The sequence below is a fragment of the Zerene cesonia genome, chromosome 11, assembly GCF_012273895.1.
Source record: "Zerene cesonia ecotype Mississippi chromosome 11, Zerene_cesonia_1.1, whole genome shotgun sequence".
Classification (NCBI taxonomy): domain Eukaryota; kingdom Metazoa; phylum Arthropoda; class Insecta; order Lepidoptera; family Pieridae; genus Zerene; species Zerene cesonia.
Window position 1 is genome coordinate 3572564 of NC_052112.1, and position 50925 is coordinate 3623488.

The 50925-nt window shown below is 34.1% G+C and overlaps 3 protein-coding genes across 16 annotated transcripts in view; 1 reads left to right on the forward strand and 2 right to left on the reverse strand.

Annotated features, from left to right (window-relative positions):
• The window catches only part of LOC119830524, an 11898-nt gene extending 3160 nt beyond the window's left edge, over positions 1-8738 (reverse strand). The window contains exons 1-10 of the mRNA XM_038353581.1: positions 8556-8738; positions 7907-8068; positions 7129-7274; positions 6576-6636; positions 6315-6489; positions 6066-6193; positions 5709-5974; positions 4630-5589; positions 469-3730; positions 202-340 (exon numbers count right to left, since the gene is read on the reverse strand). Of these exons, the coding sequence (XP_038209509.1) occupies positions 202-340; positions 469-3730; positions 4630-5589; positions 5709-5974; positions 6066-6193; positions 6315-6489; positions 6576-6636; positions 7129-7274; positions 7907-8020 (5251 nt within the window). The 5' untranslated portion in view covers positions 8021-8068; positions 8556-8738. The remainder of the gene's footprint in view (positions 1-201; positions 341-468; positions 3731-4629; positions 5590-5708; positions 5975-6065; positions 6194-6314; positions 6490-6575; positions 6637-7128; positions 7275-7906; positions 8069-8555) is intronic.
• A 944-nt stretch (positions 8739-9682) lies between these two features.
• Positions 9683-36290, forward strand: LOC119829914 (dynamin). 14 transcript variants are annotated; one of them, XM_038352629.1, is made up of 20 exons: positions 9683-9928; positions 12900-12973; positions 13279-13428; positions 17345-17548; positions 18030-18222; positions 19927-20136; positions 20324-20531; positions 20762-20899; positions 21188-21345; positions 23707-23751; positions 24908-25014; positions 25634-25821; positions 26330-26449; positions 26680-26694; positions 26794-26799; positions 28334-28543; positions 29123-29357; positions 29971-30124; positions 32745-32894; positions 35660-36290. In XM_038352629.1, the coding sequence occupies exons 1-20, from the start codon at positions 9765-9767 to the stop codon at positions 35721-35723; spliced, it is 2793 nt and encodes a 930-aa protein (XP_038208557.1). In that variant the 5' UTR covers positions 9683-9764; the 3' UTR covers positions 35724-36290. The 14 variants fall into 14 exon arrangements, with proteins under 14 accessions (XP_038208557.1, XP_038208559.1, XP_038208564.1 ...); XM_038352630.1 differs by lacking the exon at positions 9683-9928 and adding an exon at positions 10641-10893; XM_038352631.1 differs by lacking the exon at positions 26794-26799.
• Positions 36291-41857: 5567 nt separating this feature from the next.
• LOC119830210 lies at positions 41858-43474 on the reverse strand. Its single transcript, XM_038353127.1, has 4 exons — positions 43400-43474; positions 43092-43294; positions 42541-42721; positions 41858-42142 (listed from the first exon to the last, which is right to left on the reverse strand). The coding sequence occupies exons 1-4, from the start codon at positions 43437-43439 to the stop codon at positions 41955-41957; spliced, it is 612 nt and encodes a 203-aa protein (XP_038209055.1). The 5' UTR covers positions 43440-43474; the 3' UTR covers positions 41858-41954.
• Positions 43475-50925: the final 7451 nt, after the last annotated feature.

Consider the following 50925-nt stretch of genomic DNA (forward strand, 5'->3'; position numbering starts at 1 on the left):
TTTCAATGCTATAAAACTAAAAATTAAAGATAATATTTTATTATTATTCCATTCAATAGCTCCTAACGTCTCTATGTTAATAATATGGGTAATATATAGTTTATATTACATATTGAGACTTAATGACTTATAAAAAGTATAAGAACATATTTTCAATATTTGAAAATTGTATTTTAATATTTCGAACATGTATTTACATACCTATTGCACCAATCTGTTGTGTAGTTGGTTTGACTGTGGCAGACATCAGTGAATTAGATGTGCTGGAGATGAGAACTGTGCTGGGACTGTTACCCAATTGTCCTGATTGTCCAAAAGCTGCACCACCCCCAGCTGCTGCCTAAAAATTTAAAACGACCGTTTTACCTACAGAACTATTATAATTATATTGTATACTACATAGTAATGGATGTTTTGTTTGATAATAGTTTTATACTATGCATGAATGATTTATATTTGTAAACTTACCATTCGGTACTGACTTTGTAGACTCTGGAACATATCTGGTGGAGGCTGATAATTATATGGAGTAGCCGATCCTGCTCCATATGGAGTTGCCGGGAATCCACCAAATTGTCCTCTCGTTTGATCTAAGAATGCACCGTAGAGCCCTCCTTGCTGTGGCAATTGCTGTGATGAACCCAGAATTTGTTGCGATGAATTAAATAACACAGCTGGAGGAGAAGGAACTGATAGACCTCCATAACCTCCTGGGTAGCTAACATGATTATAGTGTTGTGGTGGTGGAGATTGCAACTGTTGCGTCGGCTTAACCTTACAAACATTTGGCGGGGCACCTGTATCAGCATTATTGTGCGCATCTTCAAAACCGGCGAACTGTAATTCTTCACTTCCTTCAGCGACAGCTGGCATTTCCCAAACTTTTTTGACACTGGCAATTTTTAAATTGAGATCGGCAGCCAGTGGAGAAATTGTATTTGAAGTACTCATATGTGTACCGCGCGGCAATCCAAGTGATTTTGCAGACTTGTCTTCTGTTAATTGACCAAGATCAGAATCAAATGCGAAGTCTAATTTCATATCAGATGAATCTTCTGTTTTTTGAGTTGCATCAAATGACATTGGCAGACCTAGAGAGCCCTCAGCTTCAGATACGGGTCTGCCAGTCTCAGCCATTAGCTCTTGAATCGATCTGGGTCGTGATCTTACGTCGCCATTAAATTGAAGTGCCCGTGATTCCATCTCACTAGCAACTTCCTCTTGAGATTTAACCGTATTAGCACTTGGTTGATATTTTGGTTTTAATGCTTCAGCTGGTGGAGTTTTGTAGTTTGTATTTTCGAATATAATTGTTTCTACTGGAGGAGTAGAGCCATCAAGTACACCAGTCTTTTCAGGCACAACCACAGGAGTTGGATTAGGTTTGGGCTCAATTTGAGGGTTTGCATCACCTGGCGTACTTCTTTGACTCGATTGGCTGGATTTATCCACCACTTCTGAAGGTTCTTCAACATTTCCCCTAAGAGTTTGAGAAATTGGTTTATCCCATGCATTAACTGTGGGAGGAGGTGGGGCTGCTCCCGTATCAGGTATAAAACTAGATACTAATCCCATTTGTTGTTTTTGTCTTTGTTTAGCGAAACGTGGAGGCAGATTCGCTGTACGTGGTCTATCATACTGCGAATTAGGTTTACCAGACACAGGAGCTGATCCACGAGAGTTAGATTTTTCGCTAGAATTTCGAGTCGAAGATCCGTTTCTACCGCCGCCCTGATTAGAGCGGGAGCGAGGTTGTTTTGTACCATTTTGACTTTCGTCTTTAGCATTTGCAGAGGAACCCCGCGCATCTTTAGAATTCTTTTTATTTCGTACTTCCTGAAATCCATCATCCACTACTTCTTCATTTTTAGCTGCAGAAATCTTTAAATCAGTCATAGCTTCTGTGACATCAACACCTTTGTCTGATAAATTATCTTTCTTAGCTGCTGGTGCATTACGACTATTTTGTCTATTCCCTGCATTTTGATTGCGATTTCCACTTTTTTGAGATTGACCAGATTGCCTTCCCCCAACAGATCGGCGGCGCGTTCCGCCACCCTCGGAATGTTCAGAAGTCGTCTCCCAATTTTCGTCTTCACCGCTATTAGGCCCCATGCCACCCCTGGAGCGACGATCACGGCCCTTACCAGATGAACCTGTGCGCTGCCTATTGCCGCCTTTATCCATATCATCTGGGATTCCTTCTTTTACATCTTCATTTTCCTTTACGCGGTTAGCTTGACTAAATGGACTTTTTGTGTTTGGTGGCCCATAACCTGTAACTCTTTTAGCAGGTGCAGGAGGTCTCGTAGTACCTTGAAAACCGCCACGACCACGACGAGAAGGTTGACCACGCGGAGCAAAAGGTTCTCGGTTCTCTAGAGCATCTGTTATACAAGGTACCTGAACTTGATGTGGATGAACATTACAAACATCTTCAGGTCTATCCTGTTTCTTAGGTCCCCTTGGACTACGTGGTGCTCTACGCCTCTCTTTACGATCCGCGTCAGTTGAACCATCGGACTCGCTTGCTCTATTATTAGATCGTGAACTACGATGTGAACGACGTCCTCGAGATTCTCTAGGTCCCCAACCTCTATTATACACATTAAAACCACCGCTGCCAAACCCCCTTCCTTTCTTTTCAGATCCAGATCCACTTGATTTTCTTTCCACAGGTTCTTTAGGAGGAATTTTGGTAAGATTTTCACTACTAAATCTTTCATTCTTTGATCCTTCAGCAGGCATTTTGATAGAATCTGCTGGAATAACTTCTGAAGAGCGTGGATCAATAATTTTTGTACTGGTAACGGAAGGATCGTTATTAGATTTGGTCATAAGTGATTCAGGCTGTGATGAAGATTCTTTTTCTATTTTTTGTATATTATTATTAAAACCAGGATTATTATTCTGCGAAGTTATATGTTCTGTAACTAGCTGTTGCTGTTGTAAATTAGGAACTACTTCAACTTTAGGAGGACAAACATTTATTGGTTTAGGAAGAGATTGACTGTCAGTAAAGGAAGGTTGTAGAGAGGTGACTGAAGAAGTATTATGATTTTGAACATGAGAAGAAGTGTGATTAGATTGAAGGGGATGAACAAAATTTTGAGAATGAGGGATGTTATTAGAGTATTTATTAATCTGGGCCTGTGTGCCATTACTTTCAGAAGAAATATTTACTGGAACAATATTCTGTTGTGTTGTTTGTGCTACTGAAATTGGAGTAGGAGCAGACTCTTTAAAATCGATATAAGAAGTAGGTTCATTTAAAAGTGGTTCACTATCTTTTATTGGGCCCACATTTTCCAAAGGTTTTGCTGCATTATGATTACTAGTTTCTTCCTTTGCAACTTCTGCCCATGATGTTTTACTAAAATCTTTTTCAGAGGAATCACATTGTGTAACATTGGATGGTGGTGTAGTTCTTCTTTCAGGAGCTTTGATAGATGCAGTGGAGTCAGAATTAACAAAGGGTTCAAAAAGCCCTATACTTTTCCTCTCAAATACTTCAGATAACTTATCAGCTGCCGTTCTGCTACTTTCAACAGTACTTTCGTATGATTTTCTATCAGATTCATTCCGACGATCCTTTTGTTCACCATAATCTTTTGAATTAGAACGATCAAAGTCTCTCCCAGTTCTATCTTGGTCTTGCATTTCCGATCTCCATTGTGGTCCTGAGCTCTCCTTATCCCGTCTAACCTCATCTTCGCGGTCAGAATAATCCCTAAGAAAACAATTACACTTTATAATGGATTTTTTTACTAAAAATCATGTATGTATATATATAAATTAAAGTACAACATCCATTTAGTATATATCTATTGTATGTACTGTATTAATTAGAAAAAAAAATTGATACTGAAATCGAAATTTGCACTTAAATATTTTATGAGAAAATTTTATTTTCCACCTTTTAAGAAGAACATTTTATAAACAAAAAAGTAAAGAAACAAGATGAAGATAGTTGGACAGAAATAAATTCTTATGTTATATGTTAATATCATTTATGAATTTTATAGCATATGTTTGTATAATTTATGAATCTTTTTATGTTGTATAATAAAAATCAATACATATAAAAAACATACGTATATAAAGAGCGCTACATTCTTAATTGTGCGCTCATTTCAAAAAGTCTCGTATATCGCATATAATCGCAATATCAAGTCACGACTATCTAGTCAAGGATATTGTATTTTCGGTATGTAGTTTAATGGAGTAAATTTTTTTAATGTGTTTATTCTATGTACTAGTGAACTTTATTTATGTAGTTTTTAATGAAATCTATTTACTTATCGACGTATTTGAGTTAAGCAATAACTTTGTACCACCTTTGACAAAAATTGCGATAACAGAGGGGACAAAACTTCGCACGCATATTTCCTTGGTAAACTATATCAAGAGCCACCTAGCCTACCCAAAAATAATTATGGTCAGATAAAAGTATGCTTACTTGTTTAGAATACAATTTAACCTCCTAGTCGTCGAGTGCACTTTCATGACTTTTATCAACTACTAAATAAATAATAAGTGATATTCAAGTACAATCTTTATGAACATGTAAACTTTATTTGTTGTATTATGGTATTAAAAAATATTTTGCAATGAAATAATAATACTAACCTTGAATAAGAACGTCGGCCATTATGTGGAGCATGTCTGGGCGCATTATACGCCGGAGGTTCTTGTCGCCTTGGTCTATACTTATTTTGGTCATCTTGTTGTCTATTCTGTTGTTGTTTCAAGAATCTAGGAGGTATATTTGCTTGGAAAGTTTTTGAGAAGGCAGGATTGGTTTGGTCACGATCGCGGCCGTAGTCTCTGTCACGATCGCGAAAATCGCGATCCCGTTCATTTCTATCCCTGTCTGCCCTTTCTCTTTCTCTATCTCTATCGTTGCGGTCTCTTTCTCGATCAAATCTGTCGCGATCGATACGGTCTCGGTTATCAGTACGGTCTCTGTTATCATTACGTTCCCGTTTATCGTTACGATCTCTATTATCGTTACGATCACGCAGTTCCCTTTCTTTATCAGCATCCTGACGGTCCCTATTATCCGCTCTGTTCCGGTCTCTGCTATCAATGGGGCGATCTCTATCGCGGTCCCTATTATCAAAACGATCCCTATTATCCATGCGATCACGGTCTCTATTGTCTAAGCGATCCTTATCTCTCATATCCCTGTCGCGGTCACCCCTTTCTTTATTCTCCATACGGTCCCTGTTTTCCACTCTCTCCTTTTCGCGACTATCGTGATCTCTCTCTCTGTGATCATTACGATCACGCTCACGGTCGCGATCATTTCTTTCTGTTCTATCACGATTTCCTTTTGAAGACTGAGTAGAAGCGTCTCTCATTTGACGGCGCTGCTCCTCCTCTTTGCGTTGGCGAGCTCGTGCGACAGCTTGAGCAACTTCATTGCTTTGCTTTTGCCTCCGCTCCGCCCACAGCTGGTCTTCATCACCTGGCTCCTGGATTTTAGAATCCACACGTTCGACGTCAATACTGGCGCGGTTATTATTTTTGTTACTGGTTTTAGGGGTTGGTGCTGAAGATTCACCATCAGAGAAATCCAGTTTTTGACTGAAATTTACAAAAATATTGTACCAAAAACAATAAAAATAAAACTGGATTGAAAAGCACCAATACCTTTTATTTCTTAGTAAATTTTAAGGCATACAAGTATTATGCATAATACTTACTCATAATCAATATCATCGTTTTGAGCCCATCCAGCATCACGTGATATATCATCAAGTGACGATATTTGTTCATCACGTAGAATGGGTCGTGCTGTAAGAACCTCCACAGCTCTAGGTGTAGCTGATGGCCTTGGGTTTGGTCTAGGGCCTCCAGAATTATTATTATTTGCATTACCTCCACCACTACCACTTACATTACTTCTATTGTCACGAAGTGAATTCAAAGGTCCTATTCCAAGCCCACTACCACTGCTACCTTTCATCAGCTGTTAAAAAAAAAAACAAATTCAGATATTAGTAAACCTTCTAATTAAAAAAAATCGCATTATATCTAATGTATCAGTGTTGTCTACATACGAAGGATGGCACAATGGCGCGGTAGGCGGGTATTTGCTGTGAAGCAGGCGTGGAGGCGGGCGCGGCGGCGGGTGATGTAGTTTCTTGCCGAACGCCGGCCGTTCCACCGCACGTCCAACTGCCTTCCGCTATAATATTTATCAATTTCAATATGTAAACTATGCCAAATCAGACTGTTATCAGCAACATTCTTAATATTTCATGCAAAATAACTGTACACTGTAAAGTGCAAACAATAATAACACTAACTTTGTGGTCTCAGTTGTAATTGGGGTCCAGAATGATCTGAAGAACGGTGTGAGGGTTGAGCTGCTGCCTCCAAGGAGGGGAACTCTGTACGGAAGTGTGGCGACGATGGTGGGGGCAATGCTACCCATCCTGCTGATCCTGTGCCCGCAATGGCACCACTCGTTGATGTTGTGGTCTAAATATTTAATCACATTAATAAGTAACATCTAAGCAATTGTGTAATTTAAGGCTTTATATTAAATGTAATAAAAAAGCACTTACTGCTGTCTGTGAGATACATATTGCCGCTGTTGTAACAGTAGTAGTGACAGTTGAAATTAAGCTGTAAATAAAAAAAAAATTATAAACTACAAATATACTTTTTTCTTACCTGTGTATTATGTAAATAAAATAAAAAAAAAAATAAAAATAAAAATATGCTAAGTGAAAATTTTTAATAAGGACAACATATATAAAGGTAAATTGTTATATGGTAGCTGAGCACATTTGATGAATTGAGCCAGCTCTCACAGCAGAAAGTGCCACAAGGCAATAATTAAATAATAAAATACAATAATTTAAATAATAGTCTGTTTCGTAGGGTGATGGACACTCATATTCTTTTCTCACCCCTTCCACTCTGGTCCTTTCCCATCATCATCAATCCTTTCCTCAAAATTTCACACGTAAAAACAGACAGAATACATTAGCCTCCCCCTGTAAATGTACATGGGTGGATTGCTAACCATCAAGCAAGTCCTGAGCTCAGTTGCCTGCTATCATATAGGAAAAAATAAAAATTTTGTCAATTGTGTTATGAAAGGTAAGCATTTACTTTGCACTAGGATCTTGACCAGTTTCAGTTTTCAAAGAAGGCAAATTGGCAGGAGGACGCCTAGCAGAAGGCACTTTTCCAAGACTTTGCATTCCATGTTTGCGGCTTAATTGTGATTTAACAGAGGACGGTTCTGAATTTTCATTCTGTAAATCAAAAAAATTCCACTCAGTTTATATTTTATTAGTGGAAAGGAATGAAGGATTCATTAGTTATAAGAAAATAATTAAACAGATTAATACACACAAGGACAAGGTCATCTCTAAAGGTCAATGACCTAAAACTAATCTATACTAGTGATATAAACCTGAAGAATTTGTTTGTTTGAATGGACTAATTTCAGGAACTATTAGATTGATTTTAATATTCTTTTATCAATACACATGTACATGATTCCCTTAATTCTTTGGGCCACATATGTACTACAAGTGAAGTCAGGGTGGACCACTTGTCAGTTTTCAAGAAAACATATTATTCAATAAATACGGCTTGTAAGTACTTCTTGAATTTCTGTTTGTAGACAAAAAGTATCATTCAACCACTGTACTTAATTGAATAGGAAGACATTTGAAAAGCCTTGTAGTGACTTATTTGTCATCATGTCTAGTCAATTAACATATATTATGAGTGTTCCACAACTTACATAAAGAAACACTAACTTAGGATACAGATTGTAATAAAAAATCATAACAGTTAAGACATCATTAGTATTTTAGGAATTATAAACGGTATTTATAGGAAGATATTGATTAAGATTCAAATTATGTAGGTCACATACCCTATTGGCGCAGTACAGACTATTGATGTCCAATTTCTGATATTTTTGCTTGCCGGACGTCGGCTTGCTCTGCGCCGTATTGCCTCCGCCGCCCGGCGTCGAGAGTGCAGACATGCTGCGATGTACACACCATCAGGAGGTCACCCTCGCACCGACCACCAACTGTAATGACCACAATTGGTCTATTACTCGACGCAAAAAACGAACCTATCTACCCACTGACAATCACCACAAAGAACTGGCCTTCACAGCTTGTTTCGCAGACCAAACGACTAATTATTTACTGTTATTTGCGATTTACGAAACGTGTAAGCGTAATTTTACTGTATTGTAACACTTCTCGCAATTCACGGATCACTGGAACCATATCATAAAACACTTTCACAGCACTGAGATAGACTAATTTTGAGCCCTGCCCTCAAGAGTATATTGACGTGTTACATCCGTAGGTTGAACGGACGCTGGATCGATGATCTCTGTTTTTTTCTGCGTCACGAACTACACTTTTCACCCTTATGCCCGTAAATAAGCTGACAAAAATTTTCTTGAAGTAACGGTACCAACAAAATTTATAACTAGAGAGAACGGTAAATAACAAACGAATTTTTATCGCAAAGAGATATAAAACAAAACCAAAATAAAGTAATACCTTGGTCCGTATCACTTAGCAATGTTATAATAAAATTATATAAGCGCAAATGCTACACTAAAAATTAAGATTACTTTGGATTTTTTAAATTCTACGCTACCAAAACTTATATCACTTTATTTTAAGATGGCGTCTCCAAAAGACGATCTCCTTTACAATCAATAGTGTGACGTCACAAAGACGCGACACAGTGCCATCTGTAGGAAAACATGACAAATTACATTTAAAGGATGCGTTCAGACAATAAACTTGTAGAAAAAATATTATCATGACTAGCAATACATCTAAATTCTGTTTAATGTCTCTGAATAGACACTGGATGGCGGATGCCTAATCCTAAAGGTAATCCAACGTCTTATCTCTCACCATCATCTCAAAAATGATTCGATGTAACTGTAAAATTTAGATTTCACATACAAAAAATCGATATCAAAAATATCATTTAAATGTTATAGAATTGTTCCAACCGTCAATAATTGTTCGTATTATTATTATAAGGATTTATAACATAATAAGTTCATGAGCAAATTATACAAGTTAATGTAATTACAAAATAATTGATATGACTTGATAATTGATATTGAAATTACACAGTCGCCAATTACATATTCGCCATTCGAAGACGAAATATTCGTGTACGGTGTTGACTCGTCGCGAATCACTATACAAACATTCGTATAGCATTTGAAAGTATAATACACAATACAAAGTATCTACCTATAGTTATTTAAAGGTAAGTATTACAAGAAGATCGTTTTCGCCATTCGTGCCCTTTGCTTCACGTTCGCAAAACCGCAAATACGCGAATCGTAAAGCGAACAGCAAGTGCTTGTTTGCACGAATACGTAAATACGCCAATTTAAAACTTCGGTACTTTTGATACTCATGAAATAGTTAAATATATTTTCGATCGATATCTAACTAATAATTATGTGTTTTGATATAATAAAAAGTAATGTATTAAAATAATTTTAAAATTGCAATAATCCTTAAAATGTTTCAGTTTAAAAAATTTAGTATAATTATTTATTTTATTTATGTGAACATGCGCTCTTTTGAAGTCCAATCTAAGATAACTAAATATAATATTCAGTGCTCAGTTCTACGCTTGCGCAATAGGAATATCGTCATATTGATGAACGAGAATCAGTAGGTGAAGATCTTTGAAGAAGTGCAGAATAAGGAGGAGATCGAATATATCCGGCAGCCATGGCCGGGAATATTGGGATGGAACAATTGATTCCAATTGTTAATAAGCTGCAAGATGCTTTCACGCAACTGGGAGTTCATATGCAATTAGATCTACCCCAGATTGCTGTGGTGGGTGGACAATCAGCAGGAAAGAGTTCAGTACTTGAAAATTTTGTTGGCAGGTATGTTATAATAGTTATATATATTTTTACCCGATTTTTCTTTTGACATAATTCTTCTGCAAAAGTGTAAAATCGTTACGTTATAAGTATCACTAACAAAATATAACACACTTAAATGCCATAAAAAATTACCTTTTATAAGTAATTTAATAAGTGATTTATTTTTCAAGATTAACAATGACCAACCATACTAAAAACCTTCTCGTTCGATTTTTTTTATAAATTACATACAAGTGGGTATTTAACATAATTCTCAAATACGTTATTTTAAATAAATTATATAGTAATAAATTTCTTGCATAAAATAAACGACGTGCGTAAAATTCGGTGGTTCATAATATACATCATAGTGGCCTATATTTATTGCGCATGTCACGCTGTATTGATTATGTAAACCTTGAAAAATCTTTGTTTTTTTATTCCGCAAAAATCATGAGATTTTTTTTTACTTGTTTCTTTTAATATTTAATTTCGGAAAATTTATTTTGAAATTATTTTTTCAAGGTTTTTTTCTAATATCTCAATAAGAAAGATGAAAATAAAATATTCATGCAATTTACTTTAAATTTATTGTTAATAGTTATTTCTTTTACAAAATAATTTTCTAATTTTTGTATATTATTCGTTTCATTGAAATACCTTCCTTGTAAGTTTGACATTTATTACAAAAAACGGAACGTAGGTTGCCATAACCACCCACCAACCACCATATTGAAAAATATATCAGTTTATCGATGATGTGAAGTCTCGATGATGAATTAGTGATTGTGATATTAGTGAATTTAATGTTTCTCAGCAAAAATGTCTGGAAATTTTGGAATGCAACAGCTTATACCCATTGTAAACAAATTGCAAGATGCATTTGTTCAAATGGGTGTGCATATGTCCCTAGATCTACCACAAATTGCGGTAGTGGGTGGTCAATCAGCAGGAAAAAGTTCAGTGTTAGAAAATTTTGTCGGCAGGTGAGATTTTTCACTATGAAAGAATGGAACACGACTAAATCCAATTTTAAAATTCTGTATCCTTTGTCCCTTCAGTCACAATATTAGTCATTGTCAGTTTTAATTACAATAAAATGAATAGCAATGAAAATAATGTCAGTAAACTAAAACTCCTCAAATCAACTAGCCTTATGACAAAGTCTTTGTTGATATTTAAAACATCAACACTTATTAAATTCTTAACAAATTAACAGATGCTAAAAATATTGCATTTCATGTATTGTGAAGGAGTCATTATGCATTTTTTAATAGTTCAAAACTAGTATTTACTTGTGTTTGAAGCTCAAAACTATCTAAATAACTAGAACACAATAGAAGTTGTGTCCTGAATTGTTATCACTAATCCCAAAATTATTTTCAAAACATTCATAAAATGAATTTACTAAGAAATCTATAGGTACATAACTTAGAAAATTTCTATTGAGATTGAGAATAAAAATATAATACACTAGCTGCGCCCCGCGATTTCACCCGCGTAAGTCCGTATCCTGTAGAAATATCGGGTATAAAAAGTTGAATATATGTTATTCCAGTTGTCCAGCTGTTTATGTGCCAAATTTCATTGCAATTGGTTCAGTAGTTTTTGCGTGAAAGAGCAACAAACACGCACACATCCTTACAAACTTTCAAACTTTCACATTTATAATATTAGTAAGATGATAACAATTGATTATGGTTAACTAGCTGCGCCCCGTGGTGTCACCCGCGTAAGTTCGTATCCCGTAGGAATATCGGGATAAAAAGTAGCCTTTATGTTATTCCAGTTGTCCAGCAATCTACATACAAAATTCCTTGCAATCTGTTCAGTAGTTTTTGCGTGAAAGAGCAACAAACACACATATCCTTACAAACTTTCGCATTTATAATATTAAGTAGGAAGGATGTAATAGCACAACACACACACACACACACACACACTCACACACCTGCCCACTCAAATTTAAACTTACTATATAATATTTAATACTGTAGAAGATAGAAGAGATTATCAAAGTTATTACTTAAGCTAGCTTAGTGTTAAGGCATAGCTTGTAATGATGAATACATAAAGCTCAATCAACCCACTTTTCAGAAAACCCATTGCATTACATAGATTTGTCTGAGCAAACATAAAATCATAGTTATAGTGATTTCTATCTTATTTGTAGTATGTTGTCTTTTTATAAATTGTCTTTTTCTTTTGTATTGGTTACCTGAAATAAATAATTCGCCTATCTTTCATACTAAAACTAATTTTCATAGTTAATTCAGCTTAATGAATATGTTGCCTAATTTTGAATAATAGAATTAAATGCTTTAAGTTATTTCCTTATCAGTCTATATTAAATATTACTATTCTTCATTTATCAATACACTGGTGACCCCTACTTAAATTCATTGAAGCCTTCCAATTTGTGCATCAACTTCCTGTGTTATTGTCCAAATTATGTGTTGATAATTGAGTAATTATTTTTTTTACTTAACATGCAAAAAAATATTTGCTACAACCTGCGGCTTAACTCTTGTATCCAGACTATAAACTATTACATTCTTACAAACTATCTCATTTATAATATTAGAAGGATTCTTTTTGATGTTAATAATCCTATTTTTCTTGTATATATACTAAAGATCACATCCATTACAAATTTATTATTTTTTACACGTACTTGTTTCCTTTGTGTGTCTATCTATTTCTCCTAAAGACTTAGGGGCAGGTACCACTCTAAATTTTAAAATGGGATTAAATGACAACAATATCCTATCAAACTCAAAACAAATAATCTTAATCAGTTGAAAACCTACAGAGTTGTCAAGTAACAAAACAAAAAAAAAAAACATTAACTTGAAAAAAACCTTCAATTGCATGGTTTTTAGTGAAAAAGTTATAAACTTATGTGCATATCAAGACTATGATCTATCTTTGTACCACCATATCAAATCAAAAAAAAAGCAAATGATGTTATTAAATAACATTTTTCTTATAGGGATTTCTTGCCCCGAGGATCTGGTATAGTAACCAGAAGACCATTGATTCTTCAATTGATAAATGGAAATGCAGGTAATGTTGGTAAATTCTCATATTTTATGTAATTGACTTGGGAACACAAACTCTTTTTACTTTGGTTGGCATTTTAATAGGAAAATATAATTTAAAATAAATAAGAGTATATTGTTAGTGTTTGATTTTAATTAGATTATGTTCAACCTTTATTTCTCAAGTAATTGAGAGTGATGAATTAATTTGTGATTGTTAAATGTTTTTCTGCAACTCATTAATTTATAGTCTTGTTTGAGATTTGATAACAGCCTTTTTTTTAAGACAGTAGGAAAAGGTTTGATTTTATTCTGTAATTTTCCTTTTAGAATACGCTGAGTTCTTGCATTGCAAGGGCAAAAAGTTCACAGACTTCAATGAAGTACGTGCCGAGATTGAATCTGAGACAGATCGCATCACCGGATCCAACAAGGGCATTTCTCCAGTGCCTATCAACTTACGAGTCTATTCGCCAAATGGTAAGCCTTGGTAGCCTAGTTTTGATGGTGGTGGTTTTATTTTGTTCAATTCTATCATATTTAGTACAGAAGGTATGAAAATTGCATGCTCTAATATGAAAAACACAACTTTTTTTGTAATTAATGCTTGTCGGCAAATTAAATTATTTTACACTAGCTTTCCGCCCGCGGCTTCGCCCGCGTGAAATTCAGTTATATCGCTTTCATCTCCCTATTTCAACTCTTCTACCCTTTTTTTCGCGATAAAAATCATCCTATGTCCTTTCCCAAGTTCAGTTCCACCTTCATACCAAATTACATCAAAATTGGTTCAGTGGTTTAGGCGTGAAAGCGTAACAGACAGACAGACAGACAGAGTTACTTTCGCATTTATAATTTATAATATATAATATAATATTAATATTAGTATTTATAATATTAGTAGGGATTAGTAGGGATTTAATTCAATAGTGTATTATTATTTTAAAAAATGGACTTGGATGTTGAAATAACTCAATATTTATTAAACTCAATATTGCATTTACTTTTTCTGCTTTTAAGAATATGTGAAGTCAAATTAAATAATTGAAACATTTTGGTGGCACTTAAAAAATTGCATTAAGTTCCAAAATGTTCGATGCATATTTTGGGATTTATTGTATGGTAAGTGTTATGTTCGTATAATATAATTAACCCGAAATCCGAAGAAAGGGGACTGCTAACAAAATTAGCAGCACTTGTTTCTGAGATTTCCGCATACAGACGCACATTTTATCGCAATACGTATGCCCTATAAGGATACATCGATTTTATAATACGATTTGTACTAAAGGTCCGATGTCAAGTGTGTTAATGAGGTCACTCATGACATATTGTACCTCAGTGATTTTGATTCGTATGTAGGTATCAATTAAACTCTAATTGACTGCTATGCAGTTCACTCTTACGCCCTTGCGCACAGCATCATTTTATAATTTAACGTAAAATGTTTGTTTAGATGTACGCGAAAACCTATACCTATTTAATTAACACAATTGTTTTAAGGCTTTCTTATAAATATTATTTGATTGCTTTGTTAGATTAAGCAAGACTCATTATTCGTCGGAATCGATTATTCTAGCCCCTTAGCACAAAATAATGAGTACAAGTAGGTACCCTTAGCATTAACATTCGAAATATCTACAATACATACTACTTTAGTTAAAATTCATTGAAATAAAGTAGACATGAGATTATAAATGACGCCATTAATAATAATCTAAGTGTACAATGACTCAACTCCATCGTTTTACACTTTACATATATTTATGATGCTTAATCGGAAGTAGGTGTTTAAAGATAATTTTGAACGGACTACTCAAAGATTACAGGATAAACTATACATGAATAATGTTAGTATTGAAACTTTGCTTTGTAATTGCCTGATTCTTCTAAATGTTATCACAGGTTAGTATTATTGGTTTGGGATCTCTATTTTCGATTTAATACTCGATGAACTATGTGATGGTCGTCTGGTCTATTATTTTGTTTGTCATTCCTAAAAAAGGAAAGGTAATGTATTAGTTACATAGTCATGTAATTAAAACCTTGATTCTTTAAGTACGAACATAATGAGATTGTGAAAGATTAGTGAGCAATATTTATTATGCAGAACATATGTCGGATGCGATTCTGACCTAAATATATTATCACATAGCACTATCGCAACATAATATTATTAAACTTCATGCTCATACTTTTTATGGAATGTAAAATTTTAATAAATTTTATGAATAAAAAGGGAAAAACGATGAAATTTTAAATTTCATACATCGATCTCAAATTTTAATATCATATTAGTGTTAGTATAGTTACCATAATTATGGTATTCAGCACAAGACAGCGGTCATATGGGTATTTTTTTGTAAGCAACGAACTATGACAAAAATAATGGCCTTTTTGTTGTATCAATTGAGTTTTTTATTCATCGTGCCAGGTGCATGTTAGTGGATTGTTTTAAAGTAATAAACAATTTACTGTATTACGTATACTAATTTCACGTAAAATTCTATGTTGGTCACGCTGTGGCTTAAACAATGTTATGAAGAAATTAAATTTACCGTTTAGAATACTGCTAGGCATTATGAACTTGGGGTATATCAATTTTATTTTCGTTTATTATTCATTTACAACTATGTCGTTGTGATCTCAAGTATATGATTTGTTTCATTTGAATGATGAGATTCGTTAAAGGAAATGTATATCTTTGTTCTTGATGAATCTTCTTATATATAAAATTCTCGTGTCACAATGTTAGTCTCTATACTCCTCCGAAACGGCTTGACCGATTCCTCTGAAATTTGGTAAGCATATTGGGTAGGTCTGAGAATCGGCTAACATCTATTTTTCATACCACTAAACGATAAGAGTAAGGCAGAACAGCGTTTGCCGGGTGCAGCTAGTATGTATATAAGATAATACTGTGATATTAGATGCAGGAACGCAAAGTACAAAGGACGCATTTCTATATTATTCTATTGAACATCGTTTTTTATTTATTTTATTGTTCATTTGTATGTTGGCACAATATTGTACATAAGCACTCTTGTTATCTTATCTCATAAGATACATCTGTATTAGGTAAGAAATAGAAAACGGCACTAAGTGAACTTGATCTTTTTTGAAGATACATTTTAATGAGTGACAAACAATTACATTATTACTTGGTACAAAACACAAACAAACAAAACAAGTGACGTGGCCTGGGTACCCACATAAAACATGTCACAAAGATTTAACAATCGAAAATGTCAATATTATATTAATCAATGCTACATAAATATTTTCGAGTCCGCTCAGGTATCGTAATAGCACCGGTAAAACATAATATGGAACCTAAAAGAAACTTTTGGAAAGTGACACCGAAAGTTATGTTTGAAATACATCAATTTATTGAACTTAATTTTTTATAAATTGGTAAATGAAATGTACAGTTTCATGATATATTGATGGGAAGCTCGGGTGTGGTGTTTATGGCGCATGCGTGAATTTTATTGCGTTTTAGATTTAAAGAGCAACTCCATGCCGTCTGTCGGGTCAGGGATGAAAATAACATCGGCGTTATTAATTCATATGATTATTTAACTATTTTTATGCTTTTATGTATTTAGGTTCTAAATCCTTTTTTTCAATGCAATTTGGCTTAGATTTCGTGAAATGGGTTCATCAATTACGAATCATCATTCATACATACAAATTAATGTAAAAAAATGATCACTTTGCTTATATGTAGAGAGAGAGAGTTAGTAACACGGATAAATAAAGTATGTCTAAGTTCTTTTGTTTCACCCAATAATCTTAAAATTATTAAGTATTAAGGTCAACGGCCTAATCACGGTCCAGTAAGAAGTTCAAGTTTCTATGTCAATGTAATAAAGAGATACGGAATGACGCGTTTTCCTTGAATTTGAATCATTCACATAATAGTTCTTAATGAAGTAGAAGGCAATTGAGCAATTATCCATTGATTATTTTATGCATACTATATTTAATGTGACGCTACTTGCGTTACTATTTATCAACGACTAGCTGACCCGACAGACTGTCCTGTCTTCGTGCGAATTGACTAATGCGTAAGGCTAAACACCCGTTAATTTTTCTACTGTTTAAGTTCCCTTTCATAAGAACCTTCTCCTGATAATAATTGCAAATACACGTACGCTAATAATTAAAATAGAGTCCTTATTTATATTAAGGAAGAAAAAAATCCTATATTTTATAGTTGTATCCTTATATATACGCCTTAGCCAACTTTTCTTAAACACAAAGAAAGAAATTGCAAAATGAATTGATTGATGAAAGCATTTATCGTTATTGGTTTTCAATGAACGCTTGAAACTTACAGGCAAAATGAACAATTAAGAATGAGCACCATATTTACAAGGGAATTTAATTGCAGTACTCAACTTGACGTTGATCGACTTGCCCGGGCTCACGAAGGTGCCCATCGGCGACCAGCCCATCGACATTGAGCAGCAGATCAAAGCCATGATCTTCCAGTTCATCAGACGTGAATCATGCCTCATACTCGCTGTCACACCCGCCAACACCGATCTGGCGAACAGCGATGCCCTTAAACTTGCCAAAGAAGTGGATCCACAAGGTGATGCCTCAGTTTTTCGCAGGTTTTCCAGTGACCTTACGCAATGATGTAACCGTGTTTCCGCTAATTGTACGACTGCTTGAATACAGTGATTAGCAAATTTAATTTGTATCTGTTTGTCTAGTATTGATATAGTTTCTGCGTAATATTTTAATGTATCCTCTGAAGGATTTTATATTGAACAGTCATGAATTTATTAATAATGACTTTATTAAAAATTATTAATCAACGTCTCGAGTTAAAATTATCTTTTTTCGTGTCTATTTTCTGTAGACTGTAGACTTGATAAAATAATGTATCATTACACTTAACGGTAGAAGGAAAATAAATGTATGTAAAATTACAATTTCGACGACACGTGATCTGTCAAATGCTGCAGTTGGCCAGCGTGGTGGATTATGTACGGGCCTGAACCGCCTTATGAGGTTTACGCGTCTGTACAGAAGGAATAAAAATGGGCTGACGATGATGACACTTGCAGGTCTGCGCACAATCGGTGTGATCACCAAACTGGATCTCATGGACGAGGGCACGGACGCGCGCGACGTGCTCGAGAACAAGCTGCTGCCGCTGCGGCGCGGCTACATCGGCGTCGTCAACCGTTCGCAGAAGGACATTGACGGACGCAAGGACATTTCCGCCGCTCTGGCCGCCGAGAGGAAGTTTTTCCTAAGGTGAGATGGTTCTTAATGACAGTGGGAATTACGAGTCCTAATTCAACGTTCGATAATATTGTCATTTTTCTTATGAAGGTCATTACAAAGTCCATGGTATTGTGTTGAAATAAGATAAAAAAACGTATATTGTCTTATGAACACGTCATGTGTAAATTTTTGATATTCTTAATATACTAAAATGTAGCCCGAGTAACGTACAAAAAAATGCTACTTTTACTCGAAAATAGACAATCTCAATAGTCATCATCTTCGAAAAAAAATGTAAATAAGTACGGTTGTATGATAAACACGCGTTAATGGAAGTCCTTGGCCCCCAGAGGGGTATGGGGCAGTTGATATATCACTTATCGATTTTCTTTATGCAGAAGTAGGTAGGAAGCCCTCTGTGTCCTGCCAGATAGAGACACGATTAACACACGTTGGTGTTTGTAAAATGCCCCTATATAAATATCGTCTAAAATAGATTTTATCAATATTGAACTCTGTATTGGATAAACAAATAAAAGTGTTGTTCATTGATCGCGCACCGGTTTATTATTGTTTTCTTATCGGTTCACGCCGCATAGCAAGAAATATATTTGTTTTTATTGAAGTCGAGAAATGATAATACGTAGTAAAATTTTTTATTATCTGTGACAGGCGACAACCTTATTTGGTTTGATAGTGTGATCCAAATATTTATCTGTCTAGTTCTACATTCTGAATTGCATTAAATACAATTTCATAAATAATACAGATAATCATGCAATGAAATAATTGAGTTTCTCTATATAAAACTTTTTCTTTAACGATCCGTATAAATATCAACAACACAATAAAACAAATACAATGTAAACTAATTTCTCTTCAGTATAGATAAATCAATAAAACCTCAATTATTATGTGTTGTATATTATATCCGTCGGACTATAGTAACAAAACTACGTAGCGAATCAGTGGCGACATGGCTCACGCCCACTTTCTGCTTCTATCGCTTTTATCTCTACATGAACCGTTGGGTGGGACTTGCGGTTTTGCCCGAAATAGAGAAAACCCACTTTTGTCTTTATGTCCTCAGTCCAGACCTCAGGTCGATCGTAATTTATTTTTCCTCTCGTTTCTGTTATATTCTCTATCTTTTCCTTAGGTTTTATTTTATGATTTTTTATGGCTTTTATAAGTTTCAACGCTATCTGTACTGGTGTATTGTTATGTTAAACAAATATGAGAGAATGTGTGTCTGTAAATCAATAATCGATGACGTATTATATAGTAAACCAGATGTTTTCGCTGTGGCTCACATATATCGGCATTAAATAAAATTATAAAATTATTCTATATAATTTAGAATAATTAGAATTGGTCTTTATTCTATCTATTTTTTTTTATTTTTATACTTTATACTTATTCTAATTTTAAATGCAGGCCCCCAAATTACAAATAATGTTCGACGTAAAAAACACAGTTTCAGAGTTATGCTTATATTTCACCATACTTTTTTTTATAGTAGCTGTCTTATAACAGAAGCAAATAAAATGACTGGTTTCACGACTTCTCAATATTCTTTAGTTTGTGTCAATTAAAATGACACAATTTATGAAAATTTACGTCAAAAAGTATCAAATGTGCTACCAGGACTAATTAATGAACTAATAAACACAAATGCATTGCCGCTATGTATTCTTCTATATACATGCCCTACAATAATCGTGTAACTTCCAGCCACCCGTCGTACCGCCACATCGCGGACCGGCTCGGCACGCCGTACCTGCAGCGCGTGCTGAACCAGCAGCTCACGAACCACATCAGGGACACGCTGCCGGGTCTACGCGACAAGCTGCAGAAGCAGCTGCTGGCGCTCGAGAAGGACGTGGAGCAGTACAAGCACTTCCGGCCCGATGATCCGTCTATCAAGACCAAGGCTATGCTGCAGTGAGTAGCTACTGCCTTTATTGGTTTCTCTTGTAGGTTAATTGTAGAGGGAGGACCTCATGGGATATATGAGTTTTCTGTTTGGCATAGGGACTTTGATGATTGTCGTTAACTATTGAATATTGATACAATGAAACAAAAAAAAAAAACAAAACTGTAAATAATGCCGAAATATCATCTACAACAGAATGATCCAGCAGCTGCAAACGGACTTCGAAAGAACGATCGAAGGTTCTGGATCCGCGCAGATCAACACCAACGAGCTGTCCGGCGGCGCCAAGATCAACCGGCTGTTCCACGAGCGGTTCCCCTTCGAGATCGTCAAAATGGAGTTCGACGAAAAGGAACTGCGTAGGGAGATCGCCTTCGCCATACGAAACATTCACGGTATTAGGGTGAGTGGCTCCAAGGTTTATCTCATCGTATATAGAGATTGTTGCTAATTTCATTGTAAAGAAAAGATTTATTTTCTGTTGAAACACATTACAGATTATAAAAAGTGCATATAGTGCTATCTTTTTCTTTATAAATAATAATTTTAAAAACTATAAAAAATTACAAAAGTATTTAAATTAGTAATACATACTAAGTAGTTATGAGTAATAAGTATTTATTGTGATCGTAGGTCGGTCTGTTCACTCCGGACATGGCGTTCGAGGCGATCGTAAAGAAGCAGATAGCTCGGCTAAAGGAGCCGTCGCTCAAGTGCGTGGATCTCGTCGTGCAGGAGCTATCCAACGTGGTCCGCGTGTGTACAGAGAGGGTATGTACTTTTAGCTTAATTTAAATTTAGCCATAGAATATGTTATTTCGATACGAAAAGTCGATAGTAAATAGCCTCTTCGTCTTTTTTATCAGTTTACTATGAAATTATCAAAAAAAAAAAAATTAAGCTATTAGAATACCATGTGCCATCTGCCAACCCGCACTTGGCCAGCGTGGTGGATTATGGCCTAAACCCTCATAGGAGGCCTGTGTCCCAGCAGTGGGAACATATATAGGCTGATGATGATGATGATGATTACAATACCAACATTTTCTCTTTCTTCAGATGTCCCGCTACCCCCGGCTGCGCGAGGAGACGGAGCGCATCATAATGTCGCACGTGCGCTCTCGCGAGCAGCAGTGCAAGGACCAGCTCGTGCTGCTCATCGACTGCGAGCTCGCCTACATGAACACGAACCACGAGGACTTCATCGGTTTCGCTAAGTGAGTGCACCCGCTGTATACTGTGCGTTAATGCGTTTCGATTGTGTATCGTGACACCCCCTATCATGATACACAATCTTCTTTGGTGCTGCCGAGTGGTCGAGAGGTGGTGTACTCGATTACCATGATACAGGATTTCATCGGGTTCCCTAAGTTAAGAGAGACTGGTGTTTATGACGGGTCTACTTTATCTTTCGGTGAATGGGGGAGCCGGAGACCCATATCCTTTTCCTTACTCTTCTAGTCCTTGTCCTTTATTCCTCTTGTTGATCCCTTTTTAGTCCTCTTCCTTACCCTTCCCAGTTCTTTCCTCGTTCTCTCGACAATCCTTTCTTAATCCCTTTTCAATTCATTTGTAGAGGTGTCAGGTTTGCAATCGACCTTACGTCTCGCAAAAAGTTTGTGGCCTGTGAGTACTTACTATCAGGCGAACCACCAACTCCACTGCCGACGATGACATAATAAAAAGTTTCATATGATTTGCCGAGTTGTGTACTTGCTATGGTATTGAAGATATAGATAGAAGTAGTAGAAGATATAGATAATCTATATTTCTGTACAGTATGTGTTTACATTTAATAAAAAATATAAAATTATATGGAAATAATGTAATTCTTAGAAAACACGGGTTAGGCAGTAAGTTAAATTTCTTCACAATATCGCCTTCAATGATTCAGTACTCTGGATGATCTTGACTACATTTTAAGAATATCGATCTTTTATGATTTGTCAAGAGACGAATCGCTAGTGAATGCATGATATTTTCCCATTAGTCATGCTCGGAGAGAGTTAGACTATAATATGGGGACTATATAGAGGATATATGGGGACTTGGGGAAAGTCAAGTAGGACTTCCATGAAATCTATCTGGGATCTGAATTATACAAAACACAACACAATATACTTCTCAACTATACAGAATGCATTACATTTTCAGTGTTATGATTTATATGAAAATTGAGATAAATTCGCGTCACAAACGTTCGTTAGTTCTTGATGCAAGGAAAGTGATATTATTTCAATCTTATTTGAGTCACTACACTACTACACGACAAAATTCTAGCATTATTTAAAAATCCCGATTTTTGAATAATGCTAGAATTTTGTCTTACAACTTGGGTAACCCAAGTATCGCTCTAATGTTTGAAAAGTATGAAATTGTGTCGGACATTCTATCTGCAACTTTAACATCGCTTTCTTATAAACTAGGCTAAAATTATAGTTCAACGCAAATTAACGAAATTTTCAATTTTCCGAGATTAATTCGCATGACTGAATCTAATATATTGCAATGGATTCCTCAGGATCTAACTCGCGAAAGGTCGACTTTCATTCATTTGTTTACGGGTTGAATATAAAATGAAACCTGTATCTACAGGTTGTAAATGGCGACTGGAAAAGGTAGCCTGTTAGTTATTAGTTAGTTGGGAGTTAATTAAATTTACAGGCATGTAGGGGAATGTAAAATGAAAGATATTTAATAAGCATTGTGAATATGACATGACTTTCAGAAAACATTTTTTTTAATTTACCGTTTTACGGATGAGTGAATGTCGATCTTATTATGTGTCTGTTGTATCCTGTAATATGGGAGTTTAATTTTTGTAGTTTAATATATTTATTTTTGTATTTTTAATTTTTTTCTACTTCATTATACAATTCATAAATACAGATACTGTTTTTGGAGAAACGTTATTATTACAAATAATTTTTTAGTATTCATTATTTGAAAAATGCTATTGCAAATAGACACTTTATGCAGAATTAAAGTTTTTTTTTTAGATACTACTGAACAAATATTTTTATAGGTATACATCGGATATTTCTACTAATAACATTAAATATTTTAAATGTTAATACTAATAGGTACATCCAATATTGTATGTATGGACTGATGACGTTATCATTATTACTATTAAATAATATAGTTACACTTATATAAAAATGGCAAAACGAGCCGGTGTGTCAACTGGTTGCGAACAAACTCTTTAATATGTGAGTTCATTTACTGTCATACATACATACACAGCCACATGTACATTATAAATATCACACAGAACCTAGATCAAGGTATTTATTGTTCAGCATATTTATATTATAACATTTTTGTACGTCTGCATATTTTACAAAAAATATTTTTTTACGCTAAAGTCCATTGTAGACCCTTTTCGTTTGTTCATATAAGCAGGACACATGCGTAAAACTGGACTCGAATCGTATTAAAATGAATACTTCAGCGAGTAACGTGTTGTATGTTAGTTAGACCTTTTTTTTTGGAAGAAAACTTCATGATTTTGCGTGGCGTTTTCTTTTCTATCTCGATCTATGTTCTGTGACCTAATAGCTCTGTTATTTTTACAGCAAACGACGGCACACATCTTATAATGATGTTGATGAAAATAATCGGTTAGTAAATATGATATTACCGACTAATACTGTATAGCTTAAACCGTGGTTTCACCCGCGCTCGCGTGTTTTTTTTTTAACCGTATTTTTTAAATCGGATGTATTTTTAACTTTATTTAAAGTTTTGGACACTTCTTGAACACTCGACCTTTATCTGAATATCTCTATTAAAAGTAAGACGTAGCGCAAGCAATTCCAACTCATCATGTATTATACAATAATTCCTCTATGGAATGATATACCGTAACTACAAGGAGTGCGCGAACCTAAAGCATCACTTTTTGCACTATCCATATCTTGACAAAGTTTAATGCTTCGTAAAAATTACCAATAAATAATTGTTGGATCCTATTGAAGTATTATAATTTTGTCGTTTAATAATGTTAATTTCATGCTTCATAAACATTAAACAGCAATTCAATTTTTCTGACCATAATTCATGTAATCTTTATAAATCTATATCACAATTAAAAACTACTTAATCTAAGTATTCATCTTACCAGTGGTTTTTGCGTGTTAGTCAAACAGACAATTTTTTGCGATGAAACGTGGTAATCCGATAAAATAGTAAATCCGCTTTTTTAAAATAGTAACACCGTTTTTTACAGTCAGTAAAGTTATTTTTAATTAAATTCTACTACCAATTGAAGACAGCCCAGTAGAAAAGGTAAGGTCAAGCATCTCAATCTCTCTACGACTATTTTTATTAATTTAGGTTAAATATTGAAAAAAAAAGAAAAGTATAAGATGAAACTGAATTGACTCCAATAATTAACTACTATTGATAGAACAATGTGATATTAGTCACCTTTTAAGAAATTTAAATGAGTAAAGAGTTGGTTTGATGTTTGTTTCTCCATTACGCAAAAGCTACTGGCTCGATTTTAGCTAAAAACATAAGCAACTGAAGTTCACCTGCTAAACTGTTTGCTTTAGCGTAGATTGTATCTCATTTCATTGGAATCTTTAACATTATTGCTAGTTGAAAGCAATGTGCTTATTATTTACAAAAAGCAGACTCTTAATACTCTTTCGTATGTTAGTATTTTATAGTAAATTATTCGAAATTTCCCGCGAACATTATAAATAGATTTTTTTCTTGTTAAAATTTAATAGTATGCATTCATATAGTATGTAATGTGATTTTATTTTGCAGCGCACAGAATCAATCTGAAAACGCAGCTAAGTCTGGCCATCGGGCACTTGGGAACCAGGTCATCAGGAAAGGATACATGTGCATACACAACTTGGGAATAATGAAAGGTAATTTTTATTGCTTGTAATAATAATAATTCCAGATACTGTATCTTTTTAAATAAGAAATATGTTTTGATTGAACATATAGCGTATGTCTAGTCATATCAAAATATAATTCAGAAGCATTTCTTTTTATTTTAACATTTAAAAAATTACTTGAATAACAAAGTTTACTTGACTCATTTTCTGTTTAGTTATAAGGAAATTTTGATCATTATTCAACATAAAAAAGGATAACTAAACCGCCTTCTAACTGTCAAACTACATAAAATTTAATGAGACTTCCGATGAGGTCGGTTGAAAATCTATGAATAACATAATAACAATATTTATATTTTCCACCAAATGATTACCATTCGTTATGAACATATCAAACACAATTCGAAAGTGTGGAGCGTCACTATGTGCCAATTTTTACAAGAACCAAACCATTCAAACAACATATATACCTCAATGAACTTTGCATGTCTTATGTCATCGTTTTAAAAATTACATCTTTTGCCCGCGCCTTACCACGCCTAAAATTTGGAGTAGTTAAATAGATGTTATTATAATATTGTGCAAACTCGATTCTATGCCTATTCGAGCACTTTACGGGTACTGAATATCGGTGCGTTACGTCCAGGAGGCTCCCGCGACTACTGGTTCGTGCTCACGTCGGAGAGCATCTCCTGGTTCAAGGACGAGGAGGAGCGCGAGAAGAAGTACATGCTGCCGCTCGACGGGCTCAAGCTGCGCGACCTCGAGCAGGGCTTCATGTCGCGCCGCCACATGTTCGCGCTCTTCAACCCGGAGGGCCGGAACGTGTATAAGGTGACCCCTAGCGACCCCTAGTGACCCCCTAGTGACCTCTAGCGACTATATTGTGAACGTTTATAAGCTGACCCCTAGCGACTTTATTATGAAGGACTTTGTCACACACATTAGTCTCATATTTCCTTGCTCCTTTTTATAGGTAGCATACATTTTATTTTTTTCCATTTGCCTTTTAATTTTCTTCACAAGAAAGTATAGTTATACCCGTCAGTTTGGCTTCGATTTTTGGATAGGATTGAGGATTTTTCTTAAATCCAATCATGCAGCTTTTCTTTTCACCAAGGGCCTTCCTTCTTTCCTTTGATTATTCATAAAATTTCCTTGTAGTATAGGATTTAGCCATCCACGCTCACGTGAAAAATTTAGAAATTTTCTGGTATATGCAATATTTTGGGATATTGATTCCGTTTGGGTTTTTAATAAATGTAGTCTTTGCCTTAATTATATATATGAAAGTCAAACTTCTACAGCAGTGTAAATAATTTTATTTATGTATTTTTACCAGGATTACAAGCAACTTGAATTGTCATGTGAAACCCAAGACGACGTGGATTCCTGGAAGGCGTCCTTCCTCCGAGCTGGTGTGTACCCTGAAAAGACTTCAGAAGCAGCAAACGGAGAAGAGGTATGTCCTAACGCCACATTAATCTGCCTGTCGTATTTATTTTACTTTTTCTTCCACCTTCCTCTCTATATATTATCTTTACATTTTCGATCCTAGAGTTCTTAGCTTATAGCATATATTGCTTTATAATCAACGATATTTATATATTTATATAATTATTTGATATTTTAATAGTATGTACTGTCAGTGACTTGATATACAATAATCTATTGTTTTGCCATGCGATACAGGGCGAAGGAAATGAGGTTTGTTGTAACAGGCTTAATTTTGTTTTGATAGTGCACATATACATATCATATAATACTAACTTGTAATTCATTGTTTTATGGATATCTGATTTCAAGAGGAGTGTAAGTCGAATCTTATGCATAAGTTTATCAGCTAACGTTTTATCCATAATTATAGATACGCACATTGTATAATCTATTTTACCGCTAATAGACGCATGTAAACATCAAATGTAGCGCCAATTTATACTCGTGTGAAGTACTGTTTTTATCATGTGTGTTTGATTTTTTGCGCATTTTTCTCAGTTCCAATGTGAATGATATTCTTTAAGAAAATACTTTTTGTGAAGAAAAACGATTCTTAAACAACTATTGGAAATAATAAATTAGGACAGGATTTAAATAATCTTTTTTTTTCGTGTATTTTTTTTTTAATTGTTTGTTTTAGCACTTTTATTTCTTTATTTTTAGTTTATTCTGCCTTATCCGGGTCCAAATAAGAAAGTAAGTCGTTTCCAATCTTTGTGCTATGGACTGAAGATGTATATAGGGTGTGTTGCGTTCGCATATGCAAATTTGAGAGTTTATGATTGCATGTTTATTAATTATATGAATTGAATTTGCTTTGTTTTATCAGAAAATTTGGGCGGAGTTACGGGATTTTTGAAGTCGATTATATCTGAAATGAAATGAAATGAAAAGATCTGGAAGTTTATTATATACGCATTTATTGATCATCGTTTATGTATTTATATAGGCCGCAGGTTTATTGCGTGTTTAGGAACGCTGTTTATTATAGGGCATATACACGCAATTGTAATACATTTTTAAATTAATTAACGCTATAAGACAAAAATTTAACAACCACCAGCTTATTAATGCATGTGTTTGGTTGAACAAAGGCTTAGTTTATGGTTTAACGTAATCAAGCCCACTATCATGGATCATGTTGGATAACCTACAGTAGTCATTGTAGATCAGCCGCTTGTAGAGGGGTTTTAGCCGTTAATACCAGGCTTTTTTGATAATGCTCGTTGACATCTGAAATCTTAAAGACTAGATTTACGGTATCGAATATTTTATATTAAACAAGATTCTCGTTTTTTGTCGTTTTTACAGTATACATTAATTTGTCAAAATCAATTACGCCATACATGATACAGTTTTTACTTCATTAATTGCTGTTTTTTAAAATCTAGAAAAGTCGTCGTTAACTTGTAGTAATTGAGTGTTATACTTTTACTATTGATTCAATTTCTTTATTTTATTATTTGATTCTTTATTACTATTTGTACTAGTTTAAAGATATGAAGTATTCATAGACACACAGCCATTCACAAAGTAATACAAACCCAAATATAACTTAAGTTACGTAACGCATAATTATCCGTACACCTGCATATACATATAGCACCCGCCACAACGGTTTCGTATAGGTGTTATTTAAAGGAAGAAAACATTCAATGCATTGTTACCGATATTGCTGACGATATCGTATCGGATGGTAGTTGTTTACACATACACAGCACACACATCTGTTAGCATAATCGAGACATCGTGTCGTCTAATCATTACTCATCAAGATAAAAAAGGAAACAATTTTTTTTATGTTTTCTCGTTAGTCCTTTAACTGTATGGTATCGTTGGTTGCTTACAGAATTCCGACTCGAGCGGCACCAGCAGTATGGACCCGCAGCTCGAGCGGCAGGTGGAGACGATCCGGAATCTGGTAGACTCGTACATGCGCATAGTCACCAAGACCACGAGGGACCTCGTGCCGAAGACGATCATGATGATGATCATCAACAATGCCAAAGATTTTATTAACGGCGAGCTGCTTGCGCATCTGTATGCGTCTGGTGATCAGGTGGGTTATCAAATAATATATGAAAGAGAGAAAGAAAGAAAGAACAATTTATTTTATATTAAATATGCAATTCATAAAAAAATTGATTTGATATTTTGCGATAATGAGAGCGTTTTAGATACTACTTTTCGTTCTAAAATCACATATTTTTATGTACCGGTATAAGTTTATAGCAATTACAGATATACATTATGAATGTTATTACTTGTACCCGTTGGTCTAAAGAAACATGCTTAAATACAATCTACATGCATCGGTACAATCGGTATTGTACAATTGACCTAGTTTTAAAAGTTATTCATCCTCATAAATCGCAAAATTTATGAATAACGTTTGTATAGGCAATATTTTTATGTTATACTAGCTGTTCGCCCGGCTTACATATACATATGTAGCCTAAGTAACTCAGCGAAGTTGCAGCTTTTTAATGGTGAAAGAATTTTTTAAATCGGTCCAAGTAGTTTTTGAGTTAATTCATTACAAACAAACAAACAAAAGTACAAATTTTTCCTCTTTACAATTTATTATTGTAGATATGATGTGTTTTTATGCTAACTCGTTACACGCGTGTCCGCACAGTCGCAAATGATGGAGGAGTCGCCGGAGGAGGCGCTGAAGCGCGAGGAGATGCTGCGCATGTACCACGCGTGCAAGGAGGCGCTGCGGATCATCGGCGACGTGTCGATGGCCACCGTGAGCACGCCCGTGCCGCCGCCCGTCAAGAACGACTGGCTCGAGAGCCGCCTCGACTCCAACCCGCGCCTGTCGCCGCCCTCGCCCGGCGGCCCGCGCCGCGCCGCGCCCCCGCAGCAGAGTCAGTGCTAGCACTCGAATGGCATTGCTTGAACGATCTTTTTACTAAACTTATTGCTAAACTTATGACTTAACTTTTCAAAAATATTGCAATTATCTTAAATTTTTTGTGTTATCACAAACAAAATTTTATATAGATAGCAACATTGAAAATTGTGTGCTCCCAGTATGTCAATAAATGCTTCTGAGCTCCTAGAATATGTGCTTTGCAAATATGTGTGTGTTATCCCTACTAATATTATAAATGCGAAAGTAACTCTGTCTGTCTGTCTGTCTGTTACGCTTTCACGCCTAAACCACTGAACCGATTTTCACAAAATTTGGTATGAAGATAGAAATGAACTTGGGAAAGAACATAGGATACTTTTTATCGCGAAAAAATGGTAGAAAGAGTTGAAAGAGGAGATGAAAGTTGTATGAAAGTTCGATATTGTCAAACCGATTTTGATGAAACTTGGTATGTAGATGGAGATGAACGTGGGAAAGAACAAACCATACTTTTTGATGCGAAGAAAATACTCCTTACCGTGTCGCGCGATATAAGCGAATTCTACGCGGGCGAAGCCGCGGGAGAAAAGCTAGTTAACAATAATATATGACACCCTCGCCTGCAGGTTCGCTGGGCCAACGCGGCGCCCCGCCGCAGCCGGCGGGAGGCGCAGGGCGACCGGCGCCCCCGCTGCCGTCGCGGCCCGGCGGTGCGGCCCCGCCCCCGCCCGGCTCGCGCCCCGCGCCCGGCGGTGGCCTGCCCGCGCCGCTCATACCCACGTGAGTATACGCGCACAGACACACATACATACACACACAAATACGCACACGGGTACATCGGAGCCACATAGGCGAACACAAGTACATCTGAGCCACACATACGCACCCACGAACTCATGAGCTAGTATGGCTCTAGTATGTACATGTACTCATATGTACGAATGCAGTGCGCATGCATATTGTAAGACGCCACATACGATACCTTTTATAGTATGTGTTTACGTTTCATTCGTTAAATATGCATAAGCTGATACATGAAAACAAAAAAGTCCAAATACAAACATCCACGTACACGCATTCGTACAAGCTAATACATACACATACACGTAAATTTCCAAATACGCGAGAACACCTGCACATATACACAGTAATATGAACATTCAGAATAGTTACTAATACTATTTTATTATCTATGACCGTGTATAACAAATATGAAAAAAAAGGGATTTATGGAATCACAACAATACACTAGTCTCACACATTCATGTTATGAATATTTTTCTTTTTTTCTGGATACGGTTTCTCTTCATTATCTCATTATATAAACACCTAAAATATAAACTTTCAGTGTTTTTCTGTTTGCACAAAAATTTATTTTTATTAGAAAACAGTTATAGCTATTTGGGCTTTGGGTTTAAGACAATAAATAAATAATATAAAATAACTTGCACCTATTATTTACTGTGTGTGCTTTGCTCGTATTTGGGTGATGTAACGGCCATAATAATTAATTAATTATTAGTGTGATAATAACTGGATTATTTGTTTAATATAGTATTATACGCTTGCTCTACTAATCAAGTATAAATTTAGGTTATCAAATTTTGAGTTTTATTAAGATAAAAACGTTTGTCAGACTTTATTTGGTGGACAAAGAATATTGCAAAAGTAGATATATTATTTTCGCAGACGGCGCTAAGTGCGGGATGGGCGTGCTAACAATCTAAGTTACGTACGAAATAAGGTACTAACTAAAATACACATGTTAACTTAGTACAATTGACGTTCAAGAAGTCTAACCCTAAAGCCAATAAAATATAATTTTGAAATATATTTCTTTCTATTTCTCAATGTTGTAAAACACATAATAAAACAACGATAATTCGATTTCATGTCGTGTTACTTAAATCTGTTTTGCCAAAACTTATTTCATCATCAATTTAACACAGCAAATTGTATGATCATCAAATGTAATAAGTTAACATTCGGTTATAAATATTTATACATATGTTATATACGATATTATTAGTAACAATGATAAATGATTAATATAATTCTTATGAAATGTCTGAAAGAATATTGCTTCCAATAAATAATCAAATTAGTAATGTTTACGTAGGTGGTTGTAGTAAAAAATATACGCTTCCTGAATCTCCTGCGGACGGTTTATATGAGAAAAAAAAAAAGAAATATATGTACAAATGAATAATTTATTTTTGTGAATGTTGCTTTAAAATGTTATTTTTTTAAACCTATAATGCTCCTGTTTGACTTACAACGATAAGGTTGTGCTCGCATCGAAATATCGGCACTGTCTGCAGCGAGATTTAAGAATTATACATGAAAATATATTTCAATTTATAGGTGTCTATTAACATTTATAATGTACCAAGTTAACTTATATAAAAATCAACAAACGTGTACAATGTAGGTTCTTTTTGCTATTATATTTTTGTTTACCTATTTAAGATTAGGTTTAATTTATTAGCCAGATATAAATTGTTAGCAAAGCACTGCATGTTACGAGTAATTTTTCACTAACACGTGTGTGGTCTTCGTAACAACTCCCCACTGTAAATATTTTTCACTGTGCATAATTAATTAAATATTATGTTAAACAATCACAGTTACCCTGTAAGATATAAAATATTCTTATGACTTTTACGTTATATTATGGCAGTTACATTACTCGATACTTACAGAGAAGCTGTGAGTGTGTCTCAATTGTTATTGTGGTTCTAATGTCTCAAACTCTTGTGTGGTTCTAATCTTATTTTATTACATATATTGTAAAATAACATTTCAATAACGAAAACCAGTTTGAAGGATCAATTTTGGTACAGACGATTGAAGTATTAATTCATATAATTCAGTATATACAACATAAAACCGCCAAATGCGATGTTAAAAAAAATTACAGTGCATTTAAAATATAGCTTATTATTGACCGAGTGTCAAATTTTATAAAATTAGAATTAATTAATTTTATTTATTTTTTTCGTTTCATTTACTTATACTTTAAAACAATATTTATTCAATATAATATTTTTATGACAGTGGTGAAAAACCAAGTACAGTTTGTGCCCCAATTGCCGTATTAACAAGTCATACAGTCTAAAATATGAAACATCAAGTCTATCGTAAATTATCGTAATATATAAACATCTGGTGCGTAATCTAATAAATAATACAAATCTATGTTAAAGTATCACGCAAAATAGTACACTGTGACAAAGAATGAATAGTGAACAAACATAGTAATGAGAATACCTAAGGCTTTAATTACCTAGAGCTATAGTGAAAGTGACAAAGTGTGGTACACTTTGACTGCATCTATAGTGACGGTGCGATAGTGTAGTTGGTACATTGAGCAGCATACAATGTGGATGTGTAACGTTAGGCGGCCGGGCGGCGGCGGCGCGGCGGCGGGCGCGGCGGGCGCGATGAGCCAGCTGCCGCCGCACATGCGCCAGCAGATCAACCAGGCGGTCGGCCAGGCCGTCACCAACGCGGCCATCAGCGAGCTCAGCTCGGCCTTCGCGAGATTCAAGTAAACTTGCGCGCTCGTGTGGCGCCATCTGTTGTGCGTCTGCTGTCGAGGGGGATCGGGCTAGGGGGGGTTGCTCGGAATCCGTGGGGGAAATGCTTTTCTGTCTGATGTTCGGGTGGGAGGTCTTGTTTTGGAAGAGAAATTGTTAATATTGAGAACTTTTTCCAGATACCCTAATTTTCTGAAAATTGTGCTTTCGTTCATCATAATTTTAAATCTTTCTGTTGGATTAAGAAAATTCAATTCTCCTGGTCCGATCGCTCATCTTAACCCAATATAGTACTAACTCGTGTGTATACGCAACGCACTACGCCTTTCGTGTAATTTTGTAAAAACAAAACAAGTTATAACTTATAACTAATGGATTTGTTGTTATTAAATTAGTAGAGCCCACTAATTGTTGTATTTAATCATATTAAAATCAATACGTTAACTTAAAATAGAAAATAAATTAGTTATATATCTGAAAACAACAATATAATGCAGATATATTATTTAAAATAAATTATCTAGCATACCCAAGATTTCACATATAGGTTTAATGTATTATATCGCATAAATATTTTTTTAATTCCCTTACTATGTACGTCAAGGTGCCCTTGAATTTATTGGTGTACTATATAAATCTTGCGCTTTTCAAATTCCCCTATATTTGATTGATTTTTATTTTTGTGACAGATGTTGCCAGTGATAAGTTAACGCTTTTGTTTGTAAACTGTGTTTTTTTCACGCTTTATATAATACATTTGTTACTGAAATAACTGACTGTATTTATAAAATAAATGTTTTTTCGGAAAATTTCATAAAGCGATAATTTCAAGAAGTACTATATTTTCGAGCATATTGATTAGATCATCCGTAATTATTGAATAACGTATGGATTTTATTTTCTGTGTCGCTACGTGTGTAAAGTTTTATGCGTATAACACTGCTGGTCATAATGTTACCATAGTGTAATAATTTAAAACTTTTTAATTAAATAACACAATTGTCCCAAAAAGGTTGTTGAAATTAGTTAACTCGTGATTCATGAAGATCACACACTTGTCGATATTTATTTTCACAGATTTTTGCATGAATGCAGCATATAACATAATTATGATAAATACAGATACTTAACATACATTCCAGATTATAATTAATCAACTAAATTAGCTGTGAAAAATTACAGTATTATCTACGAATAAATCAAGCAGTGCTTTAGGATTATTGTAAAAGAGATACAAACGAAGAATTTTCCCCGCGCAATGCGCACGTATTACATGGTTATGTAATTAAATTTATTTTGTATAATTGTAAAGATTATATTCAGTGGCTTAAGGTTATATTAGGTGTATATTGTAGTTGAGTTTAGCGCGGGATTGCGTCCCGTTTCGTAGCATCCGAAGAAAAAAAAAAATTGAGCATATCAAATTGTTTCTGTAAATGATTTAAGTGATTATTATATTATATGTGAAGAAGACTCGAGCGTCTATTTGTTGATGTTGATGCACCAGACTTGCGTAGTTTAGCTGCGTAGGCGTGTTGCAAATTGTTCTCACCTCAGTGTTTAAGTGTTTCATTAGCTTAGATGCGGTCGATTCTCCACCACGCAAACGTTCCGAGCTCTGTTAAATGCGTGCTCTGTTCAGTATTGTATCGGTATCGCCTTCGAAAACTGTACGTAAACTGTTTGTACTTATGGTAAGACCAAAGCGATTGTCCCCTATATTGTTGCTGTTAGCAATATCTTTGGTCAATTATTAGAATGTTCTATGGTATATGATGTGAAATCGGAATTAAATGTTACAAAATTAATGGAATTTTAATCTTAACTCATCATCATGTAGACGCGCGGCTTACGTCATCCATATAGCGTTTCATCATGCCTGCTCATTGTCGTTCAGTTAATTTTAACGGAAATTGGCGCCGAAATGAGCAATGAGTATTTTTCGATTATATGGGACACGTTCGGCGTCATTGATCATAGTTCCTACACGTTTGACGCTGCAGTTAACGCGTAACTATATTACAATTATGATAATATAAATAAATAATAATCATCATAAAGTTTTTGCTCTCTCTCTCTCTCTCTTGTTAATAGCGTTAGTACCATCGAAAGATCTAGACAGAGATTGTTGGATTTGATATAGTTTATGAATATTGTTAATCTTATGCTGTATAAATAGAGTAATTAAACGCTATATACGTGTATTGAAGCTGTTTGATTTATTCCATTAACATTGAGTGTACAATCTCACTTGTTATGCTTCTAACGTTTACATAATACTGGATGTTTAGGTAAGCTGAGTTCATATTATTGCGGTTTTATTTATATTTCAATCAGACCTTTTATCGTCATTAAGATTTTTCGTTGTTTCTAGAATGTGTAGAAAATTTATTTATGGTTGAATTTAAAGTAACTATTTGATAAGTATTCATTGCAATATTTGTTGCATGGCGTAACGTATAATAACATAACTAAAGATGGTGCATGCCTCGTGCGTAACTAATATTTAAATTATCGCTAGTTGTGCTAAGAGATGCATAAATGCGTACAATGTAGAAGCTTTAAAATAATTAATGTGTGCATGTAATTTCTTATGTTTTAGCATCATTTATATATAATGTCATTTAGTACGTATTCTCCATTATTTATTGCTCATGTTTCAATATATTTTCGAAAGCATATTTAATATCGTAGTTTATTCTCGAACATTAGTTCTGTAGAATATTTTAATTATTTTATTTCCGAAAGATTTTAATTATCAATGTTTTTTGTGTAGCCGCCCGGTGCCAAACGTGCCGCCAAAGCTGCCCGAACGACCGCAGAATGGACGGCCATTTTGAACTACGTCTGCTTCGCCGCCATTTTGTGATAATTATTCAGTGTAAATATGTTACTTTTCGTCTGTATATTGCTTTAGCGTAATATTTAATGCATAGCATTATTTTCGGTTAGGTAGAAAAGTAGGATGTCTTAGTACTATTTATTCTCTATGAAACGTTGGAATTCGAAAATGTCGGCGAGATTTTTGCAATGGAGCAATTTATCTTTCAATGGAGCTATAGTCGAGCAGCTGTAATACCTAAAGCAGGTTTATCGATGACAATATTAAATTTTTATAAAAAATTTGATTCGATTGTTAATATTCATTGAATGTAGTGTTTATAATATAAAAGTATTACGGTGTTAATCGAGGCATAATTTAGTCAAGTGTCTGCAAAAAAATATTTGTGATTTCCTAAGGATGTTATTTTATTAGTATAAAACCTGTAAATAACAGAACGTTACCAATAAAAATAATGAAAATAATAAAAAAGTATTAAATTCTTAGGTGTAATTATATGATTTAATTTATGAATTTTGGCTACAATTCATAATTTCAGTGAAGAATTGGCAAGTTGCAAATACAATATGTAAAACGTAGGTAAGTATATGTAAAATATGACTGTTACAATTCTATTCTGTATTTAAAAATATAGTGTATCTGTGGCATTTACTGTCGTAACTGTAACGTGAATAATGAGAGATTAGTTCTAAATGAATATGGAATATATTATTATGCTTTGTATTAAACTCTCCTCAAGTTTAATGATTAAAGAGTCAAAATTTAAAATGTATGTAAATAACATTTACAATAATCATATCTAGTCAATTATAATAATCTTATCACGTTATGTATCACACGTTGAATTATTCTCCTTACATTCCCCAACTCTCATTATTCAAGCGGCAGCGTAAATTGTGTGTATATAGATGTAATGGTAATTGTGGACCTGTTTGTAATGTGTACTAATGTATACAGATGTAATAAATGTGTATATAAATTAGATATTAGTTTTATTTATACCCATTAAAGTAAATCATCCGATTATCCGTTATAAGTTTGAAGGGTTATACTGTTGTTGTTAATGGACAAAGTTGGAGGAAATATAAAAGCTTTCTTACGAATATCGTAAAAAGTTTTCGTAGGCCCTTTAATGAATTAGTATCGATAGTTTATTGAAAGGTTATGAAGTGGAACGCTAAAAGGTTATCTATATATATATATATATATATAGGTAGGTACTTATTTTCATTTTCCATAACTGAAAATTATTTAAGTTCTAAATCAAATAGGCTTCTCATCACTAATATCATATCAAATAAATTATTGCTAGTTGCAAAATATATAAAGTTGATATAAGAATATACTCGACAAGGCTTTAACGATTGGCAAAGTTTACAGTGTATTGACAGATTATTTAGAGGAATATTACGAAATAAAAGCGAATGCAAACAACGCTAAGTATCTTTATTAGTTCAGACAGTTGTTCAGTTATTGAGGTAGAAAGGATCGATCTTTTAGTTAAAAGCTGAAATTGACTGATGCCTGTGCTACACAGGCCAATCACATATTTGGCAAGAATAGTTATGTAAGAGCTCTCAGACCTATGACAAATTGTTTTAATATTAGCTTAGCTTTTCCTAGACACTTGGAAATAATACTTTCGCTATGTCAGTTAATAAATATTGCATTAGGTACCTTTAAAGAGACATAATACTGAATCCTGTCGCAAATTTTGCTTGAACCTAAAAATTATTAATTAGTTAATGGGAAACTGGGTCTTGAGCATATTTGTTACAATGACATATCGTGTACGTATCGTTATATAAAAACGTTTAGAATTGAAAGGTTTAAGAATACGTAGGTTTATTATACTAAAAAGCGAAGTCGACTCATTGTCTGCATATAGGTATACCGTATTAACCAACCAACCAAATAACACCATTCAGTATACGTATTGATGCTTATAAGAGTTTAAGGCTTACAGGTTTTTATATTAAAAGCATTAACTCCAGTGCACGCCCATCGCAGCTTGAAGACAAAAACAACCATTATTACAATTTAATGAAGAGAAAAAGCCATTAGGAGGTCGTATTTGATTAAATTGTCGGCAAGCAAATGTCGGATCCTGCGGCGGCGCCCTCTGTCGCGGCCTACAGAGGCCTAATCGCACTCGCACGATTCTGATTACGTGTGATCGTTGTATCAATCATTTCCCCTATCAAATTATTCAGTGGTCGGTAATTCTATCGCCTTCATATCTCCGCCGTAATGGCCGTGGACGACTTGAGCGGAAACTATTCGGATGCACTTAGTCTCGCTTTGTTACTGCCCAAGATTGTAATTCATATTATGTTATTGTTGTTACGAAATTAGATTAGTGACGCTCTTTCATTTTTGGTTTTCATTTGTTTTGGGCTTAGTTGACCTTATCTCTATTACTTTGTAACGTTTGAAGCGGATCGTTCTTTGTACTTATATAATTCTTGATTTTTTAATTAAGTTGCTAATATACTTAGTAATTAAAAGCAAATAATGTCGTTTATAACAAAAAGGTATGATAAAATTGATTCAGATTTATAAATCTTTTTCGAAAAGTAACCTAAAATTGTCCAATTAAAGAAACAAAAGTAATTACCTGGCTAATAGTCGTTACGTATGTCATTCCAATTAAATATCATGCGACACCTAAAGTCACCTATTAGCGGAACAAAAATCGTAGCGTTTGGTCGATGTAATTAAACAGTTGTCTAATATAATTGGCAACGGGCGAGTTCCCACAAGTCATAAAGTCACCCTCGTTCATAAAGAACACATTTTCCCAACAATTAACATGCGAGGTTCGTGATACACATGCAATAATTACAGGTGTTGCAATAAGCGCCGGTTCAATCACTGTAGACAGCTGTTTTATCCCATTTTTACTTAATTAACGAGTATTCCAGACGGTTTCATTTTTTGTGTATTCATTTTCTCGTCATGTAGACTTTAAAGATATCTGTAATATTGATATCATATTATAAATAAAATAGAAATGAGAGAGAGATTAGTATGTTTCGAAAGTTATATATATTATAATATATCTACCTATGACTTGTATACATATTTTTGGTGTATTGTTGTAACAGGGTACTTATAGGAGGCGGATCGTCTACTAGTCTGTGGTCTGTAAAAGAAGATGGGACCAGTGAAACATGTGAATAGGGTTCATCATCATCATCAATATTTGCCGATTCGGCAATTTTTTGTAACGTTTTTGCCGTATCACAATCAAGATCTATTGGAGAGATGCGTCGTATTACGAACGGAGCCAGGGCGGCCCGCTAGTCTTTATTATTTCAATTAGGTCTTATTATAGTTACATACAAATACGAAAGTTATTTGTGTGAAACACACAACACGTCTTTTGTTTTAACAAAAAAAATGTTTATTTCTAAAGTTTAAATAAGCAATGCCGACTAATTGAAAAACTTTTTTGTCGATAGTGACCAAATAGTCGTAAATTACACTTACTGTTACGTTGAAAAGATTCATATCACTTACTTTGGTGTAATTTCGACTTTATTTAATGAGTCGGCATGACGTTCCTGTAATTTTGTGGAATTTTTTACTAATGACACTACAATTTTAACTTGCTTTTAATGTAGATAGAAGGTAAAACTATGGCATATTTTTTAAATTGATGCATAGAGCTCAATTTAATATATCATTTTTTAAAATGAAAATCAAACTGCAACACAAAAATAACACAAATTAATTCTGATCTGCATAAAAAATGTCCAATTGTTTAACGGTTTTTAATTTCAAATGAATGTGTTCCACAAGCTAGGTATTAGACAGAGCACTCCTTTGAGGCTTCATTATTGAGCAGTCGAAAATGCTACTCGAAATCGCAATTATAATTTGATAATAGCCTACAGCGGCTGTGTGATATAACAAGCGGGTGTTTTAGTCCTCGAAATCCATTTTTGACTTTTTAGAAGTGCAACACTTTCCCAGCCCTTATCGAGTGCCCTTCAAACGCTACTGCGTTTAGACAAATGAACAACGTTGCTCCCTTCGCGGCACACGCCATGTCGCTGAGTTAAAAATGCTGGAAGTGAAGGGTTTCCGCGTTAATATGTGCATGATTTTGTGTTTACTTTTGTATTTCTTAGTCGAATATGTGTATATTAACTATTCAAAAAGTGTTTTAATGTCGTTAAAACTGAATATGGAGAGATTAACTATATTATTGTGTTTTTCGCTATTAGGATAGGTACTGGAATATGTAAATTGGTCATTTTCGCAACGTTTTTATCCACTATTATAAATACTTACGTACGATTATAAAATTTAACAAAATGTTATTTATTTTCATTACGATAAATCCTTCCAGTAGCATTTGTTCCACACCCGTAATAAAAGTTTCGCGGTACAATAGCGGCAACTCGTAGAACACAATAAATCAATTGGAGTGGGTGGTTGACTTTTCACTCAAATGTGTGGTTAATTGTAACCGAAAATGACTGTTGATCGAGGCACACTTAATTTGAGTGGTGCGTTAGGGGCCGGGGATGGGGTGGAAAGTAATGGTTCACTTGCTTTTATGACTATTTCATATTTGTATTTATCTTGTACACAGGAACTTGTAATTGGAACGTGATATTAGTAAAATAATTAGTATTGATTTTCTGGTTGGTGAATTATTAAATGTGATTTGTGTTGTCGAAAAGTTGTTGAAGTTTGAGTCAATAGAATACGTGATTCATTCTTATGCTTAGGTACTTTATTAGGGGTATCTCAGTTCTATTGATACTAGTATGTATCTTTATTTTATTTCTTTATAATAAAATAAAATGGATGAATTGTATTTCAATGAAGGTATAAAAAATTATTGAATAACGTTGTTATAAAGAAGATAAATAGGTAATATTTTTTGTCTAATTTGCGCCTGTTTTCGTCGACATGTCAGTCTAGTAGTAGTTATGTTTGTAAAAAAAGCGCTGATAATAACGAGATGTTAGAGAACTCGCTATTATACTCGGCAATTTTCGTGAAGGTAGGATTCGTCCTTGTATTCTAATAAAAGATAACTTTCTTTCCGTGGGTAAATTAAAAGCTCAGTTAAAAATTTATATGCGGAATGGTATCAAATACTTCGGAATTCGGCTTCGGAATCGCTTCAAAATTTTTCTTTAAAAGATTTAGTCAAAGAACAGTTATTCACACTTGTTTAAAATCAGCCTCAATGACTTAGTGTTATTTGCTTCAATAAAATTAACTCGATGTTTCAGTGTCATGTACGAGTATCTATGTGTAAATGTTTGAAGAAATTAAATTCGAACATAGACAATAGTTTGATAATTAAATGTGATAGAAGTTGGCGTTGATTACTTTTTCATATCTTAAACCTTAACCACCAATCTCGAAGAATATTTTTGCTACGCTTATCTTACCTATCTAAAAATAGGACTTATTGTTTTTGAATCTTAATGTTATGAAATATGACTAATAAATATAACAAAATAAACGATAACTCGTAGAAATAAAGATGTTCCCGTTCTTTAAAACATATCTCGAGTATTTTAGAAACAATACACTACTCTTGTACATATTGCATCGATATTCAAGTGCTTTTATAATAGTATTTTTAAACTGAACCACAATTACAGTAGATTTCATACATCACGTTTAGTTTCCGACCGTTACAAGTTCGTTCCAACCCCTCCATTATTGTATGCCACTACAGGGTAATTGCACTTTGATTGCCCATTTAAATCATTTGACTCTGTTCAAAATTAATTGTAACAGCACTTTACGTTTTCATCGCCAGTTCATTACGACAAAAGGTATTTTATTTTAAACAGAAATACCACATTTATTTGGTAGTTATAATGCAATGATGTTCGTAGAGGTAATTTTCAATTCGATTATGATAATTATTAATTAATAAATATGCATACACATTTTTAATAACATTTATTAGATTAAGCCACACTTCACAAATATGAATCCTTTACTTTAAAGTTTGTAATATATACAATTATCTAAAGCAATTCGTATGATGACACTCATTGCTTGTGATTAAAAAAAAGTAATAAACGATTTGTATACTTATATGAGAAATAAGGAATAACATCTACGAGAATAAAAATTATTAAATAAAATACGGTAACATCGCTATCACTTACACAATGCATTTAAAATACATATGCTTATAAACACCATCATTTAAAGTGAAACCTTTTCTGTATAGAAGTAAGTTTAATTAATTTTCTTCTGGCCAATAAGCTTCTATCATTTTCTTAAGTCGGTCGTCAATTTGCTTCTCTGCTGGAGGCTGCTTTCCCATTAGGAAGACAAATTTTTCGTGACAGTCCATCATTCCAAGATACTGACCTTCAATGATTTTCAAACGCATCGGGTATCGATGGAAGTCAGCCAAGTCAAGTTTTGCTGTGAATGAAATATTAAAATTAAGAGATAGGTTTCTATAGTAGTTTTTACAGGCAGCTGTTCATTCAACCATTTATTTCACCACTTTAAGCCCTTGTGCGGCTGAATGTAGTCTAGCTCTTTTCTTGGGCTAATCAGATATCTCAATGTCTGTATGAAAAGTTCTAAAAACTTTATGTTTTATTTTTAGTTTCGTATTGTTAAGTTTATGATATAATTAAAAATACTACTTGTGACTTAGAGCTATAAGCTCGATTTTAATTTTTATAAGCTCGATTTTTTCAAAAACGTCATAGATTCTCATTTCGTACCTCTCTTTTTCTGTGTTATCATTAATAAATTGTACATTGTACACTTAATAGCTGTGATATGCTAAATAGCTGTGTGAATGTAATTACCAGAGGGTGGGGGCATTTGTAAAGTTCTGTAGGAACCATCATCGCCAAGTCTTTCTAGATAATAATCCCTCGTTTTGTTGGAATTAATTGCGGCGCACGGTATTTGCATTTTCAAAGACATGTTTTCCCATTTAAGGTTCTCCACAAATTTGCCTATGCGGTCTTCAAGATCGGTTCTCTCCTAAAAGAAAATTGAACAGCAACTTAAAATTAATGCGCAATTTGTATTTAAGAGCTTTAAATTTAAATACATTTGAACCACGAAATACACAATTTGCTTTTTAATCTATTTACATATTTACTTTTTAATTTACCTGCAGGTAATTAGTCCTAATTACATACAGGTCTTAGTTGCAAGCCAACATGTCAAAAATGCATTATTTCGTGATAAAAATATAAGAAATCACCAGAACTCTTCTTTTGAAATTCTTTTAAAGAGAGAGAGAGAGAGAGAGAAAATGTAAGTGGTGCCTTATTGGTAGACACCTAAGGTGTATTAGGCGAAGTTTTTGAATTGATTGCACTACAGTTAGATAATCGTAATGACAAACCTCATCACTAAGAGCGGAGAACGAAACGCAATGCTGGTCACCAGACCCTTTCGACAGTTCCGTTTTGAAGTGCAGCAGATGCCACGTGCCGTAAGCTTGCTCGTCTTTGAAGTTCACTCCCGCTGAAAAGTTCTGACAGCTTGGACCATCGGGATGTTTATGAGATTTGCCAGTTATTAATCCAATACACATCAATGCTGTAACTGCAACCAAAGTACAACCGTGATGTAAGGACTGGGGACTGAGAGCGGAAGCTAGGAAATTTGTGTATTAAATTGCTAGGTAGGTATAGATAAATAAAGAAATACCAAAAATTAACACCGCTGGCGTCGTTTTAAAGAACATCATGGCAGGAGCGACGAGAGCTGCGGTAATGAATTGAATGACTTGATTAGGTATGTCGAAAGGATAACAGCATTAAACATTCATTTGCGAATAAATCTTATTGCCAGAGGCGGCAATGCGGCTTTTTGCTGGTATTCTTACTAATATCTGCCTTTTTCCAGGAAAACAAGTGGTTTAAGGATTGATACGCTGTATTACGATTTATTACTTCGTAAATAAGTAAAACAAAAGAAGGTCGTTAAGATGATTTACCTGAGAAGAAATGAAAGACTATCGTAATTTATAATTGTATAAAATACTATTGTATTGTACTGTATAATTATATATTAATCTTCAAATTAAAAAACTTTGATAGTAAGTACTTATATAATAGCATATAACTCCAGATTAACAAAATTGACTCGAAACATAAAATCCAAAAATATTAAATACATCAAAATATGTATTGATTTTGTCCCATACAGTTACAAACAAAAGTGCATAGATATATATTGTTATTATTATTTGTTTTAAATGATATTCAGAATTTAAATTTCGTAAATAAAAATAAATTAAATTAACAACGTTGCGTTCTTATGAAAATTTATTGACTCATCATTTTAGCAAAATTTCATTTTATGTGATCGAGCTGTAACGCCAACTATATTTTGAAAAGTCTAATATTTAAATCACCTCAACGAATTCATGTTTCATTTCAAAGACATAGAGCGTTTTTGAACGGAATGCGAGAAGGACAATAGACAATCAAGAAGGCTAGATGAAGATTATTGTTTTAATTTAATATATGTACCTATTATTGTACTTCTGGACTCGTTAGCTCAGTAGGTTAGAGCACCGATATAGAATTGTACTTCTGTATGTGTAAGGTAATTGTCAAAAAAAGTGTCAAGTCCATAAGTTATAAGATTTGTAAATGCGTTGGAGTAAATGATGAGTGGACTGTAAACTGAATAATCGGCGCCATCCCGTCCATTCGGTACTTTTGCAATTTACGAGATCGCCTCGCCGTGAGCGCGATTAATGTAAATTAATACCACCTATTAATATTGATATTTTGCCAGTCGATTATCGTTCATTCATTTAAGGTGCGATTAATGGGAAATTTTGTAGCGACATTTGTCAATGTCAAATAATGCCTTGAGGATCGGTTTTATCAGGAAAAATTACTTAACTGAATTTTCTTGGTTTGGGTTTCGTGGAATCGATAAGAAAATTATAGTAAATAGTGTCAGACTAATAAAGAAGACATATAAAAATATTAGAATTAGTTAGTATAACTAATATTTTATGTACATTACCTTTTGTGTTATTTTGGTAGGTACATAAACTATATTATTGCCAGTTTACATAAAGTCCGTTCTGTGGTTGTCGCATAAAAAAAAATAACCAACATACGTCCATACATATATATAAAGCTTTGCGTTTATACTTGTCAATATTATTAGGAATTAATGTTAGTAGGAAGTGGAATCCGAAGCTATTGGAGGGAAAATATTGATTCTGTTTCTTATTATATCTTGATTTAAGATTTCATGGGTTATGTTCGAACATATGCTTATATTACCAACTTGGTGCTTATAATTTCACAACTATATATATCTGGTATATGTTCCTGTAGGTGTGCAGAACCTTGTAAACTCGACACTTACAGTTTGCTTTTGCCATTCATACCTATTCTAGAAAAATATTAGATACATTTATACTTTATTCTTATAAGTATTATATAAAATACTCAATAAATGCTCGTTGGATAAGCAATTTAAATAATTATTTCACGACCGTGAGTCTTGGTTTACATTATTTTCATTTGAAATTGTTCTGCTCGCTTATAGCATTACAGCATTATTTATTTCCCAGCAATACCAATAATTACTAGTTCTAACGATATTATATTGATTCTGATGCACTGTTCAATGACTAAACAATAATTATGTAAGTATACTAATAATGATCGATGTGTTTCGATAGACAGTCACGATTATTTGTTTCTGTTGTTATTGACATTAAATTTTAAACACACTTTTAAGCTATGATCGCATTTTTAACCTTTATCTATTGTATGATTAAAAAAAATAATTCGTAATTGTTGCAAATAATTTTTAGAACTGTTAATTTGGTGAACTGTGCTATGGATAAATTTTCGAGGCCGATTGTAGGCCCAACTGATTCGAACCCTTCTTAGAAGCACATAGAGAAAAACTGTACTCAATAAACCGGGCAGGTGTATTCTTATTTCATTCGAATGAAATTTAATTATCTTGATTGCCTCACCTGCCTAGGAATTAGCGAAACAATATTTCATTGGGTGTCATTAGTTGGCCGGGATAGAGCTGACCTTACGCTTTGTTCGGAGCGTCACGTAGACATCTCGGCGAGGTTTTAATTACTGCGAACCGAATACATTAATGTAATCAAAGCTCGATACATCATACTCGCGCTATCGCCCCGCCTCGGTTTGATTAATAATTCTAATGAGCGGCGGTGCCAAACGAGTTAATTAAGTGTTCTTTTTTTAAGTCTGCCACTGCGACCGGTAAACGGGCGCATCAATCACTGCTTTGTGCCCGCCGCCGAATTTCTTAATGATTGAAATGACGGCAGCGCGATATATGGATGCACTAGAGCACAGGGGTTAATGTGAACAACATTAACTTGTGTATTACCAGCCTAAGGGAGGACTTAACACGTTTTAAATTAAATCGCTGTCGATTATTTCGGCAATTTTAGAGTCAATAAAGTATTGAGGCATACCGTAATATGTTTCTTTTTAATTAAAATAATGATATCAATTTGTTATTACAATATCAACGTTGTTTATAACTTCACTTAAACTTCCTTTTTTTAATGTTACATTTCGCTACTATTAAAGCATTCAGTGCTAAACATAGATACAACTTTTAATAATTTGCAAATATAATAAACGTTTACTGAAACGATGTCTAATAAAATCTGTAGTTCTGTGAGCCATGTAAAAGTATATTATTTATAACTGATATCCTGAGAAGAGCTCGCGACAATGTAGAGCTACTGTAAAGCCCAATTCAAACTTTGGTGGCGGCATAACAAATGATATATGCGTGTCAATAAAATAAATTTAAAAGCTAAGCATGCTATAAAATATGGGTACTTGGGTATTTCACATTCTATCAAAGTCGAACTCACATAATTACGAGAATACAAATAAAATAGAATAAAAACAAAAATTCACGTTAGTAGTGTAGCCTAGACTATTTATTGCTTACATACGCTTTCGATAATCAACAGTTATTATATATATGAATTCATCTCTAATTTCATTCAAGACAAATGACAAATATTAGTATAAATGAAAACAGTTTATTCTGTAAAACTAGTGGGAACAGTTCCACGTCAAACATTATCAATCATTGGCAGCGGCCGCGGGCGGAATTGCCTTAATTTGATAAAACGCAATTAGCTACCAAAAAGAAATCTAATCTCCAGAGGCGGCTCAAGTTTTTTGGCAGCTTCAATTTTGAATGAGTTCCATTTTGATGGCTAATATTATGGAGTTTTTCTTTGTATTAACACGCAGTGGGTGTAATACTCGGCGTATGATTCATTATACTAAAATTAATCCCATCTTGCGCAGTACGAATCGTATAGTTTTAGTTTCAATTAAAACTATCTGAATAAAAAATACAAATTAAGGTTCGCATAGGTACATTACATATCTCATTTTTTAGCATCGGTTCAATCGCGATTTGATCGCAATTAATTTATAAAAGCATTTTTAATGTATCGATAATTAAGGACCATTGTGAATGCAATTAAAAGACATCCTTTCTGGCGAGTCATTCCAGTGGCAGTATCAAGTGGAACACAGCAGGGTTCGATGTCTAATTCACCGCGCTACCAACAGGTGGCAGCAATGCCTCTTTTCATATCTGACAGACGCCATTGCCTTTAAGTCAGAAAGCCGCGAATAAAATTAATGATGTTCGCGCCTTAATGACGTTTCACGACGCCGCTCCATTGTGTCCGTAATACAACAATTATTGAGATCATTTATTAAGTTTATTGATCTTTTAAGTTAATCTTTTATTTCGTAATTTAGCTCGATGCGAGCGCGCGAACTCATGAAAAAATATCTCATATGCGGAGGCATTTTTTGGACTATTTTTGTCATTATACGGCGTGATGTGAGCGGTCTTTGAATGTAGAGGCAATTACTGCTCTGCATGTGGTTTGATTATGTACGAAGGTTCCGTTCCATCTAGCGGTGAGCCCCTAACACACCGGTAACAAAATTACTGAAATGTTTTGGCGATGCTGGTTTTTAAGCTTCCGTTGCTAAATTGACGTTGATTATAAAAAGCATTGTTACGATTTAGATGGGAGATTGCTAGTTTATTTATTCTTTTTCTTTGATATAGTTAGCTAAGTGTGAGGGAGAATGTTACATTAAAATATTACATTTTTACCATGAACCAAGCGCCGTAGATAAGGCGCTACAAGTAGGTATTGATTTGATACACAAATGTTACAATGGAAGCGAACAAATTTACATATTAAGCACGCTGCACGATACCTCTCCGTCTCTATCTCTTTATTTTCAACTATTGTAGACAATTCTGCATTTCGCAAGCTTTTGCGGTTTGATGGATTTAAATCCATACAGATTGTTTATATTTATGAAAATACAGACATCACAAAGCCCTGACGAAGCTGTTGTTAAAAGCATATACGGAAAACACGTTCAAAACTAATAACATCTAACTATGCAATATTAAATATTACGGACGTGATATAATTTTCTCAACAAGGGCCGATTTTACAATGCTGGTATTATACTTAGATGTTGCGATTACGGCGATATCTGGGTTTATCTGATGTGTAGGTAGGTCTTCGTTCAATCGCAATTAAACGGAATCGTGTCTGAATTATTGTAATAACCGAAAAGAATCGATGGTCTCAGCATGGCTGAGGAGGCACGCGATTGGCTTGTTCCCTGCCAATGCGGCCGCGCATGATTGGACGTCGTTAGTCGATCACTGACGATAAGCTAATTATACAACTCGGTTTGCTGATTGCTACTCTACTATCCTCGACTACTTTTCAGTATGAAGCTTTGAAAGATCAAATCGTACTTGTAACGGTATGTTTTGATTTGCAATTGATAATTGAGGATGTGTTTGTTGGGAATGGACCTATAATCATTGTGTGTGTTTTTTAATTTACGACAGGACAATAATATAAAATTGAAATGTTATGGAACGGGATGAAATTTTCTTGGGGTAGTATAGTTTTAATTAAAAACATATTGAGTAATTGTCATAATGCGCAGTTAAAATCTTACACGTCTATTTCATTTTGAGAAAACTGGATATGGCTAATTATACTTAACTGAAAAAATTAACTATATGTACCTACCAAAGGTATTTATTTATTTATTTATTTATTATACTTTATTGCTCTGGAAAAATTACAAATTGAGACTTATTCTAGGTGACATTTTATTGATTGGATCGATGGAAATAACTTTTTTGAAGGTTTCGCTGCATCCTTATATCCTAAATACAGCATGATATTTGAAGAGCTATAATCTTAATAAGTCAAAAATATTTGTATAAAATTATATCCATAAACAATTTTGACCTAAATTTCGGCATTCATCTATTCCACAAGAAAAAAAGAAACAAACAAATCAAAAAATAACGTAGGTTACCTACTATCTGCAGTTATTAAAAAAAGAATATTATAGCTATATGAATTTATTATTTAAGATACCTACTTAATTTCGAGTGAATTTAATTTCACACCTTGAATTTATCATAACATAATTTTTATGAGCCTATATTTCATCAAAGATAACTTTTATAACGTAAGGTAATACAAATTTTCATGGAGGTTTCAGGAAACGTTTTCAATATCGATGTAACCGAATTTCAGCATATACCTAACCTATTGTATGAATGAACAATATGAACGTATTTAAAAATAATAGCCAGGTGAATTATAAATAAAAGTGTTTAAATCATCAAAGCTGGTGTTAAACAAATGATCGTCAATTATTTATTTTGCCAACAAAAATGACGCTTACGTTGCCGCACAAAAGCTGGGCACTATTCAATAACTATAAATTGCAAGGTTGGTAGTCACGTAGTATCAATCATAGAGCTCGATTTTCTTCATTTACTCGTACGTGCTTTCTTGTATATCCTTCTCTGAAGCCGGTATTGAGCCTCAAACGCGCCATGTGTAAGAACGCTTATTATCTTGACGTACTTTTATAATCCTTCGGTCGTGAAAATTATTGTTTATGGTTAAACTATGTTCGTATATTTCCATATAGATACCTAACAATCGGTATAGCATGTAATATTTCGCACTTTAGGTCTTTTCTTTATATTTCCGAGACGAGTTGGTAAATGCTTACTAACCTAAAATGCTTATATTCCCCATTTCTATAGAATGTCAACTCAGAACAAAACATGTAAAGTAAATAAAACCGTTTCGCAAAAGCTGTTCGAATTAGCCAAATGTCATTTTACAGCGGTCTTCGAAATAATAAATAATTGTTTGCGGTTTCCATCGCGTTTTAAATGGCTAAGCAGACTGCAAGCATTTCGACACCGCATAATTTTATCGGCTCTATAATAATACTAAAGTGGTTATTATAATAATATGTCATTTAATGATATCCACTGTCTCTTCCGTGGCTTTGGGCTGTTTGCAATTACGTTTGTGTTTTTGTTAATGATGTCACATGATTGTACTTATATGAACTCTTACTGTACATTTATGATGATTTTAGTAATGGAACAATATAGATAATTTAATAAAATATATTGTTTATGGTAAAATTAAATACGTAAGATTATAACTGGTAGTATTTAATATAAGCCACTGACAGCCGAAACACAGTTCCCAACTAGTTCGGTAGGTAGTGGGTCATATTAAATATGTAATTACTTTATTTTATGTCAATTAATATTTTTTCATTTTCATATTGTTTTAGTTATGTATTAAAACTTAATAGGTGCTCAGATGTTTTGTGAGCTTGTACTAGAGCTTAGATTAAATAAATTTTTAATAAGCATTAAAACTTATTATAAAACGTGAATATAAAAGATATTCTTATTAGAATTTATGTGTACTTCGCGGTTTACCTACTTTACACCTATACTTACTAAGATAGTAAATCAGACCAGAACCAGAAGTTCCTAAGATGAATGCGTTCAAACTAAATAACTAACTCTCCAGCTTATATTATTAGTAACTAGCTGCGCGATCGTCCGTATCCCGTCCGTATCCGTTTGGTAGGATGGGATAAGAGTATACTTTATATCTGTTTTTTAATAAACTATTCGAACACTGAACACTGATGGATGATGCATTTTTTTTTCTGTTTTTTTTTTTATGTCATAGCAGGCAACTGAGCTTGTGGTTCGCCTGATGGTAAGCGATCACCAACGCCCATGAACATTCGCCAAAGGTAGTGTCTCTACGAATGTGTTGCCCGCTTTTA

What these genes read in the sequence shown, in the direction of transcription:
- LOC119830210 (XM_038353127.1), bottom strand. Translation starts at nt 43,439, where the DNA reads ATGATGTTCTTTAAAACGACGCCAGCGGTGTTAATTTTTG. An exon ending in GCCAGCGGTGTTAATTTTTG is followed by an intron (nt 43,295 to 43,399) that starts GTATTTCTTTAT and finishes CTTTGGTTGCAG; the next exon opens with TTACAGCATTGATGTGTATT. An exon ending in TCTCCGCTCTTAGTGATGAG is followed by an intron (nt 42,722 to 43,091) that starts GTTTGTCATTAC and finishes ATTTTCTTTTAG; the next exon opens with GAGAGAACCGATCTTGAAGA.
- LOC119829914 (XM_038352629.1), top strand. Translation starts at nt 9,765, where the DNA reads ATGGCCGGGAATATTGGGATGGAACAATTGATTCCAATTGTTAATAAG. An exon ending in GAGAGGAAGTTTTTCCTAAG is followed by an intron (nt 18,223 to 19,926) that starts GTGAGATGGTTC and finishes TGTAACTTCCAG; the next exon opens with CCACCCGTCGTACCGCCACA. An exon ending in TCGGCCTTCGCGAGATTCAA is followed by an intron (nt 32,895 to 35,659) that starts GTAAACTTGCGC and finishes TTTTTTGTGTAG; the next exon opens with CCGCCCGGTGCCAAACGTGC.